Source organism: Juglans microcarpa x Juglans regia, chromosome 8D (genome assembly GCF_004785595.1).
Source record: "Juglans microcarpa x Juglans regia isolate MS1-56 chromosome 8D, Jm3101_v1.0, whole genome shotgun sequence".
Classification (NCBI taxonomy): domain Eukaryota; kingdom Viridiplantae; phylum Streptophyta; class Magnoliopsida; order Fagales; family Juglandaceae; genus Juglans; species Juglans microcarpa x Juglans regia.
The window spans coordinates 32,272,159-32,329,279 of NC_054608.1; the positions used below are offsets into that span (position 1 = coordinate 32,272,159).

The 57,121-nt window shown below is 34.1% G+C and overlaps 3 protein-coding genes and 1 pseudogene across 5 annotated transcripts; 1 reads left to right on the forward strand and 3 right to left on the reverse strand.

The window, feature by feature from the left end:
• The first annotated feature begins 14,117 nt into the window (after positions 1 to 14,117).
• On the forward strand, positions 14,118 to 16,795 carry LOC121243724 (protein PHLOEM PROTEIN 2-LIKE A5-like). The gene is made up of 4 exons (XM_041141860.1): positions 14,118 to 14,652; positions 15,067 to 15,166; positions 15,988 to 16,133; positions 16,221 to 16,795. Exons 1-4 carry the CDS (start codon positions 14,153 to 14,155, stop codon positions 16,672 to 16,674), a joined length of 1,200 nt encoding a protein of 399 aa, XP_040997794.1. The 5' UTR covers positions 14,118 to 14,152; the 3' UTR covers positions 16,675 to 16,795.
• Positions 16,796 to 18,006: 1,211 nt separating this feature from the next.
• On the reverse strand, positions 18,007 to 23,900 carry LOC121243721 (arginine decarboxylase-like). 2 transcript variants are annotated; one of them, XR_005936237.1, is made up of 5 exons: positions 23,512 to 23,900; positions 23,346 to 23,417; positions 20,394 to 20,951; positions 18,582 to 19,869; positions 18,007 to 18,416 (listed from the first exon to the last, which is right to left on the reverse strand). XR_005936237.1 is itself a non-coding variant. In XM_041141857.1 (4 exons), exons 1-4 carry the CDS (start codon positions 23,542 to 23,544, stop codon positions 18,847 to 18,849), a joined length of 1,686 nt encoding a protein of 561 aa, XP_040997791.1. In that variant the 5' UTR covers positions 23,545 to 23,900; the 3' UTR covers positions 18,410 to 18,846. The 2 variants fall into 2 exon arrangements, 1 of the variants encoding a protein (XP_040997791.1); XM_041141857.1 differs by having other exon boundaries at positions 18,410 to 19,869.
• A 3,156-nt stretch (positions 23,901 to 27,056) lies between these two features.
• LOC121242434 lies at positions 27,057 to 28,478 on the reverse strand (annotated as a pseudogene).
• Positions 28,479 to 34,491: 6,013 nt separating this feature from the next.
• LOC121243722 (arginine decarboxylase-like) lies at positions 34,492 to 40,624 on the reverse strand. 2 transcript variants are annotated; one of them, XM_041141858.1, is made up of 5 exons: positions 40,279 to 40,624; positions 40,107 to 40,178; positions 37,107 to 37,664; positions 35,397 to 36,724; positions 34,492 to 34,780 (listed from the first exon to the last, which is right to left on the reverse strand). In XM_041141858.1, exons 1-4 carry the CDS (start codon positions 40,309 to 40,311, stop codon positions 35,702 to 35,704), a joined length of 1,686 nt encoding a protein of 561 aa, XP_040997792.1. In that variant the 5' UTR covers positions 40,312 to 40,624; the 3' UTR covers positions 34,492 to 34,780; positions 35,397 to 35,701. The 2 variants fall into 2 exon arrangements, with proteins under 2 accessions (XP_040997792.1, XP_040997793.1); XM_041141859.1 differs by having other exon boundaries at positions 35,005 to 36,724.
• Positions 40,625 to 57,121: the final 16,497 nt, after the last annotated feature.

Here is a 57,121-nt window from a genome sequence, read left to right on the forward strand (position 1 = left end):
ATCCTTGATGGAGAATTTAGAACTGATCTGAGAAATCAACCACTGAATTCTGTTGGGTTTGTTACCTGTTACCACCATGTCATCTACATATAAAAGAAGTATTAGTATCCCATGATTAGAATGATATATGAACAAAATTGGATCAACTGAGCTTGAATAAAACCCAAGTTGAAGGAGAAAGTCACTAAGTCTGTCAAACTAGGCTCGAGGAGCCTGTTCGAGCCTGTTTGAGGCCATATAAGTCTTTATTGAGTTTGCACACATGCCAAGGATAATGCTCATCTGTATAGTCTGGTGGCTGACGCATGTAAATAGGAGTGTTGAGACAACCATGTAGAAAAGCATTCTTAACATCTAGTTGATGAAGTGCCCAGTTTTTCACAGTAGCAAGTGTGAGGACCATTTTGATAGTAGCAGGCTTCACAATTGGAGAGAGAGTTTCTGAGAAATCAACACCATCTACTTGACTGAAGCCTTTAGCAACCAGTCGTGTTTTGAGTCTTTCTAGTGTGCCATCTGCCTTTAGCTTTGCCTTGTAAACCCACTTGGATCCAATGACATTCATGTCAGCAGTTCTTGGAACCAATTTCCATGTTTGATTAACTGCAAGTGCAGCTAATTCGTCTTCCATTGTAGCAGACCATCCAGGGTGGTTTCTGGCAGATTTGATAAATTTTGGCTCAGCAGGGATAGAGACCAGATCATGAAAGTTTGCATATCGAGGATTAGGTTTGTGAATGCCACACCTAGACCTGGTTTGCATATGATGCTGTGATGGTGCCTATACTGCAGTTTCAACGGGAAAGAAAGAAACTGTATTTTGCAATGAATTTGTTTCTATAGGTAAGGTAGGAATGGATGAATCTTTATGTTGTAGGTAATGTGGTGAACCAATGGTTTCAGTTTGAATTGATTGGGGGGGGGGGGGGGGGGAGGATCAAATGTAGAGAGGGCAACACAGATTCTTATGAGAAACCATTGTGCCATGCAATGAAACTGGAAAAATCTCCTTCAACAGGAGGAGAATCATATAATAGAGTTGGCTTAGAATATGGAAGAACAAACTCATCAAACACAACATGCATTAAGGTATAAACTCAACCGGTGGGTGGATAAAGGCATTTATAGCCTTTGTGTTTGGTGCTGTAACCAATAAAGACACATGGCAAGGACTTTGGTTCAAGTTTATTGGACCTAAAGTCTCCAAGATAAGGAAAGCATCTAGACCCAAGAGTTCTAATAGTGCTATAATCAGGATGTTTGGCATAAAGTCTGAAGAAAGGGGAGTCCATATTAAAAAGAGGAGAAGGCAATCTGTTAAGTAAGAATACAGCAGCAGAAAAGCAATCTAACCAGAATCTAGGTGGAAGTTTGGCATGAAATATCATGGTTAAACCTAGGTTGGTTATACTTCTGTGCTTTCTTTTAGCTTTGTCATTTTGTTCTGGTGTTTTTGGGTAAGCTGATTGATAAAGAATGCCAAAATTTTGAAAGTATTCAATGAGGTTCTTGTTGTTAAACTCACCTCCTTCATCGGTTTGAAAAACTCGAATTTTGGCATTAAATTGGCACATGACAAACATATGAAACTGTATAAAGGCATATTTAAAATCAGACTTGTGTTTAAAGGGAATTAACCAACTGAAATTAGTAGCTTCGTCAACAAAGATAGCATAGAACCTAACTTTTCTCCAGGAGTGGGAGCAGATCTCCATAGATCACAATGAACTTTCTCAAAATGAACATTGACTATATTGTCTCTTGAAAGAAATGACAATTTACAAGCTTTTCCCATTTGATAGCTTGTACAAATTTCAGAAGAAAAGTGTTTTGAATCAAGAGTAATGAACTTCTTATTACAAAGATAGTCTAAGATTCTTGAATTTGGATGTCCAAGCCTGAGATGCCAGTTCTCTTTATTGGTGGATCGAAATCTAGAGGAGAAAAAATTCCTTTTATTCTGAGAGGTTGAAACTGCATCATAAAAAATGTATAGTCCCTTCTGCTTCCTTCATGTGGCCACTGTCCTCATTGTGTCATGTCCTTTATCACAAAACCATGGCCATCAAACTCAAATCTCAGTGGATAATCAGATGTAAGCTTACTAATAGATAATAAATCCTTCTTAATTTCAGGTACCACTAGCACATCATTCAACAATATTGGAGATTTGAGGTGAACCAACCATTACTTGACCAACATGAGTGATAGGTAAAACTTTACCATTACCAACCATAATACCATCATGACCATTATACGGAAGCAACGAGTGAAGAGTACCTTCATTAGCAGTCATGTGGTCAGTTGCACCTATGTCAGGATGCCATGAAGCTATGTCAGGAACCTCATCCATTTTAATGGCTGCAAAACTCTATGGAAGGTTGTCATTTGTGAAAGAATGATTAAACCTATTGAAACATTTAAGAGCAGTATGGTTTCTTTTGTGACATATCTGACACAACTTCTTCTTTGGCAGCATATTTGGAATTTGAAGGACCACGACATTAATTGTTGGATGAGCTTGATCTTGAGCCAGTGGATTGGCCTTGGGCAAAGCCACGACCTTTGGATGTAATGGAACCAGTGCTAGAATTTGGTTTCCTTTGTTTGTATGATTCTTGGCCATAGAAAACCATAGGGGAAGGAGTAACATCAACCTTGTATCTATCAACATAGCGGAGTAACATCAACCTTGTATCTATCAACATAGCTTTCCAATAAAGTTACTAATTTTAAGTAGGCTGGAATAGGTGGCTTAAGCATAGTAGCTGTAAAAACTTCAAAGTCCTTACCAAGGCCATTGAGAAGCCACCAAGACTTCTTGTGTTCAGAAACAGGCTTGCCAATGGTAGCAAGTTCATCACAAATTGTTTTAAATCTCCACAGATATTCACTCAAGGAATCAGATCCTTTAGTGATTGATGTGGGTCTTTGCTTAAGTGCAAGACTGCGATCAAAGGACACCCTCGCAAAAGCATGAACAAGGGCACTCCAGACTTCTGAGGCAGTGTTTAGACCAACCACAATGCCTAAAACTTCCTCACTTAAGGTGGATGTAAGCCATCCTTTAACAAGCCTATCAGACCTGTGCCACTTGTGATAAAGTGGATTAGGTTTAGAGGTTTTAGACTCATCAAGAATAAATTGTGATAGGGTGGGTATATCACATGTGATAAAACTTTGAAGAACATAGCTTTCAAGGATATTGTGCATCTGAGTTTTCCAGAGTAGAAAATTGGAGGAAGTGAGTTTTAGAGACACATAGTTTGATACATTCTATGAAACAGGATATGGATAGGGGTTTGAGGATGTGGTGGAAACATTTGAAGTAGAGGAATCCATTGAAAAAAAAGCACAACTCTTTAGCAACTCGTAGTGGCTCTGGATACCATAAAGAAGTTTGAGAAAAACAATCTCACGAGTTGAGTGAGAGAGTGTGCTTTCATTCATATATATATTGAATTATTTACAAATTGTATAGGACCATGTACGATCTGTTTCTATTCTAAGGAATCTGTACAATATAGAAAGAATGTTAGAATAAAGGAATTACATAATAACTATACACAGTTAGGCAGATTCTAACTTTCTAAATTTATACATCAGTCATCATGTTGTAGCTTTAGGTAAGTTGCTATAATCGTGGTGTGCTGCTTCTTTAATTGCTGGACTGCTTTGATTCTTAGCTTGATCTTTGGCAACTTGATCTTTGGCTTCATTCCTTATAGCATTTACGTGGTCTAATGTAGAGGAGGTTCAATGCTAGATAGATTCTTTGTCTCTTCTTCTTAGGAGACTCATTATCCGAAGTTATGTAAAAAAAGATTGCCAAGAGTATGTTCTGATCATTTTCCCATTTTACTTGATTGTGGGGGTATTCATGAGGGTAAACGTTATTTTAAGTTTGAAAATATGTGGCTTGAAGTTGAGGGTTTTGTAGACAAGGTGAGAAGCTGATGGTACTCTTATTATTTTTAGGGGACTCCTAGCTTTGTTTTGGCAAGTAAACTCAAAGCTTTGAAGGTTGATTTGAAGATGTGGAATAAGGAAGTTTTTGGGAATGTAGTGCAACAGAAAAAAATCTCTTTGGGAGGAGCTAGTGTCCTTGGAGGTTGAGGGGGAAAGTGAGAAGACTCTGTTAAGAAAGAAATAATTGATGTTAGAAATTGAGATGGTACTTTTGATGGAAGAAATATCATGGAGGCATAAATTGAGAGTTCTATGGCTTAAAGAGGGGGATAAATGCACTAGTTTCTTTCATAAAATGACTAACTCTCATAGGCATAACAATGCTATTGAAATGATCAAAGCTGATAATAATATGCTTTCTACACCTGATGAGATTCAAGATCATGTTGTGCAGTTTCATAGTACTCTCCTAAGTGAGATGGAGGATTGGAGACCTAAAATTGATGGCTTGAATTTTGAGGCTGTGGATTCTTTTACAGCAAGCTGGTTAGAGAGGCCGTTTGAAGAGCTTGAGGTGCATCAGGAGATATGTGGGATGAGAAGAGACAAAGCCCCTTGCCCGGATGGGTTCTCCATGGCTTTTTTTCAAGATTGTTGGGAGATTGTCCAAGAGGAGGTGATGCAGGTTCTACAATAATTATATGATTATCAAAAGTTTAAGAAGTTGTTGAATGCCACATTTATCTCTTTAATTCCTAAGAGAGTGGGCACATTGGAGTTGAAGCATTTCTGTCCTATTAGTTTGGTAAGTGGAATTTATAAGATAATTCCAAAGGTTTTGGCAAATCGAATGAGCAAGGTGATGGATAAGATTATTTCTAAACCTCAAAACACATTTGTTAGAGGCCAACAATCATTGATTCTGTGTTGATTATGAATGAGTGTTTGGATAGTTGAATACGGGAAGGTGTTCCGAGAGTTCTTTGTAAGCTGGACATGGAAAATGCGTACGATCATGTAAATTGGGATTTTTTCTTCTACATACTTAGAATATGTGGTTTTGGTGACAGGTGGTGTGGTTGGGTTAGACATTGTATCTTGACTGCTCAGTTTTCAATTTTAGTTAATGGGCAGCCTTGTGGTTGTTTTTAGAGTTCTAGATGATTGAGACAGGGGGATCCATTATCTCTATTTTTATTTGTTCTTGTTATGGATGCTTTGAGCCATAGGGTGGAAACCGTGGTAAGAGGAGATTTTATTTCAGGTTTCTCGGTGGGAACTAATAATAATGGCCATTTCCATATCACATTTGCTTTTTGCTGATGATACTCTTATTTTTTGTGATGCTGCTGGGGAACAGATTTAAGCTTTGAGGGCTGTCTTGTTATGTTTTCAAGTAGTATCTGGGCTAACGGTGAACTTGGGTAAATCGGAGCTGGTCCCGATGGGAGATGTGCATAATATTAACAATTTGGCAGAATTATTAGGGTGTAGAGTTGCTTATTTGCCTATGAAATATTTGGGTCTCCTGTTGGAGGCGTAGTTTAAGGCAAAGTATATTTGGGATTGGCTGGTTGAGAAGATTGAGAAGAGGTTGGCGGCATGGAAAAGATTGTATTTATCTAAAGAGGGTAGAATCACTTTTATAAAGAGTATTCTTTCTAATATCCTAACTTACTTCTTTTCATAATTTCCTTTACCAGTTGGAGTGACTAATTGTATTGAAAAGTTGTATAGAGCATTTTTGTGGGGTGGTTTGGGAGAGGAGAATAAGATTCCTTTAGTAAGCTGGAAAAAAGTTTGGTGTTCGATTGTTGATGGAGGATTGGGGGTTTGTAATTTGTGTAGTTTTAATAAGGCGTTGTTGGGAAAGTGGTTGTGGAGATATCATAGGAAAGATGATGCGTTATGGAGAGGGGTGATTGTTCAGACGTATGGTAGTGATTGGGGGGATGGTGCATTAAGGAGTGTAGGGGATCTTATGGTTGAGTTTATGTAAGTTTATTAGGAAAGGATGTGGAGATATCATAGGGAAGAGCAAGTGTTATGGAGAGGGGTGATCGTTCGAAAGTATGCGAGTGATTGGGGGATGGTGCACTAAGGCAAGTAGATGGTCTTATAGTGTGAGTTTATGGAAGTTTTTTAAGAAATGATGAGATTATTTTGTTAAACAAGTCAAATTTGTGTTAAGAGTTCGATTTTGGTTTGATGTATGGTGTAGTGAGAATGCACTGTTTAGAGCTTTTCTAGCTATTTTCAAATTGGCTGTTAATCAACATGCATCAATTTCAGAGTTGATGAGTTACTCTTGATGTGAAAATATTTCCAAGTGAACAAAATCGCAATAAGTAGTAAAGTTTTAAAGAAAGTGTCGAACCCACAATGATTAATTATACTATTGAGTATTGAAATTTATCAAATTATTTACTATTTGGAAATTAAACCGAAATTTTAAAGATTTTACCACTTAAATTAAAGTAAAGTGCTTGACAAAAATAAATTAAAAGAAAAGAGAATAAAACTTAAGGTTGTAGAGATAATAAAAATAAATCTAGAGTTTTTGATTTCACCTAGCTAATCACACAATTTATTATTCTTTATTATAAAATTCCAATTTTTCAAGTTGATGAAAAATAAATCCCTTAATTATTCAATGTTTTCTCTCGAATAACATCAGAAATATTTCTACCTAATAATTCATCACATCTCCATATAAATTAAATTATTTGAAGATTCATTAAGTTTTTTAGATTTTTTTTAATTTAAAATCACACTAGTTGCGGTAAAGTATTTCTATCTTTCGCTCAACTAAGGGTGTTTAATCCTAAAAGCTTCTAATCACAAATTATCTCTCGGTTTAATTATATGAATAAATTATATATATATTATATTCTAAAATAATTGTCTATATATGAATAAATTATATATAAATATATATATAAATTATAAATAGCCTAGTCTGAATTGGAGGTAAAAAAATAAATTTGTAGTTTGAAAAAATGAAGAAAAAAAAATTGAAGGCCGAAATATCAGCTAGTACCGGCCGAAATATAGGCATGTACAGGCTGAAATTGAGGCCGGTATTTGGGCCGATACGAAACGTATGGGGTACCTGTATCGGCCCAGTGACCAATACGGAAAATTTCGACCATACTAACCAATACGGTACGAAATTAAAAACAGCGATGTAAACACTTGAATTTCAAAACTGCGAGATGAGGTTTTGGATTTGAAAACTTGGGATGTGGATTAAACGGAAATACAGGGACCAGGAAACAATAATTTTTTTTTTTGAATTCGGAATTCTTCCCATAATGATGCAACACCGATACAAATTTCAAATTTAGAAAATGTGATGACTTCACTTTAGAATTTAACTAGATACAGTCATGGATTATACAAATACCGAATACTCCCTTAAAAAAAAAGAGTGGAATCAATTATTAAAAAATTAATGATTTTATGTGGATCTCATCTTTATTCATTTTTTTTTAAAAGAATGTGCGATGCTTGCACATTCCTTAACTGTAAATATTATTTTTCTTAAAAATACAATGACATCACCATTCACTAGCATTCCATCCAACATTGATACGCCAACTTCAAATATTCAAGGTGCAATCCTTTCCACAACAAATTCCCTCTCACATCCAACCTTCATCTTCCATCAATCGGAATTTATCCTTATCCCTTCCATCTTCGTCTATCAATTCCAATTTTAATTTAAACGCACATGAATCAAACTACCTACCGCATCTCTCGCTCATGGCCGCTTATATCCAGCTATCCTTGCAGATGAAAATCATCCCTTACTGTTCCCTCGATTGGTAGATCTCTTTTCCTCGACAACCAACAAATCTTCCATCTCATTCCTTCAGACACAAACAAATAAAGAAAAATAAATAAAAATCAAATCAAATCAAAAGAAATAAAGAAAAACTAACAATTTTAATAAGTAAAAGAGTACTAAAAATAATGTAAAAATTACACTTATCAACTCTAATGGAGAGGTGCATTGAGATGTTAGATTTTTCAGATTTGTCAAGGATTGAGAAATTGAGGAGGTTACTGAATTTTTTAGATTGTTGTATTTAATGGATATTAGAAGACATGACAGGGATCAAATATTATGGAGACATACTGCGTCTAAAAAGTTTTTTGTTAGATCATATTATAAGATGTTGTCCGATCAGCATTACGACTCTTTTCCTTGGAAGAGTATTTGGAATGCTCAAGTTCCATCAAAGGTTGCCTTTCTTGTATGGACAGCAGCTATTGGGAATATTCAGACTATTGACAACCTGAGAAAATGTGGAATGATTGTTATGGAATGGTGTTTCATGTGCAAGAAAGTTGCCGAATCGATGAATTATTTATTACTACATTGTGATGTGGTTAAAGTGTTATGAGATTGTGTTTAGAAGATCCGGACTGACATGGCCATTTTATGCCAAAATCAGTAGTAGATTTACTCGCATGTTGGACTAGACTTCATGCTTGTTCTCAAGTGGCAGCAGCGTAGAAAATGATCATTTTGTGCATTATGTGGTGTATATGATTAGAAAGGAATGAGATGTTTTAATAATTGGGAACGAAATGTAAAAGAACTTTGAAAATTTTTTATGTGTTCCTTGTTTAGTTGGTTTTCAGCTATTGTTCTTAATGGAGGAGATGTTTATGAGTTTTTGTCATCGTTTGTTTAGTATTCGAATGTATTTAGGTGTTTCGTTTGTATACACCATGTGTACATGGGTTTTGCATTTGATGAATACAATTTTTACCTTAAAAAAAAAAAAAGGGAGGCGCTTCAAACCGGACTCAGTGTAAATCCTATATTTATACCTTCCAATAAGTAACAGACATGTAAGCTATGTATCGTATTTAGCATAGAACCGATACCAGGAAATAACCTCCCATACTAAGCTTCTTTCCTCCCATCAGTCGCTCTGTCTCCTCGAGCCCCAAGTCCCAGGAGCCTCTCCCTTTCTCTCATCTCAAGCCCGTCCATAGAAATACAAAGAAAATTGGAAAAGGGTAGGGGGAGCTCATCAATGATGAAAGTGGCGTCTTTACGGCAAATACGGCGAGCAAGATAATATTTTTCATCCCCCAAACGGTAAAAGCCCCTATTTAGTGCAGTGTACGTAAGATAGAGATAGTGAGACAGCTAGCTAGCTAGCTGCTTGAGCTTTTGTGCTGAGATAACTGAAAAGAAGTCATCCCAACAACAGAGCGAGATCAGTTCTACAAAGCCAGCAGGCTCTCAAAGAAAACATACAGAAGCGTCACTAATTCCTTCGGATGGCTCTACAGCCACCGCTCCCAGCGGGAGCTAGCTGGGAGCCACCGCTAGTGTTAGGATTTTTTTTTTTTCTTCATATATGTATTTTTTAACATTTTTAAATATTTTTTTAAAAAATAAAAAAATCACAATATTATTGAAAAATTCATCCTTAATGATTAAGTAAAAATAAAAAATAAAAAATTGGAGTGGGAGCTATCAGTGGTAGCCCAGCGGGCATCTATCATTTTCCAATTCCTTTTTCTAACATGACAAAAAAAAAACAAAAGGAATCTCAAGCTGATAACTTCAACAACATACTTTACATTTTTTTTTGGCCCAAATTTAACACACAAACACACACCCACCCCACAACATATAGAGATCAAAATGATAGCAACTTCAGAAACTCTTGATGAACGCTTATAGGATATGAAGGCAAACGTACAGAAACTTGAAAACAAAACCAATTTTTGGTTCAATATCTTCCTTCATTTCCCATCCAGCACACAATGAAAAATGAAAATGAGAACCCATCTAGCTTTTATTCGAAACAACAACCATATTTATTTTTTCTGCTCATTTTTATATATTCTTTTTTTTTTCTCATTAACCAAACAATAAGGGCTGTTTGGAAAGTGAGATTATATGAGAATTTTATAAATAGTAATAAGATAATTTGTAAATAGTAGTGAGATTATTTGAGTTGAGTATTTTTTGAATTTTGAAAAATAAGAGAGAAAAAGTTGAATAAAAAAATTATAAAATTAAAATGTTGTTATAATATTATTTTATAATATTATTTTTGTTTGAAGATTTGAAAAAATTAAATTATTTTTTATTTTTTATTTTTAAGTTTGGAAAAATTGTAATGTTTAGTTTGAAAAAATTGTAATAATTAATTTGAAAATATTTGTATTTAAATTATGTTTGAAAAAAAGATAAGATGAGATGAAAATTAAAATATTATAAAATTATGTTTCTATTTTCCAACAAGTCCTAAAAGAGAGAGTCGAGGAACCACCTTCAATGAGACAATGAGAGAGGATCAATAAATGATGCTGGGATCCACTTCCTACCATAGTAACAGGTTCCATGGCTTCTCCTTTTCGCTCTCTACAGTCTACAGTTTACACCATCATTCATCAAATAAAACAGATTAATCTCCAGCAAAATGCAATAAGAAAAATAAAAAAAAAAAGAACCTAAAATCCACCCATTAACTGGTAAATTTCTGAACTCCTTCCGGGAGTTGGAAACTGGCTCTCTAACATCAACCCATTAAAAACAACCCATACTCTCGAAAATCTATTCAGCTCCAACTAAGCACAAACCTAAAATCTCGCTGCCCAACCGAGAGGACGAGAGCGGTGTGAGTGGCAGCGGTAAGAAAGAAACATAGAGAAGCTAGAGAAAGAGAGTGAGCGAGAGAAACTTATTGCCACCGACGCCATACAGAGAGGAGTAACATGGTAAGGCGGCGACGGGTCAAGCTGAGAGACGTGGGGGCTGCTGGTTTGTTTGCAGAGAGAATGAAAAAAGAAATGGCGAGGAAGGGGCGGCGCCGTAGGGGATAAAGGGAAAAACTTTTGTTGCTTGGTTACGAATAAAAATATTATAAAATTAAAAATTTTTAGTATATAATTTTTATTTTAAATTTAAAAAAATTTAATTACTTTTTATATTTTATTTAAAACTTTAAAAAGATTATATTAATTATATGATAGTGTTTTAAAAGGAGGGATATTTTTGTAAAATATCTTATAAAACTAACATTATTTTACAAAAATACCTTTACTTTATAACATGTATTATGAAAAATGTTGTATAAAATGTTGTGTATTTATCAATATCAGAACATTTTTTTTTAACTATTACATTTAGCCCCGTTTGGTTAGTAGTTTTCCTATCCAATCACATTATAGTAAACAGTGCATAAACAGTACAAATCCTATATGAAGAGTAAATAAGCTGTACAGCAAACACAGAATAAACCGTATAAAGCATCATGAATAGTAAATAAACTGTACAGTAAACAGTAAAAATTAGGAGTGTGCAAAATTTCAAAAATTTCGACTCCGTCCGACTTCCGCTCCGACTCTGACTCCGACTTCGTCGGAGTCTTCGGAATTTGGAGTCGGAATTCGGAGTAGCTCCGAATATCTATTCGGAGTCGGAGTCGGAGTCGGAGCTCCAAAAAGCTCATATTCCGACTCCGAAATTTTTTTTACTGTACATTTGCGCTCGAGCGAGGTGTCGAGCGCAAGTCGAGCACACGTTGTATTGAATATTGGCTCGATCGACATATTGAGCGGAAGTTGAGCGAACCTCTTCCAGAGAGGTTCGCTCGAGCGAACCTCTTTGAAAGAGTTCCGCTCCAGCTCCGATCTTATGTCGGAGCTCCGACCTCCGATCGGAGTTCCGACCTCCGATCGGAGTCGGAGTCGAAGCTCCAATTTGGCTCCGACTCTTATCGGAGTCGGAGGTCAGAAACGAGCACTCCGACTCCGTTGGAGTCGGAGCCCAGCCCTAGTAAAAATTAATAATAAACAGTAAATGAACAGTATATAAACTGTACTTTCGGCTCTCTAATCAACATTAGGACCCACACCTTTTTCAAATATAAAAAATTAAAAATTATCTAATCTCATCTCATTATCCAAACACATTTTTTTATAAATTATTTCATCTCAACTTAATTTAAAAATTGTATTATTATTTAAAATATCTTATCTCATCTAAACTGTATAATCAATACATTTATATTTTTATTATTGAGATTATAATTTTAGCCATATGTTCACATTTGTTATTATAGGGTTTGTTTGAAAAATACTGATATTTTTTTGTTAATAGGTAGTTATTTTTTAAAAAATATTGTGGATAGTAATAGATATATATTTTAATTTTTATGTAAAATTATATTAATGAAGTCAAATGGATTATATATGTTAGTTCAACCAATTTACATAAAACGAATATAAATGAGTCGTGTCATGTTGATCTATTTCTAATTAATTATTAAATGGGGTCAAAACATGTGACACAATATGACCTTTTTGACACATTTAGCTTAACGAGTTGGGTTTGAGTTGACTTATATAGTCAAATGCTCCTGACTTGATACGACACAAATACGATCCAAAAACACAATTTGTCACCCCCTGCACGAAAGTAGCCAACAAAGTAAACTCAATTTGATCAAAGTACTTGTACACAATGCTTTAGGGTATGTTTGGGCTTGCGTTAGGAGTTTTAAAAAATGCTTAAATAGTCTTTAAAGGTTGCATTTAATAGAAAAATTTGACTATTTTAGTGTTACATATTAAAGTACCTTTTAATCTCAAATAAGTTAAAAATTACGTTTGAGGAAAAACATTGTGCTTTTCTGGATAATTCAGAATGCATTTTAAATTTTTAAAAGAATGTTAATAGACGAAAATACCTATACAACTTTGTGATAATTACAATTTTAAAACTTTTAAAGATATGATCATAATCTTTTAAAAATTAAATGATTGTCATTTTTACAGCAGAAATCATTTTTTTAATTTGTTTCCAAATAAATGTAACATGTTTAAACATATGATTATCAAATAGTAAATAACTTTTTAATAATTGAACTTATTATTTAACCTATAGGTTATAAGCTTTGAAGTTATAAGTAATTTTTCTATCGTAATCTCAAACATACACTTAAGTGTTATCTGAAGTTAATTTTGTATCAATTGATGGCACAAGATTGAGGAATGCTTGGATAATAAGATGAAATCATAAGAAATTGTGAGAATTCTGTTAATAGTAGTGAAATTATTTGAGTTATAGATATTTTATTAGGTTTTGAGAAGTGAAAGAGAAAAAATTAAATAAAAAAATTATAAAATTATTTGAATATAATTATTTAATATTATTTTTATTTTAAAATTTGAAAAAGTTGTAATTTTTTATATTTTGTTTGAAATTTTGAGAGAGTTGTACAGTATTGTATATTTGAAAAATTATTAGATAAAAAAATTAAAGATTTAAAATTAATTTTTTTTTAAAAAATTTGGATGATGTTGAAAAAGAAAATTGTGGAAGTTGCAAGACCAGATATATTGCCAAACAAGTTCTAAGACGGAGAAAATTCGACTTTTAATATGAAAAAGTCTAATATATTGCCAGCGTCAGTTTATTCTTTTCACCGGATCTCATTTCTGGTCCCGTTCCTTTCCCGCTTCCTCGCTCCCCCAAACCCAGCCCGTCGTTAGTGTTTTCCCGTTCCTTTCCACTTCGTCATCCCCTTCCTTCCGCCGGCTGGTAAGTTACTCTCTTTTTTTGTTTTTCCGTCGTTGTCCCCTTGTAATTTATTTTTGTACAGCCCTGAGAGTTTCCACTTCGTCCTGTAGTTACTTTTCGCAAATGAGATGATATTAATTTAGATAAAAATAAAAACTAAATAAAATATATATTTTTAATATTATTTTTATTTTAAAATTTGAAAAAGTTAAATTATCTATTTTATTTTATATAAAAATTTAAAAAAATTATAATAATTTAATAAAATAAGGTAAAAATTTTTATGAAAATGAACCATACCTAAATCACTCATAAACAAAAATTTTATTTATAATTACTTTTACGTATTTCTTAAAATTTTTATAATGTAATTATCTGCATATTCTTTTTAATATAAAATAATTAGTTGGAACAATTACATCAGCGGAAGTACGATACGGTAGAATTTAATTCTAAAACGAATCCAGCCATGAGAGATGACACATACCCATCTCCCTGCCCGCCATGCTCTGTGATATCCAAATTCCACAGCAATGAGAGATGACACATACCTACATTCTTTGACCGACTCTCTATCATTAATGTACACGGTAGGAATGACTTTTGGTCTTCTTTCTTTTTCCAACTTCTCAATAAATGGACATCTCTGGTAAATGGTGATTACGCTTGAGGATTACTTCTTCCATGGCCATTCATGGAGCTTCTTCCTCTTTCTTAGACTCTTCTTGTTCCATCCGTCTATGGAATCATGATGTATTCTTGAACTTTAGAGGTGAAGATGTTCGCCGAAAGTTTCTTTCTCATCTGTACCATGGTTTGGATAAAAGGAAAATCAACACCTACATAGACAAAAATCTTGAAAGAGGAGAGGAAATCTCAGCAGCACTTTTCAAAGCTATTGAAGAATCAAGGATTTCTATCGTTGTACTCTCTAAAAATTATGCAGAATCAAGATGGTGTTTGAACGAGCTATTGAAAATCCTCGATTGCAAACAAACGATGAAACAAATTGTTCTACCAATTTTTTACGGCGTAGATCCATCGGAAGTACGACATCAAAAAGGGGATTTTGGAAAATCATTTGATAAACTTGGAGATCAGCTCAAGGATAACGTAAAGATGTTGAAGTGGAAGGCAGCTTTAGAAGAAGTAGCCAACTTGTCCGGGTTCGAATTAGGGAACAGGTACTTGCTATGAGCTGTGCCTATATATATATATGTGTGTGTGTGTGTGTGTGTGTGTGTATATATGATGTTAAAAGAGAACTTTATGGGTAAAATCTAGACAAATCCAGGATCTGCGAGGGTGCTGATTGGTGAAGATATGGTGCCACACAAAACAATTTGATATTTTATCGTTCTTTTCGACACTCGAGTTTTATGCAAGCCATAAATAAATTTGAAATCTATTTTGGATTTGTTATCGATTAATTACCTCATTAATTTCACACAAAGTATATTGGAGAAACAGAAGAACATGGAAAAAAAAATACAAACCTAAATCTTCTCTCTGTTTTCTTTTATTAACTACATCATATAATTCATGCATGCTTATACTTTGAGAAATCTTTTAGACTTTTCTTCTCTTTGTATTGATAGGGACGAGTCAGAGTTTATCCAAGAAATCATTCAATGGGTGGACTCAACAATAGCATACCATACACCTCTAAGTGTTGCCAAGTATCCAATGGGAAAAGAGGTTCGCATACAAGACATTTATCGGCATTCAAATATTAGAAAGAATGATGATATACGCACAGTTATATTTACCCTGTCATGTTTACCTAGTTATGTTTACTTGCTATAAGCTAGGAATTAGGGGCTGTTTTTCTATATTGTTTTTGCTCCAAGATATGCCCTTTTCATAGGAGGTCCTAAAGATGGATCAGTACATGTTGTGAGACTGAAATGGTTAGTTTGAAAAACTTGTTCCAAGTTCAGATAGATTAATTTCCTAGTGCTTTTTAAAGTGGCTATACTTTCTGGTTTGAAGTTTTTGTTTATTAGATTTGAACGTCAGAGGTGCTTTAAGCCTGTTACTACAGTCCCAATAATTTTAAAGGTAATTTTTAATGCTATCTTTGTTCTTGAAGTTCAAAACATATTTTTCACTTGGTAATTTGTCATATATTCTGTTAATAGCAAGCACCTTTGACCTTTGTTCTTTGGTTGTGATTTACTCCTGTGAAATCATCGCTTGTGTCCAAAAGTTAAACTGAGGGGAATATATAAATTTAATCATTTATACTTGTCTTAACACTCTTCCGCATATGTGAGCCAGATCTCCCTCTGTAAGTGGGCCAACTACATGGAATATTTAATTAATTGAACAAGTGTATAGCCGGGATTCGATTTCAGAAAATCTGCTCTAATACTATATGAAATTATCACTTATTCCAAAAGTTTATACTGATGGAAAGAGATAGGTCTAATACTATGTGAAATCAGTACCGCTTGTCTTAACATCTCTAGACTTTTCTTTTTGTTTTGTAATCTCTGTCTGTGTCTATGATTGAACAGGTCAGTGTCCAAATAGATGAATTGAGTGGAAAGAAATCTTTCATGCTGGCAGCGAGGGAGTTAACTATTATATGGGGATCTGGAGAAACTCCACAATACTGGGAATGGATTCCCTCAACTGAGTCACCGGTTCTACCCAAGTCTAGGTCTCTCTTCATCTCTCTGTTTGCTTGAGTACTGCATGCTTGTTTACCCTAGTTATTATTTATAGCAATGGTGTCTAAAATGTGCAGATTCTCGGAAGTAGCTCTTCTTAGAAAGGTTTCTTGGCTTGACATAAAAGGCAGAATTGAGACAAAAATCCTTTCCCCAAAAACAAAGTATGGGGCATACTTTATCTACTCCATGGTGGATGGTTTCTATGGGTTTCACAACCCTGTGAAAGTATCCATTAGACTGGGAAACGAGGTGGAAGGAGGTGATGCTATCAATGCTTATTTGAATCCAAGAATGTGGTCGGGTACACAGGAACAACGATCGAATGAGGAATTATTACTAATTAAACGACAGGATGGTCGACTTCCAATCAAGAGAGAGGATATGTGGATGGAGATTGAGATTGGAGAATTCTTCACTGGCAGCCACGTTGATAATCGTGGCGAGGTCGAGATGTGTTTGAAGGAGGTTCAAGTCCTTCACGAGAAGTCTGGCCTTGTTGTCCATGGCATTGAGCTTCGGCCAAAATAAGAAATTAGTTAATTAGTAAAGAGATTGGTGCCTAGCTATTTTCCTTCTGAGCAAACGACATTTGCTGTGAGACCTGGAGTTGTATACATTATATTATGAGCAACGTTTTGATGAGACTTTGGATTATATATATATATATATGTTTGGATTTTATGAATAAAAACGACTATATTCTATTAAGGGTGGAATTAGTACTTCATCTACTGTACGTAGGAGCTGCAAGCAAAGGATGCACAACAGTTATTGAAATTTCGTTTGTTTGGAGTGAACATAGCTTGGCAAGGGGTGGAATCCATGGTACCTACCATGTCAGCTGGCTTGGATCAAGTCTAAGAAGTTTTGCAAATCCAACTTCCAATATTAAGAGCTGAATTATAAAAAATAGAGAAATATTTTAGCTACAAAGAGATTACACAAATGTAAACTCGGGCCATAAAGTGATGCATCTTGATGTAGTCTAGTAGATTGTAAAGTTAATTTTGTCATAAAGTAAATCTAATGAATCGCATGAAGCTTTATGAATTTACTTTTATGCAATTTTTTGAGTCTAACATTTTAAAAATGATGTCCATAAAATATAGCGGATTGGTGCATTCAATGTATATATGCATGCAGATGTCGAACTTTGTTATAATTTCCAAGAAGGAAAAGGAGAGGAGAGACTGAAAATGGGGTGGAAGGAAGTGATGCTACCAATGCTTAGTTGTAGACAAGAATGTCGTCGGATTCACATTATGATCAACGACTAGACGACGAATTATTACCGCTTTAACACAGAGGATGGGCAATCTGCATGCTTTTTGGCCAATCAAATTAATGGGTTGAAATTTTAGTGGAAGAATTGTGTATAGAGAATAACTCGATGAGTCAAGTTCACATTGCCTAACTCTGAAGGTCTTGTACTCTCCACTTTCAAAGATATGTCCAAGTTCAATGGATCACTCGTGAAACATGTGATCAAGACTCTCTCTCTCTCTCTCTCTCTCTCTCTCTCTCTCATGCTAGCTAGCATATTAAAAATGGTTGACTTAGTCTTGTGAAAGGTTGGAAACTCGACTCCAAAGTATAAATTACATAACAGGTATATCTGTTCTCCTTAAGTTACATAAGAAGGGAGGGATTAAGTCATTTCCTGTAAGAGCAAGGCCAGTAGTTTCTTCACAGAAACTACTGGCCTTGCTCTTACAGGAAATGAAGTAATCCCTCCCTTCTTGTTACAAGAAACTACTGGCCTTGCTCTTACAGGAAATGAAGTAATCCCTCCCTTCTTATGTAACTTAAGGAGAACAAATGTACCGGTTAATTGTTATAGTAAAGCAAAATGCTATTCTGTCGCACAATTCATCCTAAATTTTTACATCCCTAATCACAGCTGCTAATGTAAAACAACCACTTAAAATGTTTATTTAAGTGATAGACATGCAAATAAAAATGTCACATCAAAACATATGATTGATAATAACAAAATCTAAAGTAAATAATAACATTACTCCACGGAAAATGAAGTAATTCTTCCCTCCTTATGTACCTTGAGGGTAACAAATGTACTGGGATCACTATTTTTTTTTTTTTTATGTCAGAAAACCTCGCAAAGGCAGGACCCTTCAGACCCACCCCTGCAGCGTAAACCCCGGTCCCGTGCACCGCATCTGGGATCACTATGTTATCCTCCCTTAAGGACCATTCCCCTCTTAAATACCTTGATCATGTGAAAAGAAAAGAAAGAGAAGTTCTTAAAAGTGCTGTGAATAATCGAATATGAAAACAATATTCATTTTACTTCAAGGGTATGAAAAAAGAAAAACATAAGATTTCATCGCTGCAAACATGCCTCGATAAATTGGCCCCGACAAAGTGAAGCCTTGCCATAAAGTAGCTGAAATATGAAGCGCATGAGTGGCAAGTACCTCTCATGTAACACAGTTTCTGGCAGACTTCATTTACCTAATTTCTGGTTAAGTACCTTGGATGATGCTGTAAAAATCATGGCCAATATTCAAAGGGGAAAGGAAAGTCATTCTCCAGCTCTCTCCCAAAGATTTAATGGAAAAAGGTATAGTGGTGGTGATTGCTAGTATCAGTGGCGGGCATGCGCATACATGCTACAGAGAGTACTCCCACCTTCATGTGCCCTGCCACTACCTTAAGCATGCACTTCAACACAGTAATGAACTACACATTGCAAACTAATATAGAAGATAGGGAAGTATCAGAGGCTCCAGTTATAACAGCACCTTTGCTTCCAACATCCAGTAGATACTCCAAAGCTTTCTCTGTAATAACCTCACCAGGAATCATAACTGGTATCCCTGGCGGATATGGACATATAAGCTCCCCACAAACTTTCCCAAGGCTCTCCCCTATACCGACTTTCTTTTTACTTGCAAAAAAGGCATCCCTGGGAATCAGGCTCATTTTGATATCTCCAAAGGGTGTATAACCATTAAACTCCCCATACCCTTTTTCTCCATCAATCGGTGCAGTAATTTCTACTAGATGCTCTATTGCTAATATAAGCCTCTGAATATCATCTCTACTAGTTCCAAGGTTCATTGCGAAAGTAATAGATCGGTCCCCAACAAGTTCACAAACGATCCCATGATCTCTGCACAAGAATTCATCAGCTTCATAACCAGACAAACCAAGCTGCCAAAAACCAATAGTAAGTCGCAAAGGATCAATGGCTGGAAAGTTAGAAAATCTTGCAAGGTCAAGCACTGAAATGCCTGGTATTTCCTTTATCAAGTATTTAGCTTCAAAGGCTAATTCCATTGCTCTGTTGAAAATAGTATCTGGATTTTCACTTAATTGAGATCTAGCAGCATCTAATGATGCCAAAAGCAAATAACTAGGGCTAGTGCTTTGAAGAGTTTGGAGACATCTACATATTCTTTCACTATCTACCATATTCCCCGACATGTGTAGCATTGAGGACTGTGTGAGAGAGCATAAAACTTTGTGAGTGGACTGTACTGCAAGATCAGCTCCTTGCTGAAGGGCTGAATTGGGAAGCTGGGGATGAAATCCAAGATGTGCCCCATGAGCCTCATCAACAATCAAAGGAATTCCATGCGAATGACACAGCTGGGAAATTTCGGTCAAGTTGCTACATATACCATGATATGTGGGGGAAGTGATAAATACTGCAGCTGCCCTTTGACCTTCCATCTCTAGTTCCTTGACTGCTTGCTCCACCTGCAAAAACAGCCACCTTGATCCGTAAATAAGTATAGTTTTAGTAACAAAATGGCTGCTTACTTTTACTAAAACAAAAGACAAAAAAGAAAATGCCAGTATAAAAATTTTGTTTTGGTCCCTTAAAAAAACTTCATTGTTAATATTACACCATCACCATAGTTCTAACTCTATTTCGGGACTACATTGGAATACCAATTTATTATCAGCAAGAAATGGCCTATAAAGGTGAAAAGATTCGTTGTTTGATTGGCGTAGGGCATCTGAAAACAAAGTCCCGACTAATCCCGGGGTCCACAGGCCCTCGGCAAGGAGTTTCCTGCACGTGCGGCTTGGAGAATTCAAGGGAAAAAATCACCAGTCCGATGGCCCCTAGAAATTGTTTGCACCAAATCATAGACCTGGAGGGAGCAAACCACCAAGACCAAGGTCCTTACCACTTGAGCCAACACCTAGGGGTTAAAGTTGAAAAGATTACAATGCTAACAATGCTGTAAGCATGTACATGAATTTTCTAAACTCACATGTGATGAAGTCACGCCGCCAGCAATGTCCCATTCAAAATCATACTGAGGAATGATGTACTTGGGTCGTGCACCAGATAATACCATGGCAGATATAGCAGATATATGGGAATTCCGAGGAAGAATTAGAAATTCTCCAGGAGAACAAGTTGCCATTATTGCTGCTTGTATTCCACAAGTCGTACCCCCAACAAGAAACCATGTCTCTGATGACCCAAAGAGTTTGGCTGCTTGTCTTTGTGCTTCTAAAATAGGCCCCTCCGGAGAAAATAGGTTGTCAAGCTCTGGAAGCTCAGGCAAATCGTGGGAAAATGGTTTTAAACCAATTATTTGAGTTAATGATGGTGGGGCAGCACGACCTCTGTTATGCCCAGGGAAGTGAAAGCTGGCAACATTTTGTTCAGCTGAAGCTTTCAATGCACTAACTAAAGGAGGTAGGCTATCTTGCTGGGCTACAGGAGAATGGGAAATTAGAAGATCATCCTTGGTGCCTAACTTGTTGTATTCTGTAAAAGTGCCCTTGTCATGCCTATTTTCTGGTTTTATGACGCCTCTTTCCTGCAAGGAATTTTCAAGAGAGAGATTTAGAGAATGATTTTGTATAAGTAACTCGATTTCTTGAAAGTCCAAAGGGGCATGGGAAACATACAAATGGATACACCCTACTTGCAAGGAAAAATGAAAAGAGCTAGTCTTTGAAATCTAAAAAGCTAGAGAGTTGGGAGCTGTTGTGAGCAGCCATCCAAACATAAAGGTAATCGAGGCTTTTAACTCTGTCACCCTTCTCTTGCGGTCTTCCAAAGTCGGAGCATTGTGTTCTTGTCAAATACACCATAACAAGCACGAACGAATTATCAAGACAGAGATTTAATGAGTTTGTACAAGTAACTCAATTTCTTGAAAGTCCAAAGGGGCACGCACGACAGACATACAAATGGATACACTCAATTAGCAAGGAAAAAAGAAAAGAGCAAGCCCTTGAAATCTAAAAGACTAGACAGTTGGGAGCTGTTGTGAGCAGCCAACCAAACATAAAGGTAATTAAATATTATGGCTTTTAACTCTGTCACCATCTCTTGCAGCCTTCCAAAGCTCAAGCATTGTGTTCTTGCCAAATTCACCATATCAAGCACGAACAGACCGTCCTCCAAACTTCTGAATTTCTACGACTTCCTAAAGGATTCCATTAGCATGCCAATAACCCCACTCAATCCAAAAAAGTGTTGAATATCGCTGCCCATAAGTTTCAAGCCAAACCACAGTGTAGCAGAAGATGATCAATGTTTATTCCATTTTGTTTACACTTACAACACCAAGTCTTTACTACAACATGTCTGTTTGTCAAGTAATGCATCATTTAGATGTTACCCATGTGGGCCATTCGAGCAAAAAAGTTAACCTCAAAGGCTGTTTCTTCAAATACACTACCAAGGAAATAAAAACCCAACTTAAGGGATAAGTGCATTGAAGAAGTTTTTTTTTTTTTTTTTTTTTTGGATCAGTATAAAAAAAAAAAAAAAAAAACCCTCGAAGATCTGTCTTTTATACAGAATCAAACATACATGATCATTACCACCTCTTCTCCACCTACAGGAATACAACTTGTTGAAGAACAACGAAAAGAACTCCAACTCCCTATCATGGGCCAATCTAATAAATGCGACATCCCATTGGGGCATATTATCATAGATCTGCAAATGTTCAGCAATCAAAGTCTCCGTATAAAGGGATCACCAAAAGAACTCGGGGAATATTGTCTTTAAGGGTTGGTGCAGCACACATTGTACCAAAATGCCTCAAGTAAGAGATTTAGACAACAGCAAGCGGTGAAGAAACTTCTAAAACCAACAATTTGATTGCAATCTATTCTTTATCGGTTCACCTTTAACAGAATGCCTCAACTTTCTGATTGTTTTTCTAAGTTCAAAGAGACCAGAACCGTCACCCCCCGGCGGTAAAATTAATATAAAACATAGGACGTAATCAAATTTTTGACCCATTTGGCACTAGAAGATAAAAGCTTCATCACCTGTACAATTTCAGTTAGAAGTAAAATATTATCCAAATGTGCCTGATTTAAAATGATTCCCTTTAATGATCCCACAATTCTTGTGCCTTAGAACATACCCCTATATGATGATTTCAACAGTACCTCATTAGAACTGCAGGATAGATATTACATGTTAGTTTAAACCTTCAAGTTGAAATACATGCATTTTGAAAATGACAACTCTCAATAGATAAATGAGCTGTAAAATGTGAGAAATAGCGTTGTTCATCTTTAATTTTATCATCCCTAGACACACTGGCTTGATAAAATTCAGGATCAAGACTAGAAATATTTATTGCCAAATCATTAGGAAGACGACCAAACTTATGAACTAAATAGGGCCCCTTTGATTGTACCATGCAAATTGAACGTCTGTTTTCATTTTACATGTTCTGAAGGTACTAATCCATCATCTCGAATGTACGCAGCGAAAATGTTGAAACCATCGTCATAAATTGTGCTAAAGAACCAATATATGTTTTCCATCCTCTTGAAAGTTCCCGCTCACTGTATATAATTTTTCACTATGCATAGCAGAGGGCAATGAAAACATCCAATTTTCATGGGACACCTACATACTCCCAAATCATTCATATTTTAGACCTTATATATTAATAACAGTCCCCGAACTGTTATGGCCTTCCAAAACAACAAATATTAAAATTTGATGGCCTTTTTTTTAATTGGCACCGGGTGTCCAGGAACAACATCCCAACTAATCCCTGGGTGCACAGAATCTCGGTAAGGAGTTTCCACAAGTGCACCTCGGATAATTCAAACGAAAATATATATTATGTTAAGCATCTTTTTTCCAATAATTTTCTGAGTAAACAAACAAATAAAATATTACAATGAATTGAATGCAGTGCCTTGAAATTTGAAAGGAAAAGTAACCAACCCACCTGAGAAAGACAAAGTCTTGATCTTCTAAAAGGCCTCAAACTCCAATTATTAGCAAAACCCAAGTGAAAACTCTGTACCAAACACAGAAAAGACAGATATAAATTGCGAGTAAACATCTTAATGCATATACTACACACACACACACACACACAGAGAGAGAGTTACAAGGTCCAAAGACACTGAAGTGCAAGAATGCATTATATAATAAGGTAAGTATCACAGTAGTGAAAGGGAACTCCGAGCACTCCCAGTATACAACCCCAGCCGGCGTTTTTTTTTACTTTTTTCTTCTACTTTTCCCTCTGAATTTCAAAAAACATGTCTGCTCAGAAACTTCTCTCTCTCCTCTTCCCCTCTCCCCTTCGCGCCCAGACCGACGAGCCCCCTCTCGCTTTCGCGTCGCGCCTTCCGTGGTGTGGCCACCGTTCAATGGCGCCTCCCTCACCCACCGCCGGATTAACTCAAACCTACCGCCGAAGTCAGCAAAAGAAGCCCACTTATCATCTCATGTACAAGCTTGGCTCAGAGCACTCTCCGGCTTGGCTAAAATCAAACTTTAATTAAATTTAGCTAACAAGACATTTAAAATATTTTATATTGAATTAGGCATGTCAATAAAAATTTAGATATTAACTATAATAACTCATCAAATATGTGAGTGTACTTTCCATTTCTACAACATTACCTTATGTATCCTAGGTCTCCAATCGGTACAAACACTCATGTATTGATGTAATATGCTTAGTATATAAATAAAATAGACTCTCAAAGGCTCAATATAATAGTCACACATAAAGAAATTACAAATCTAAAAGAAAAGTCTCGAGATGTTAAGATAAATATAAATTATTGAATTTATATTTTTTTCGTCGGTTTAAGTTTTGGGAACAAATGGTTATTTCACTTAATTGTATAGTAGAGACTTTGAGTTCGAATCTGACTGTGTATTGGCTTAAAACTTTTGAGCACAAGTTGTGATTTAGAGGAGTAAATCACAATCCAAGAACAAAGGTTAAATGCGCTTGCTATTATCATAACATATGACAAATTACCATGTGAAAAATACGTTTTGAATTTCAAGAACAGAGATATCATTAAAAATCACCTTTAAAAATTATTGGTATTGCAGTTACAGGCTTAAAGCACCTCTCACATTCAAATCTAATAAATACAAATTGAAGCCAGAAAGTATTGCCACTTTTAAAAAACACTTGGAAATTAATCTATCTAAACTTGGAATAAGTTTTCCAAAATAATCATTTCAGTCTCAAAACATGTGCTAATCCATCTTTAGAACCTCCTATGACTGGGTAAAGATAACTAGATTAGGTGTTGTTTAAATATTGAGTTGAGATGAGACAATTAAAAATTAAAAATTAAATCAAATATTATTATAATATTATTTTTTAATATTATTATTATTTTAAAATTTGAAAAAGTTGAATTGTTTATTATATTTTATGTGAAAATTTTAAAAAATTATAATGATGAGATTTTCCTATCCAAAAGGGAAATGTCTTTTTGCTAATTATCATGTTGTTACTGTTTCCGATAAGAATCAGATTGTCGCAAAGATGGAAATAAAGATTCTTCTTAGTCAACATGTTCAAGGACGAGGATGATGACGACGAAGAAATGATCTCTTGATAATCAGGCGGAACCATGGAAGAAACCTCTCCCACACGAGATTCGAAATTGCAGCGGATTCAAAGGCATGGGAGACCAACGACAACCTACATGCTTCTCGAGGGGATGTGCTCCAATTATGTTTGGCGATGCATTCTTCCGGCAGGGTCTTGGTAATATCCATTTTCTTCTCTCCTCTCCTCTCATTTTCCTTCCTTGGAAGTTATTACAAACTTCAGCACGTGCATGTAATTGTACGTTGGAACTTGGATCATGGATGTACCAATCGGCTATATTTTATGTATATTTTTTATAAAACTGTTTGTGCTGTATATGTGATACAAATAGTATTGTGTAAATAATTCAAACATTAAAAAAAAATTATGCAAAAAGCTATATATATATATATATGGATAGTGATTTCCTAAATTTTCCGACAAACAAAAAATATAGACAAATAAAATGTGTTCTACTCTAAACTTCGGAAAAAATTTAAAAGAATTCATATCGCGAAAAAATTGTCCATGTATTTATCAATTTAGAGATACATAGAGTTTATTTACTATAATAATAAAAACTACAAATTATAGATAGGCTCCCTCTTTAACAAAGAACTTAATACGATTAGTGTTAATTAGTCTTGTTTTTTTTAGAGATGAGATGAGTTGAGATTAAAGTTAAAAAGTTGAATAAAATATTATTAGTATATATTTTTTAATATTATTTTTATTTTGAGATTTGAAAAAATTGAAATATTTATTTTACTTTATGTGAGAATTTAAAAAAGTTGTAACGATGAGATTAAAGGTTTTTAAAGTTCTCAAAATTTTTATTCTTGAAAGCAAATGAGGCTGAAAAATATTCAAGAGAACTCGAGGGAATAAAGAAATCAAGCCTAGAAAAGAAAGATTAAACGAGGATAAAAATTTGTAGGGCCAGACATTAAGTTCGTAATAAAGAAAAATTCAATTGTTTAATCATTTTTGGGATTATGTTCTAAATTTTCCCAGAACTTGAAACATATATTTTATAAATATTTTTTAAGAAGCATACAGTTATTTTAAATTATTTTTTAGTGGTTAAGGGGTTGTTTTATTTTTTTTTTGAGCGGATCCGTCCCTACATGGATATTATATTCCCCCCTAAAAAGGAAGAGAAGGCTTGAAAAATCAGTACAGGTTTTGTTTTTTGTTCTGTTTGTTGCCTTCATTTTGTTATATATTTGTTTCTGTCTGTTTCGGATCACCTAGGTAACTTCTATGCAAGTTTTGATATCGACAGGGTTTTAAAAAGGAAAATGTTAGTGGAATCCTCAAACTTACTGCTTAATCTTACCGTTCAAGCATTTTAATTTTTTTTTAATTATTTTTTACTTAATGGTTAAAGAAGTAATTATTAGTGAAATTATATATTTTTTTTATATTTTTCTTAATGAATAAGAATGTTAAAAAAATACTTAAAAGAAAATTAAAAAAAAAAAGAATAACAAATTTATAACTAGCAGTACGCCCAGCGGTGAACATTGGGCGGCCCGATAGCACCATCCTTTTAAAAATATGACCCTCATAGAAATGTTTGGTATGCATAAAAATCTTATAAAAGAAAACTTAGGAATTAACATGTCTTGAACTAATACATCATAATGTAAATCACTTTTATTACAAGTAGATCTAACACTTCTTTATCAAGTTCTAACCCGATAATTTGACTGAGGCTTTCCTAATATTTCTTCGAATTTCTACATGGGTTTTACTGATGGAGGAGGAGGCTCCTGTTGCTCTTGATATTGGATGTTGGATTTGCAAAACTTCTTAAATTTGATCCAAGCCAGGTGACATGGTAAACTTGCAGCAGGGTACCATGGATTCCACCCCTTACCTAGCTATGTTCAAGCAAAACAAACGGATATTTCAGAGATTGCTGCGGATGCCTTGCTTGTTCCTACAGTAGATGAAGTTTTTCCTCCTTTGTAGAATATAAACGTTCATATAACCATAGTTTCCATCAGTAACAATCCCAATACATAACACAAACAATGCATGCGACATATTCACAATACATGTATATATATATATACACATAGTCCAAGACCAACCCTCAAAACGTTGCTCATAATATAATGCAGAAAAAGCAGGTCTCACAGCAAATGTACTTTGCTCAGAAAGAAAATAGGTACCAATCTCTTACTAATTAACTTTCTTCTTTTGGCCGAAGCTCAATGCCATGGACCACAAGGCCAGACTTCCAGTCAAGGACTTGAACCTCCTTCAAGCACATCTCAACCGCGCCACGATCATCAACTTGGCTGCCATTGAAGAATTCTCCAATCTCAATCTCCATCCACATATCCTCACTCTTGATTGGAAGTCGACCATCCTGTCGGTTAATTTGTAATAATTCCTCATTTGATCGTTGAAGATCATGTGTAACCGACCACGTTCTTGAATTCAAATAAGCAGCGGATTCTCCAATATCAATCTCCATCCACATATCCTCTCCCTGGATTGGAAGTTGACCATCCTGTCGGTTAATTTGTAATAATTCCTCATTTGATTGTTGTCGATCATGTGTACCCGACCACATTCTTGGAATCAAATAAGCATTGGTAGCATCACCTCCTTGCACCTCGTTTTCCAATCTAATGGATACTTTCACAGGGTGGTGAAACCCATAGAAACCATCCACCATGGAGTAGATAAAGTATGCCCCGTATTTTGTTTTTGGGGAAAGGATTTTTGTCTTAATTCTGCCTTTTATGTCAAGCCAACAAACATTTCTAAGATGAGCTACTTCCAAGAATCTGCACATTATACACACCATTGCTAAAAATAACAAAAAGGGTAAACAAGCATGCAGTACTCAAGAAAACAGAGAGATGAAGACAGACCTAGACTTGGGTAGAACCGGTCACTGAGTTGAGGAAATCCATTCCCAGTAATGTGGAGTGTCTCCAGATCCCCATATTATACTTAACTCCCTCGCAGCCAGCATCAAACATTTCTTCCCACTCAGTTTATCTATTTGGAAACTCTGTTCAATCATTGACACAGACAGAGATTACAAAACAAGAAGAAAAGTCTAGAGTTGTCAAATCAAGGGGTGATTTCACACAGTATTAGAGCAGAGGTTCTAAGATTAAGTGAGGGAGAGTGTGAAGACAAGTATAAATATAGGTTAAATCTACATATTCCCATCAGCTTAAGCTTTTAGACACAGGTGGTGATTTCACAGGAATAAATCAGAACCAAAGAACAAGGGTCAAAGGTGGTTGCTATTATCAGAACATATGACAAATTACCATGTGAAAAATGAGTTTTGAACTTAAAGAACAAAGATAGCATCAAAAATTACCATTAAAAATTAATGGGACTGCAGTTACAGACTTAAGGCAGCTCTCACGTTCAAATCTAACAAACAAGAATTCAAGCCAGAAAGTATTGCCACTTTAAAAAGTACTAGGAAATCAATCTATCTGAATTTGGAACAAGTTTTCCAAAATAATCATTTCAGTATCACAACATGTACTAACCCATCTTTAGGAACTCCAATGACAAGGGTATATCTTGAAGCAAAAACAATATAGAAGAATAGCCCTGAAAAAGCTTGAAAATGGACTCAAAAGGAGAATAAACAATAATTATTTCAGGCCATAAGTTTTAGAATTTGTTGGGCCAAACTTTAATTTTCATGAAGAGTCAATTATTTTAAGAAGTTTTGATATTATGTTTTGAATTTTCATAGCAATTTAAGTATTATTAAAGAATTTTCTAAACAATGTATGATACTGTTGGTAGTGATTCGTTAATGGCTTTTCCTTCTTGAGGGGATTAGCGTATCATTGAAACATTAGGGTTGTATTGTTTGTGGGTTGGTTTAGATGGGGTTATGTAATGAGGCGTTCATTGACCAGAAGCTTTTTGAATTCAGAAAAGAGGACGCAAGGTGGTGGAGGATTATAGAAAGTAGTCGTCGTGTAGTGAAATATATTTCAGTGGATTTTGAAACTCTGGGTTGGCTGGGTTCTATGGTGAAGGAATGTGCAGTAACACTGGGTTCTCATGAGTTTTTGCAAAATCGTAGAAAAGGAGACACTATGTTAATAGTGAGGAAGGGACGTAATCTCAATGGCAGTTTCATCTCCCTCTCAGAATTTGGTCGCGATAAGAGGAGAGGTTTGCTTGTGATTCCTGAAGGGAGGAAGGGGGAGGGGTGGAGAAACTTTGGAGATACTTTAATGGAGATTTGTTCATTCTCTGTTTCAAACACATCCCAGGCAGTTTTTGCAAAGAAGAACAGAGGAGAGGGAGGTGCCCCATCGTCGTGGGCAGGAGGAGCAAGGTCGTACAGTGAGGTGCTGAAGAAGGTACCACCTTGTGCTGTGAGAGATGTGGTGCCAAGCGCAACCAGTTCTGAGGATGTGCAGAGGTATTGTGGAGAAGACGGCAGACTGTTGGGGTTAAATGAGGAAAGTGTCTTGAGGATGTTAGTTGGCTTGGAGGAGAAAATGGGCATCGTGTTAGACGAAATCAGTTACTTAAAATGCTGCATTAAGGGCAAGGCTGAGCTGAAGGATATTGTGTGACGTAAGAGTGGGCCTTGTTCTACGGGTCATGCGTTGGGCCATGGTACGGGTCAGGCCTCAGGCCCTAAGAAGGCTAGGAGGGCGGTGGCAACAAATGTTTCGGGGAAGCCTTTCAGGTCCGAGATATCGGACCAAGAACTGCGGCAAGCTCCTGTGGCGCCGATAATTACCGGCACAAAAATTGCCGACGACCTCCGTCGACCACCCTGGTGAGCTAGTAAAGGTGCTCCGACGGGACGATTTAGAGGGGGGGAGATTTTGGTGGAGCCGATAGTGCATGAGAGTTTGAGAACTGCTTTCGCGTCCTCGTCACTAGGGATGTTGGTGGAGAATGGGCATTCTGAGCCGTGCATGGTGGTCGAAGGCTCTGAGGCTGTGCAGGTGCAGTCTGTTGCGCTGGAAAGTGGGATTTCATTTCGGGGTGAGGCTGTGCAAGTGCTGTCTGAATATCCGTGTGGTTCCTCACAAATGGAGTTGAGTATTCTTGGTGGGATATTTTCTGGGGATGGCATTCCTCTTAATAATATGGTTTCAAGTGGTGAAACAAATAATTTGGGTGGTTCGGAACTAATTTTGATTCCCAATAACAGTATTGGTGAGGAGGGGGCTCTTACTCCTCTATGTACACTCCCTCCCAATTCTGATTATGGGAGTTGTTCGTCAAATTGGATTTTTAAAAAGGTAGAGGAGTTACAAAATATCTTTGGGGTCTCTTTTGGAGGTTATGAGGAACAATTTATGGCCTTTCTTGTGGCTATTGAAGCTAGTCGTTCGAAATCAACTACAAAACAAGACAGGGAACTTAAACGTTTAACATGCTCTATCAATTATGATGTTAAGGATGGGAGTAGCGGAAGGGTTAGACCGAAAGGGAGGGGAAAGTTAAGTTTTAATGAAGCCTAAGATTGTATCATGGAATGTACAGGGTCTCAATGATAGCAATAAATGTCTTCGTATCAAAGCTTTATTGAGGTTGTGGAAGGGTGATGTGATATGTTTGCAAGAAACAAAGTTGGGTTTTATTGATAGAAGATTTGTGCGTAGTATTTGGGGATGTTCGTATGTAGGTTGGTCCTATTTGGCCTCTCAGGGAGCATCAGGTGGAGTGTTATTAATGTGGGATAAAAGAGTTGTTGAGGCGATTAAGGAGTGTGTTGGTGAGTTTTCGGTTTCAGTGTTATTCAAAAATGTGAGCGATGGGTGGGATTAGGCTTTTGCAGGGTCCTATGGTCCCAACATGGATAGAGATAGGCGACGGTTGTGGGAGGAGTTGGCGGGAATATACTCTTTATGGGATGTGCCGTGGTGTATGGGGGGTGATTTTAACATTACTCGTTTTTCTAGTGAACGAACGGGGGCATCATCGGCACACTCTGGCCATGGCGGAATTCTCTGAGTTCATCTTTGATATGGACCTTATGGACCTTCCCTTGGTGGGTGGTGAGTACACATGGTCTAACAACCGTGCTTGGTCGAAATTGGATAGATTTCTTGTCTCGCCGTTATGGAAGCCCACTATCCAGAAGTAAGTCAGAAAATGTTAGTTCGAGTCAGTTCAGACCATTTTCCCATTCTCTTAGATTGTGGGGGCATTCACAGGGGTCGCCGGTATTTCAAGTTTGAGAATATGTGGCTTAAAGTGAACGGGTTTGTAGAGTTGGTGAGTACTTAGTGGGCATTGTACCAGTTTAGTGGCACTCCGAGTTTCATTCTTGCAGGTAAGCTGAATGCTCTAAAACAAGATCTGAAGAAGTGGAATTTGGAAGTTTTTGATCACACTGACAATCAAAAGTCCACTTTGTTGGAGGAATTGTAAGAGTTAGAGGGTAAGAAATTATTGGGAGGGGCCTCTGAGGAGGAGTTATTAAGGAAAGCCATGGTTGTGGTAGAGTTGGAAAGGGTTTTGTTGTCAGAGGAGACATCATGGCGCCAAAAATCCAGAGCCCTTTGGTTGAAAGAGGGTGATAGGTGTACGAATTTCTTTCACAAAATGGCTAATTCTCATCGACTTAATAATACGATCGAGTCACTACATTCAGGTGCTCAGGTGCTATCATCTCTCGCTGAACTAGAAAGTCATATTGCACATTATTATGAGACTCTTCTTACCGAATCGGTAACTTGGAGGTCGAAGCTTGATGACTTACCGTTTGAGGCAATTGATCCGCAACTTGTGAGTGTCTTGGAGAGACCTTTTGTTGAAGATGAGATTTTCAAGGTCATCTCTGGTATGGCTAAGGACAAAGAGCCGGGTCCGGATGGTTTCTCAATGGATTTCTTCCAAACTTGTTGGGATGTGGTGAACGGTGATGTCTTGCGGGTGTTCAATGAATTTCATGCTTTTTAAAAGTTTGAAAAATCACTTAACGCGACTTTTATTGCGCTCATTCCCAAGAAACATGGGGCTTCGAGTATTGAGGATTTTCGTCCAATAAGTTTGGTTAGCAGTGTCTATAAGATTATTTCAAAGGTTCTTATTAACCGGCTTAGTCCAGTGTTGGAAAATATTATTTCCAAGCCTCAGAATGCTTTTATTCGAGGGAGACATATACTTGATTTGGTGCTCATTGCAAATGAGAGCCTAGATGTTAGATTGCGGGAGGGAAGTCCAGGTATTCTTTGCAAGCTAGACATGGAAAAGGCTTATGATCATGTGAACTGGGAATTCCTTTTGTATTTGCTTAAGAGGTGTGGTTTTGGAGATAGGTGGATTTCTTGGATGTGTCATTGTATTTCAACGGCCCATTTTTCAGTGCTAGTTAATGGCACTCCTGCTGGTTTTTTTTATAGCTCAAGGGGTTTGCGACAAGGTGATCCGTTATCTCCTCTTCTTTTTGTCATAGTTATGGAGGCGTTGAGTAGGATGGTGCAGGCTACTGTTGGTGGGGGTTTTTTATCTGGTTTTCAGGTGGGAAATGGCTCTGGTTGCCCTTGTATCATTTCACATCTCCTTTTCGTAGATGACACTTTATTTTTTTGTGAAGCGGATAGGAGTCAGGTCCAAACTTTATGTGCATTATTACTTTGTTTTGAAGCAGTGTCAAGGCTTAAGATGAACCTTGGCAAGTCTAAGATGGTTCCGGTGGGTGTGGTTCCTAATATACGCAGTCTAGCAAGTCTTCTGGATTGCAGTGTGTCCTCTTTCCCAATGAAATATTTGGGCCTTCCGTTAGGTGCAACTTTCAAGAGTAGAGCAATATGGGATGGGGTGGTAGAGAAGATAGAGAAAAGGTTGGCTGGATGGAAAATGGTGTATTTATCGAAAGGGGGTCGTCTCACTCTTATCAAGAGCACCCTCACTAACCTTCCGACTTATTTTTTATCTCTCTTTCTTATGCCTGTAGGGGTGGTGAATAGGATTTAGAAACTTTTTAAGGCTTTTTTATGGGGAGGCATAAGGGAGGAGAAGAAATTTCATTTGGTTAATTGGAAGACAGAAATTTCATTTGGTTAATTGGAAGACAGTATGTGCCACAGTTGTGAATGGGGGGTTGGGTGTTTGTAATTTGAGAACTTTTAATAAAGCGTTACTGGGGAAATGACTTTGGAGATATCATTTGGAAGGGGGATCTTTGTGGAAGGAACCTATAGATGCTAGATATGGTGTTGTTTGGGGTGGTTGGTGTTCCAAATAAGTGAGAGGGGGCATGGAGTGGGGCTATGGAAGTTTATAAGGAAGGGGTGAACAAGTTTTGTAAATCATATTCGCTTTGTCGCAGGTGAGGGCAATCGAATCAGTTTTTTGCGGGACGTGTGGTGTGGAGATCATGCATTGGAAATGGTGTTTTTGGCTTTATATCGTATTGCAGTTAATAAGAAGGCTTCAGTGGTGGATGTGCGGTTATCTGCTCATGGTTCACATTAGTGGAATGTTCTGTTTAATAGGGATATTCATGATTGGGAATTATCTATGGTTTCAGACTTTTTCAGCTTGCAGCACTCCTTAGGGACTACTATGGCACAGCATGATAGCTTGAAATGAAGGTTTCAGGATCACAATAAATGCACAGTAAATGCGTATTATAAAATCTTGATTACACGGGATCACACCTCATTTCCTTGGAGGAACATTTGGAGGTCTCGAGTGCCCTCTAGAGTTGCTTTCTTTGTTTGGAATGCCACCTTTGGGAAGATCTTGACCACGAACAACTTGAGGAAGAGAGGATGTGTTGTGTTGGATTGGTGTTACATGTATAAAAAGAATGGAGAATCGGTAGATTATCTTTTACTACATTGTGACGCAGCGAGGGGGTTGTGGGATGAGATTTTTCGAAGGGTTGGGGTGGCTTGGGTAATGCCTATGAGAGTGGTGGATTTGATGGGTTGTTGGTAAAAATTGTAAGGCAGTCATCAAGTGGCAGCAGTTTGGAGAATGATTCCGTTGTGTATCATGTGGTGTATTTGGACGGAAAAGAATGCACGTTATTTTGAAGACAAGGAACGAACATTGGTGGAGCTGAAGAATTTTTTTCTACATACTTTATTGCTTCGATTTTCAGGTATTGTATTAAATGGGGATGATATCCATGAATTCTTATCCTTAGTTCATCGCTCTTAGAATGTATTTATGTGTTCTATTGTATACTTCCTGTGTACTTGGTACATTCCTATTTCATTCACATCAATAAAGTTTATCTCTTACTTCTAAAAAAAAAACAATGTATGATTATTATAAATTTCTGAGTAATTAAGGAGTTGTTTTTTAGAACAGCTTTTGTTTTCATTTTGTTATTTATGTATGTGTTTGTTTTCTGAGCATATAGACAATTTTTATGCAATTTTAAGTTTGGAACGAAAATATTTCAATACTGGTGCGTACCATTCCAGGATTAGTTATATATAAATATATACTTAAAAATATAAACTGATAATTAACGAAATAAATACGTGTACGTAACTATGTATCATGTATGTATGTATACATATATATATATATATAGAAAAAATTACAAATCTGCCATTAAAACAGTCCAAACCGGAATATAGTCCAAGACGCAAAATTGCAGTCAACATGATCGAAATTGACCAGAACGGGCCGAAATGGGCTGGAATTTAGAACAAAACAGAATGGAAATATAGTGAATTGGATACTACACAGAAACGCAGTATTCCGATCGTGGCTGAAACAGAACGGAATTCAAAACTATGCCAGAAACTACTGCTTTGCTCTCACAGGAAATGAAGTAATCCCTCCCTTCTTACGTAACTTAAGGAGAACAGATGTACCTGTTATAGGAAAGCAAAATGCTATTATGTCGCCCAATTCATCCAAAATTTTTACATCCCTAATCACAGCTGCTAATGTAAAACGACCACTAAAAATGTTTATTTAAGTGATAGACATGCAAATAAAAATAAGTCACATCAAAACATATGATTGATAATAACAAAATCTAAAGTAAATAATATCACTCCACGGGAAATAAAGTAATTCCTCCCTTCTTATGTACCTTGAGGGTAACAAATGTACTGGGATCACTATGTTTTTTTTTTTTTTTTTTTTTTTTTTATGCCGGAGAATCTCTCCAAGGCAAGAACCCTTCAAACCAGCCCCTGCAGAGTAAACACCAGCCTCGTGCACCAAATCTGGGATCATTATGTTATCCTCCCTTAAGGACCATTCCCCTCTTAAATACTTTGATCATGTGAAAAGAAAAGAAAGAGAAGTTCTTAAAAGTGCTGTGAATAAACGAACATGAAAACAATATTCACTTTGCTTCAAGGGTATGAAAAAAGAAAAACACAAGATTTCATTGCTGCAAACATGCCTCGATAAATTGGTCCCAACAAAGTGAAGCCTTGTCATAAAGTACCTGAAATATGAAGCACGAGTGACACGTACCTCTCATGTAACAAAGTTTCTGGGCCTCTGGCAGACTTCATTTACCTAATTTCTGGTTAAGTACCTTGGATGACGCTGTAAAAATCATGGCCAATATTCAAAGGGGAAAGGAAAGTCATTCTCCAACGCTCTTCAAAAGATTTAATGGAAAAAGGTATAGATTTATAGTGGTGGTGATTGCTAGTATCAATGGCAGGCATGCGCATACAAACTACACGAGAGTACTCCCGGCTTCATGTGCCCTGCCACTACCTTAAGCTGAAGCAAGGATTTGGCAGCTAGATGCACTTCTACTCAGTAATGAACTACACATTGCAAACTACTATAGAAGATAGGGAAGTATCAGAGGCTCCAGTTATAACAGCACCTTTGCTTCTAACATCCAGTAGATACTCCAAAGCTTTCTCTGTAATAACCTCACCAGGGATCATAACTGGTATCCCTGGCAGATATGGACATATAAGCTCCCCACAAACTTTCCCAAGGCTCTCTCCTATACCGACTTTCTTTTTACTTGCAAAAAAGGCATCCCTGGGAATCAGGCTCATTTTGATATCTGCGAAGGGTGTATAACCATCAAACTCCCCATACCCTTCTTCTCCATCAATCGGTGCAGTAATTCCTACTAGATGCTCTATTCCTAATATAAGCCTCTGAATATCATCTCTACTAGTTCCAAGGTTGATTGCAAAAGCAATAGATCGTTTCCCAACAAGTTCACCAATGATCCCATGATCTCCGCACAAGAATTCATCAGCTTCATAACCAGACAAACCAAGCTGCCAAAAACCAATAGTAAGTCGCAAAGGATCAATGGCTGGAAAGTTAGAAAATCTTGCAAGGTCAAGCACTGAAATGCCTGGTATTTCCTTTATCAAGTATTTAGCTTCAAAGGCTAATTCCATTGCTCTGTTGAAAATAGTATCTGGATTTTCACTTAATTGAGATCTAGCAGCATCTAATGATGCCAAAAGCAAATAACTAGGGCTAGTGCTTTGAAGAGTTTGGAGACATCTACATATTCTTTCACTATCTACCATATTCCCCGACATGTGTAGCATTGAGGACTGTGTGAGAGAGCATAAAACTTTGTGAGTGGACTGTACCACAAGATCAGCTCCTTGCTGAAGGGCTGAACTGGGAAGCTGGGGATGAAATCCAAGATGTGCCCCATGAGCCTCATCAACAATCAAAGGAATACCATGGGAATAACACAGCTGGGAAATTTCGGTCAGGTTGCTACATATACCATGATATGTGGGGGAAGTGATAAATACTGCAGCTGCCCTTTGACCTTCCATCTCTAGTCCCTTGACTGCTTGCTCTACCTGCAAAAACAGCCACCTTGATCCGTAAATAAGTATAGTTTTAGTAACAAAATGGCTGCTTACTGTTACTAAAACAAAAGACAAAAAGGAAAATGCCAGTATAAAAATTTTGTTTTGGTCCCTTGAAAAAACTTCATTGTTAATATTACACCATCACCATAGTTCTAACTCAAACAAAATGGCTTCTCCAAGTGTGGCTTGGAGAATTCAAGGGAAAAAATCACCAGTCCGATCGTCCCTAGAAATTGTTTGCACCAAATCACAGACCTGGAGGGAGCAAACCACCAAGACCAAGGTCCTTACCACTTGAGCCAACACCTAGGGGTTAAAGTTGAAAAGATTACAATGCTAACAATGCTGTAAGCATGTACATCAAACTCACCTGTGATGAAGTCACCCCTCCGGCAATGTCCCATTCAAAATCATACTGAGGAATGATGTACTTGGGTCGTGCACCAGATAATACCATGGCAGATATAGCAGATAAATGGGTATTCCGAGGAAGAATTAGAAATTCTCCAGGAGAACAAGTTGCCATTATTGCTGCTTGTATTCCACAAGTCGTACCCCCAACAAGAAACCATGTCTCTGATGACCCAAAGAGTTTGGCTGCTTGTCTTTGTGCTTCTAAAATAGGCCCCACCGGAGAAAACAGGTTGTCAAGCTCTGGAAGCCCAGGCAAATCGTGGGAAAATGGTTTTAAACCAATTATTTGAGTTAATGATGGTGGGGCAGCACGTCCTCTGTTATGCCCAGGGAAGTGAAAGCTGGCAACATTTTGTTCAGCTGAAGCTTTCAATGCACTGACTAAAGGAGGTAGGCTATCTTGATGGGCTACAGGAGAATGGGAAATTAGAAGATCATCCTTGGTGCCTAACTTGTTGTATTCAGTAAAAGTGCCCTTGTCGTGCCTATTTTCTGGTTTTATGATGCCTCTTTCCTGCAAGGAATTATCAAGAGAGAGATTTAGAGAATGATTTTGTATAAGTAACTCGATTTCTTGAAAGTCCAAAGGGGCATGGGAAACATACAAATGGATACACCCTCCTTGCAAGGAAAAATGAAAAGAGCAAGTCTTTGAAATCTAAAAAGCTAGAAAGTTGGGAGCTGTTGTGAGCAGCCATCCAAACATAAAGGTAATCGTGGCTTTTAACTCTGTCACCCTTCTCTTGCAGTCTTCCAAAGTTGGAGCATTGTGTTCTTGTCAAATACACCATAACAAGTACGAACAAATTACCAAGATAGAGATTTAATGAGTTTGTACAAGTAACTCAATTTCTTGAAAGTCCAAAGGGGCACGCACGACAGACATTCAAATGGATACACTCAACTAGCAAGGAAAAATGAAAAGAGCAAGCCTTTGAAATCTAAAAGACTAGACAGTTGGGAGCTGTTGTGAGCAGCCATCCAAACATAAAGGTAATTAAATATTATGGCTTTTAACTCTGTCACCATCTCTTGCAGCCTTCCAAAGTTCAAGCATTGTGTTCTTGCCAAATTCACCGTATCAAGCACGAACAGACCGTCCTCCAAACTTCTGAATTTCTACGACTTCCTAAAGGATTCCATTAACATGCCAACAACCCCACTCAATCCAAAAAAGTGTTGAATATCGTTGCCCATAAGTTTCAAGCCAAACCACAGTGTATCAGAAGATGATCAATGTTTATTCCATTTTGTTTACACATACAACACCAAGTCTTTACTACATGTCTGTTTGTCAAGTTATGCATCATTAAGATCTTACCCATGTGGGCCATTCGAGCAAAAAAGCTAACCTCAAAGGCTGTTTCTTGAAATACACTACCAAGGAAATAAAAACCCAACTTACGGGATAAGTGAATTGAAGAATTTTTTTTTTTTTAGGATCAGTAAAAGAAAAAGAAAAACCTCGAAGATCTGTCTTTTATACAGAATCAAACATACATGATCGTTACCACCTCTTCTCCACCTAAAGGAATACAACTTGTTGAAGAACAACGAAAAGAACTCCAACTCCCTATCAGGCCAATCTAATAAATGCGACATCCCATTAGGGCATATTATCATAGATCTGCAAATGTTCTGCAATCAAAGTCTCCTTATAAAGGGATCAACCAAAAGAACTCAGGGAATATTGTCTTTAAGGGCTGGTGCAGCACACATTGTACTAAAATACCTCGAGTAAGAGATTTGGACAATGGGATACCTAAACAGCAAGCGGTGAAGAAACTTCTAAAACCAACAATTAGATTGCAATCTATTATTTATCGGTTTACCTTTAGCAGAATGCCTCAACTTTCTGATAGTTTTTCTAAGTTTAAAGGGACCAGAACCACCACCACCACCACCACCACCACCCCCCCCCCCCCCGGCGGCAGTAAAATTAATATAATACATAGGACGTTATCAAATTTTTGACTCATTTGCCACTAGAAGATAAAAGCTTCATCACCTATACAATTTCAGTTAAAAGTAAAATATTATCCAAACGTGCCTGATTTAAATGATCCCACAATTCTTGTGCCTTAGAACTTACCCCTATATGATGATTTCAACAGTACCTCATTAGAATTGCAGGATAGATATTACATGTTAGTTTAAACCTTCAAGTTGAAATACATGCATTTTGAAAATGACAACTCTCAATAGATAAATTAGCTGTAAAATGTGAGAAATAGTGTTGTTCATCATGAATTTTATCATCCCTAGACACACTGGCTTGATAAAATTCAGGATCAAGACTAGAAATATTTACTGCCAAATCATTAGGAAGACGACCAAACTTATGAACTAAATAAGGCCCCTTTGATTGTACCATGCAAATTGAACGTCTGTTTTCATTTTACAAGTTCTGAAGGTACAAATCCATCATCTCAAATGTACGCTGCAAAAATGTTGAAACCATCGTCATAATTGTGCTAAAGATCCAATATATGTTTTCCATCCTTTTGAAAGTTCCCGCTCACAGTATACTGTGTACAATTTTTCGCTATGCATAGCAGAGGGCAATGAAAACATCCAATTTTCATGGGACACCTACATACTCCCAAATGATTCATATTTTAGCCCTTATATATTAATAACAGTCCCCGAACTGTTACGGCCTTCCAAAACAACAAACATTAAAATTGGATGGCCTTTTTTTTTATTGGCACCGGGTGTCCAGGAACAACATCCCGACTAATCCCAGACTAATCCCGGGATGCACGGCACTCAGTCCCGGGATACACAGGCACTCGGTAAGGAGTTTCTACAAGTGGACTTCGGGTAATTCGAAGCAAAATATATATTATGTTAAGCATCTTTTTTCCAATACTTTTCTGAGCAAACAAACAAATAAAGTGTTACAATGAATTGAATGCAGTGCCTTGAAATTTGGAAGGAAAATTAACCAACCCACCTGAGAAAGACAAAGTCTTGATCTTCTAAAAGGCCTCAAACTAGAATTATTAGCAAAACCCAAGTGAAAACTCTGCACCAAACACAGAAAAGACAGATATAAATTGAGAGTAAACATCTTAATGCATATAATACAGAGAGACAGAGAGAGAGAGAGAGAGAGAGAGAGTTACAAGGTCCAAAGACACTGAAGTGCAAGAATGCATTATATAATAAGGTAAGTATCACAGTATTGAAAGGGAGCTCCGAGCACTCCCAGTAGACAACCCCAGCAGGCTTTTTTTTTTTTTTAACTTTTTTCTTCTACTTTTCCCTCTGGATTTCAAAAAACATGACAGTGTGCTCAGAAGCTTCTCTCTCTCCTCTTCCCCTGTAACAACGCCTGCCAACTGAGAAGATCACAAGGTGGAGAAAGGCACGGCGGCGTGAAGCTGGAAGTGAACTAAGCTATGGAAGAAGTGACCGACAGAAGCAGTGAAGCGTGTGTGTGTGTTCTGTGTTTGAGTCAGAGAGGGAAGTGCACGAACTTGACTAGTTGTCTTATTAGACGATGGGCTGGGTTGCGTTATTGCAAAGGCCGTGTGTTGGTGTTATAGTTGAGTCGATGGGCTTCAATTAGCCAGCCTGGGCTGGGTGCTAATGGGCCTCCTATCTTATTGTGTTTTAGCTGTTTGAGTCAGTGTAAAAGGCCATGCGCCTCGGTCAGTTTATTTCGATTTGAGTCCGTATATAAGGCCATTGTGGCCCAGTAGAGAGTCATTTATGTTTGGAACCTATAACCTGTTAGAGCATCAGAAATCTTTAATCAAAAAATCCTATTTTCTCATCTCTACGTCTAGAGGCGCTTTCCCTCAAAGAAAGCATTACAAAATTTCCCATCTATTCTACTATTCCATTACATCCATTCTCAGCAGTGTTACATCCCCTCTCCCCTACGTGCCTAGGCCGACGAGCTCCCTCTCCCTTTTGCGTCGCGCCTCCTGCAGTGTGGCCATCGTTCAACGGCGCCTCCCACACTAACTCTCTCTCTCTTCCAAGCCCACCGCCAGATTAACTCAAACCTACCGCCAAATTCAGCAAAAGAAGCCCACTTATCATCTCATGTCCAAGCTTGGTTCAGACCTGCTTATCATTTTTTATTTTTTATTTTTATTAAAGAAAATAATAGCAAAAACAAAGATTAAAAAGTAAAATAACAAAATCTTATACACTTCGCTTATTACAATATCTCAAATATAAAAATACAAATAAAACTTTTGCCCTCCTAATCACAATCATTAACTACTCCAAATAACATATTCATATCGATCCACACGTTTTTGTTCATGAATTCACTGTTCTCAAATTGTAAATGAAGTTCTCACTTCTCACTGTGTTTTTTGGATCTTCTTTTCAAAGTACATGACTTATGCATGTGAACTATTATGATTTGGGGTCGATAATTGGAAATTAAAAAAAAAAAAAAAAAAAAAACTGCTACATTCACAAAATAATTACACAAAAATAATCTCACAAACTAACGTGACTTCATTTGATCTGTTAGATCTACTTTATAATAAAAGTAATTCTATAATCTGACAAGCCACGTCAGTTTGTGAGATTATTTTTATGTAATCACTTTATTACTAGAATATTTCCTAATAAGAAAACGTAAACTTTGTGGGTAAAAAGTGCAAACTTTTTAAGCCTCGATTGAACTCAACCAAACCATAAAAGGGATGGACTGTAATGCTATGGAATTTTGCCTACTATTAGATACATGACTCTTCCAATCTGCTGTGCTTTTTTGCTCAAGTCATTTAAAGGGAACATCGTACTCAAAAGGAATCCCATTGCTGTTCCCACCTTACTACTCTTAATGGCAGCTCATCCTGTTTTAGTAAAATTCCAATGCCATGCATATGTTGATTGCATACACATTCAAGTCGGGATGTGTTTTTGAAATGCAAGCTTATGTTTAGTTGATTAGTTCAATGATTTTGCCGTTCAAATAGGAGATTGTTGTATTATTTGTTATTTTTTTTATTTGTGTGGACTTGCATGGTCATGATGTGGGCCTTTAATGGGCCGGGCAACTTTGTTAGAACTTAAGGAAGCTACTAGCCCTTACTCTATATGAATGGAGTTAGCCCATTAGACTACGTAGAGCAATTAGTGAAATTGTGAAGGGCAGAGAGTGGCAAACTTCACAACACACAAACAACAGTCAATCAGGGACAAAGTATGATGGCTATAGCTCATCTTCCAACACCAGAGGTATGTGCTTTTCTCTCATATTTGTTGTACACGTGCTATGAAAATAGAGCAGATGTGATTGTTATCTTTCATTTTTAGCTCAGATGGGGATTCCAATGAACTATTTAGTTCTCATTGCTGAGTAAATCCTGCAAACATGTCTATTGATTTCTTCCTTTAGCATACTGAGCAAGGAGATTTCAGGACGCAATAGAAATTGGGTACCATAAGAAAATGTTACATATCAATTACTATTCACTATCATACCTCATACTTATAATTTTTTTATAAGGTGTGAGGTATTTTTCATAAGATATGAGGTGTGAGATGATGAATAGTAATTGATGAGAAAAATTACTCGTATCATAATTATCAAACACATAAGGTTCCTAGAAGAAGCATTAATCCTGGCAAAGAGAAATGTTTGGGATCCCGAAAATGGATCCCGAAGATTTCTCCTAAAATTTTTTTATTTTTTTTATTTTTTTAGTTTTTAGTTAATGATTAAAGAAATATTTTTTAATGATATTGTGAATTTTTTAATTTTTTTAAAAATATTTATGATGATTAAAAAAATATAAAAAAAATAAAATGTATCATTCGAGACATCTTTCGAGATAAATTTTCGATGGCCGTAGCACCACTCCCTGGCAAATGGGTATTGCATATAAACCATATAGAATATCAAAAGGCACACCTTGATGTGGGTGCAAAGAACCAGGAGGAAAGTACAGTAAGGTATGAAAACGAAGAGGGGGAAAGGAGGGACTGCATTGGTCAAAGATAAATAGAAATGAATCAAATGATGAAAAAGAACCCTTTTGTAATAATACTCTTGGAATCATGTTTAGGTTAGGCGTGATCCAGCAATTAATTATTCATGTGGAATGAAAAGACTATATGCCCTCAAGGTAAAATAATCCTAGCTGTTGAAACAAAATAAGGGAAAATCTTATTTTGTAGCCACAAAATAAATAAATAAGTTAATAATGAAAATGAAAAAGTGGGATGATGGAACTAAATTTCCACACAAATAAATCACATTTAAGAAAAAATAAATAAATAAACTTTTTTATCTAGCAAGAGTTCTTTGTCTTGTTAGGCAATGTTGAAGAATAAGCATTATTTAGTTACGCAGTTCAAATGAGATGAGATGAGATGTTTTGTTGAAAATTAAATAAAATATTGTTATAATATAATTTATAATATTATTTTTGTTTTAAAATTTAAAAAAATTAAATTATTTATTATATTTTATTCAAGAAAATTTGATAAAATTATAATGATTATATAAGATGAGATGAGATAGTTTAACAGCCCATGTTCAAGTGTCAGCAATGCCTCCTGTTAACTTGGATGCACACTGCAATACACAATTATTTTCAGAGATATATATAGCTGAAGGAGAAATTGATGTTTGTTGCCATGTCTCATTCAAGACTCAATGTCAAAAGAAAAAAATGACATGGGTGTCCTCCTTACGAGGAAAAATACCTTCAATAATATAAAATAAGTTCGATAATATCTATTATTGTCATTATAGATATTTGAAATGATATTATTGAACTTATTTTATATGTCTGTCTCTCAATCGAAGTCTCGAATTCAGACACCTTGTTCCTTCTAATTAGAGGTTGTCTTTAATTCTATGGTGCATAGATGAGTCTAATGAGCTGGCTTCGGACAACCACTCTAATCAAGAAAAAAAAAAACATCTTGGGTTGGCAAAATGTAATGCATTTAATGCCCATTTTGGCTTTTGCCAATCCAAACACATTCCATTATATAATGCTGCCGTGTTCTTGGTCGGCCTTATCGTTAAAGTTTGTGGCGCATCATTTTCTCTTGGTGATATTTCAGTTACAGAGAAGTTATTATAGTAGTATATATTTTATATTTACTGTATGGTTATTTCTAGTTAATTGTTTCCAACACTCACTTGGAGAGATGTATGGTATAGATGATGTCATATCATGTGTGTAAAATAGATGCTCTTAATAATAGCTTCTATCTATATTTATTTTTCCGGACCAATTGCTCTTCCTTATCCTCACTACTCATTAATTTTTTTTAAGGATCCTACTCTCAATTTTAGCTGCAAACAATCTTACAAGTCGACGTGGTTTGATATGGTTCATCATATTGTAATGTTACTTTTAATAAAAAATAGATATAACGGATTACATAAAGACACGTCAATTTGTATGATTATTTTTATATAATCTTTTTGTGACTGTATTTCTCTTAACATTATACCATCGATTTGTGGCTGAAGTCTAAATTAAAGGTTGTTTCCTTCTTTGATGTGAGTTAAAACCATCACCTTTATCCACTTTTTCCTCAAAGTTTTAAGATAGGGCCAAATTTCTCACACTTGAATGTACATTATGACGGAAATTAGCCTAAAATAGAAAATAAAATAGGAAAAAAATGGAGGAGAATTAGGGAAAGAGAACAAGGTGGGAATTGGGATATATCTTTATAATTATCGATGAATTGAATAATACAATGTATATAAGTTTGTATTTAGAGACAAATTACATGAAAATGAACTAAAATAAATTATCTCTTGATAAATATAAAACTCAAATATGTTTCTAAAATAAACCCCTAAATCAATTAAATCAGACTTTGATTTTATCACAACAAAAATATTATTTTTCAAAAATAGGACAGAGTAAGGTATTATAATTTCTCATTTAAATCCAAAAATTATTTTGTTTTTATATCAAAATTCAGTGACTAATTTCTAAACTTTCTTTATCTTAATAATAATAATAATAATAATAATTTTATAACTGAAAAAAAATAATGCTAATGGAACCAACATTTCTAATTGAAAAAGCTAATCGACAAGTGTAAATATACTTTTTATTTCAACTATTTTTTATATATTTTAAAAATTAAAAAAATATCAATTTACTAATAATTACTTCTTTAACTATTAAGTTAAAAAAATAAAAATAAAAATCACAATCAATCAATTTTATTGATCAAAGTAGTATTTTCAAAAATAGAAAAGAAAAAGAAAAAGAATTTATGGAAAGTGGTTCACCAAGAAAAGGAATGTGCTTTTACATAAAAGTCAGGAGGATGTGGTCCATTTTCCACTTTGATTTGAAAGAATCAACTATACATTGAACAAAGCTTAGAGACTTTATTTAATTTGGTATGATTCTTGGCCTTTTTATCGACACGTCTCTCATCCTCAGATAATAGACTTGCCTTTTCCTTGATTGCTTACTTGACCCGCTTTTGTCACGTGTCATTTCGTATTGTTTCTTTCTTTAGTTTTTTTTTTTTTTTAGATATAAATATATATTTATAATTTTGAGATAGAAGAATAATTTAAATAAAAAACAATTATATTTGTAAGCATGTGTGTAAAGCACACGTTCCATGTTGTTGATGTAGCAAAAGTTAATTTATAAGATAATTTTAAATTTTAAATTTTGTACAAATCAAGTATTGTCGTATCAAAGACATAAAGAGTACTATGTTTTATACATCAATTTATAAGTAGAATAACTCTTTAAATAATACAAAATATTGATATATTAATTTTCATTTTTGTTCTAAATTCTTCAATATCTTAAGGGTTAGTTTGGTTACACAAAATCAAACTATCTTATCTCATCTCATATAATTATTATAAATTTTTCAAATTCACACACAAGATATAATAAACAATTCAACATTTTCAAATACCAAAACAAAAATAATATTATAATAATATTTTATTCAACTTTCAACAAAACATCTCATCTCATCTCATCTGAACTGCGTAATCAATCGAGATTAAATATGGTCAAAATATCTTTTATATAATATTTTATAATCGCCAATATTTACACAAATTATGACCCAAACTTCAACCCCACCAAGAATATAATGTAGATAGAAAATTTGATTAATTTAAATGATGCTCACGAAATCTCATATTCTTAACATGGAATCCATAAAATAGACATATGAATCACATCATCATATGCATATTTTTATTATTATTAAAAGACCATCCGAATCGATGCATGACATAAAATGCCATGAGCATATATCATGCTTGATCCTACTTCACAACAAAAATAAGGCCATTAAAAAAAACCAAAGCAAAGCAAGAGGCTTTCTTTCTACTTTCACTAACTATTTATTTATTTTTTATTTTTTAGGGTTAAAGTGGTGTTCCATCCTAATTATCAAGAACACGTGGCATCCTCTTATAGGAGACACCCGACGAATCAGGGTTTGAATCCAACCTCAAGGGGGGACATGGCATAGACATGTCAAGAAAAATGGGTCCTACGGATTAGGGCAAACAAAGACAACATGATTCCTTGTTCTCTACCCCCCATGCACGTATGTCAAAACCATTGATTAGTATTTATTTTCTCCAATAAAATCTCAAACCCTAGCTCTTATAAATATTTCTTCTTGAATGTGAGTTTAAACCCTAGATAGCCTTGTTTAAGGAAACATTTAGGAACATTTTTGTCTTCCTTGTCACCTTTTTCATACCAATATATAGCACGCATGCAGCTCCTAGTTGCTAAAATTAAATAGGTTAGATTGTACGTACGTGCTTGATTCCTACAAAATGATCTCAATTTCATTTCTAATCTTGTCACATTTTTGTATCAATTTGATTCTTATAATATATTTTTCAAAAGAAATAACCTTTCATTTTCGATATCGTGACATTAATTGAAAAGATAATTAATTAAATTTCTAGGGTATTAATATACATACTAATTATATATATATAAACACTAGATATATATCGAAGTCTTCAACGTGGTCGTTTGGCTATATATATACCTCAAGGTTGCTTGTTCTACATATATGTTGTTCTATTGTATGCGGGGAAAAGATTAGAAATTCAAGAATAATAAAGAGAAATTTATATTCATAACACGCTTATAAATGTAACTTTTTATCTTTTTAGTTAAGATATATAGGGTGCTAGTTTTTAGCAATTTAAGGTTGCAATGTACTAATTTTGAGGTTTTTAAAGTTAAATAATAATAATAATAGAGTACTGTTGTTTGATGGTCTATATGATCACATATTGCTTATGTGGCATACTTTGATTTGGAAAAAAAATTAAAAATTATATCTTACAAATTATATCTTATTATTTAAATTATGTAGATAATGTGATCTATATACTAATTTGAGAATAGAATAACTTAATAAATAATAAGCAAAAAAAATCCTGAAATCGACAAGTTTTGTTCAAATGGAACAAAACTATGGCTCGTTTGGATAATAAAATGAGCTGAGATGGTTTTAAATGAATTGAATAAAATATTATTATAATATTATTATTATTTTAAAATTTGAAAAAATTAAATTATTTATTATATTTTATATAAAAATTTTAAAAAAATTATAATAATAAGATGACATCATTTCTCTGTCAAAACAAACCCTAACAAAGCTGCATGCTTTGGTAGTCTTTAGTTTTAAGCCGTAAGGGCTTACAACTGAGACCTAGGCAGCAGAGAGTGGCCCAAAGCAAAATACGATTGGGACATTCTCAATCTTTCAAAGCCACTCGTAACCATAAAGTGCCGTCGTTTCCATGTTGGGCAGCATTTAATTTTTAATCATGGGCATGATTTTATTTTTTATTTTTTCCATTGGAATGGGCTGAATATAGTGGATAGTAACATAATATTATAACATGTGATTTTATTTTCTCCTACCAAAGTAATTGCTACATATAGTGTATGTGTCCTTCATATCCTAATATACGGGATCTCGAACGGGAAGTTGTGGATTTATCCATTTTTTTTTTCAAAATGAGTATACAGAGTATATGATGTTGTGTTAAACTAAGGTTGTGTTTGGATTTTGAAGTGAATTGAGTTAAGTTGAGATAATAAAATATTGTTAGAATATTATTTTTTAATATTATTATTATTTTGAGATTTGAAAAGTTGAATTATTTATTATATTTTGTATTGAAATTTGAAAAAGTTGTAATGATGAGTTGAGATGAGTTGAGATAGGTTGATGATCCAAACGAATCAAGATGTACCTTTTTTAATAAAGGTATATATGTACATCACTTGCTGAGAAAAATAAAAAATAATTAAAAAAACCCCAAGTGGCTAAGATATGGGAATATTAAAATTAATGGTTTTTGGCCTTAAATGCACATGGGAAGAACCATTAAAAAACAAAGAAAAAAAAAGATATAAAATAAATGTACCTTTATTTTATGGGCAATTGGGGGGTTGTGTGATGTTGACATTGAGCGGATGATCCAATGAGCATTTGGTGTTTATGAAGATATATATACACACACATGCAAGGGGTTATTATTTATTTATTTATTTATTAGTGCCACCTAAAACCATGTTCTTAGCCAGAAAGTGTCCCAATATTTCAATCAATGGCAACCCTTTAAAATAAGGTACATATTGATGAGAAGTATACATTTGCATGTGCTGTTGCGTGCGTACTAACCAGCGTGGGCCATCTCATTTCCTGCAAAAGCTGGATATGAAAATGAGGTTCTTTGACGAGAGTCTTCCTCACCTCATCAATTAGTAATTGTGAAAGATGAAAAGAAATTTTTATTTTGAATTATTGTTTTTTATACAGAATATGTTATAAAACTAAACTTACATAAGTTGATAAGATACGTCATATTTTATTTGGATGCTCTAACTTTGGAGTTTTTCTAAATCCGAAAGCATTTGTTCATAAACGAAAAACAATCTTTTTAGACTTGTCTTACAATTGAAACTAGACCGAAAAAAAAAGAAAGAACAAGAAGAAGAAGACTAATAACATCAATGATAGATCTCAATAAAACAAACATTATGTAAGGAGATTTTTCTCACTTCACAAGTCTATTAAGTTTCAACCCGATACACGGTCCCAAGGCTCGAACTTACTCGTGAAGCAAGGCGCCTATAAGAAAAAGCAAACAATGATAGCTAATGGAACGGACAAGCCTAATGTCACTCAGCCACACACCAATTATGGGGATTTGTACAGGACAGAATGGAAAAAACAGAGAACTCTTTATCCTCTAACATGGAACATCGACAGATCACCAAAGATAAAATAAATCAGAGAATTACGTCACATTAATGGTACTACTACTCAAGTTACATGCTACATTAAGGACGTCGTCACAAGGGCACACTGAAAAATAGTGCAAAAGATCTTGTTGGTAAACCTTTTTTTTCCAGATGGGGGGGGAGGAGCTTGATTACTCCTCAACCGCAATGTAGTAGCCCCTTTCTTGATTGTTTCTTTCTACTAATTTGGAAATATCAATCCCTAGGATTAACACAAACAGATTGTTGGCATTAATCCAATGCTATCTACATTCTAGCGTGTGTTAATTAAGACCATTGAACCACCTCGTTGTGATGAATGCAATGAATTTGTGTTAAAAGCTTAGGATGATAATTGGGATTCATCATGACTTTTTTAAATTTTGTATTTATTTCTCCTGTTGGTTTCCAGATCCAAGATCAAAAGAATTAAAAAGGCATTAAATCACAACACATTTATTTAGAATCACAACAAGTAAGTAAAATTATTGGTTTATTAATTTTGGTGGCAAAATAATATCCAAAATAAAGGATTCTCAATAATGTAGTCCTTTCTACTTCAATGATTAAATTGAGCATTAAGTTGGATATGGGCTGTGAACTGAAAGCACCAGCTAAGCAAATCAACTTCATATCTTAGTACAAATCAAATACACTTCCCTCCTTTTATTCAAGATCCCTTCTATATCCCAACTCAAGGTTATATGCTAATGTGCGGTTTGGATAATGAGATGAAATAAGATAGTTTTAAATAAAAGTTGAATAAAATATTATTAAAATATTATTTTTTAATATTATTATGTTTTGAGATTTGAAAAGGTTGAACTATTTATTATATTTTGTGTGAAAATTTAAGAAATTTGTAATGATAATTTAAGATGAGATGAGATGAAACACTTTCACCATCCAAACAAAATAGAAGTTTTGCACAAGTTTTTTTTTTTTTTTTTTTGTGAAAAGGTGGGTCTCACTAAAAAAAAAAAATACATTTTTTTAAGGCATGATCTACTTTTTTTTTTTTTACAAAGGCTTATATAAAACTTATCTATTTAAAGTTTGTACAAATAATTTCTCAAACATTAATAGCATTGTTTTTATTTTATTTTATTTTTTACAAATGTTCTATCTACTTGTTTTATTTTTTCCATTTAGTGCTAGTTTCACTTTTTTTTTTTTTTTTGGTAGGGAAAAAATACAATTAAATTAACTAAATATATCTATATTTTCAATGCATCATGCTAATTCGATGTATTAACTCCCAGTGGGATCCCTAACTTTTTCCTTTCAATTTTAAATTTTTAACTTTTTTCACCTAATCATTATCTGATCATTATAATTTTTCTAAACTTCTAAATAAAATAAAATAAAATACAATTTTTTCAAATTTCAAACAAAAATTAAATTCAAATAATATTTCAACTTTATAATATTTTTATTTAATTTTTTTCTCATTTTCTAAAATCTAATAAAACATCTTAACGCAAACCATTTGATTGTTATTTACAAATTTCTCATTTCTTCTTATTTATCAAACACGTCCTAAATTTAATTTAGTTTAAGATGAAGGTTGGCTCCTTTAGACTTAACATGACTTATATATTGGACACCACAATCAAAATTGTCTTAAGAGGTAAAATTTAAAAGTGTTCTATGGACAATTATTTTTACGTATTTTTTATGTATTTTATTATTGTGATTGATTAAAATAATTATTTTGTAGTAAAAAAATAATATAACTAATCACATTAATAAAATATATAAATAATATGTAAAAGTAATTGTAAATAAAAAATAAATAAATTTTTAAAATATATTACAATTTTTAGGGACAATATATATATATATATATATATATATATATATATTATATGTTTTGGTTTTCCAAGAAGTAGAGAATATTTTGAGAGTGCAAATGGGCGCATGAAAAAGGCAAAAGGAAAGAAGGCGTGGATTTGGAAAAGTAGCCCACAATTCTTGAATTTCTCAGATATCAATACTTAAAAAAACAAAAAATAATAATAAAAAAATACAAAAGAAAAGAGTTGGTATGGCGTGGTGGGGAAAGTCAAATCTTTCATCCAAAAAGGAGCAGATCCAACAGGTGACCCTTTTAAATCCACGTGGCAGTTTTTCTATGGCTGTGGTCCTCGCGTGGCGTGTGTCGGGAACTACGACTCCGTTAATCGAGCCGAACACCCGGCTGCCTCTCACCATGCACGCTAACTCCGCCGCCCCTCTCCAAATACTCTTTTTTGTTTTTTATTTTTATATAGAAAAATAATTTAATCATAAAAAATTTAAATAAAAATAAATTTACAGATTGAATATGATATAATAATATATCATTAATGAAGATATCAATGAAATAATGTTTTTTTTCTCCGCTTCTCAAATTAATAAATAATCACCGACTTGTTTTGTTTGTGCTAAATACTTTTAAATTTAATAATTTAAAAACCAAAACATCCTTCTCCCTTTGAATTATCCCAATAAATATATATATTTATTTATTGTTAGATTTTACACAAATAAATCTCATAAATTGATGTGATGTATTAGATTAGAGATTTTTTTTATTAGATTTGAGAGATTTATTTTTATAAAATATCTTTATAAATCTAACACTTCTAAAAAAATTGTCTGTGTATTCACATAATATGATTATTTTTCTTTATATTCTTATTTATAAATAGAAAATTAAATTGGAGATGTTCATTCTATTTTTGAGTCTTTTTATTGTATTCAATCTCCAACAACGGAGTTAGATATATCCACAAAATTTTGCCTAAATTAAAAGGGATATGAAAACTTTAGAAATAGATGTGATAAAAATGTTACCAAAAATTTCTTAATTTATGCGTGTTGTATTGGCGAGAAATGCTACATAAAGAGATTTTATAAAAATAAACTTACAATTAACAACTCATATGATATTGTTAGCCACTGGTGGTAGTGGAGTAACAACTTTTATTATGGTACGACCATGGTGCTAAAATTATGATTATAGTGCTAATATTTATTGGTTTGTTTTTTTTGAAGTAATGATGTTCGTAAGAGGGTGATAATGGTGTTAATGGTGAAGATGAGTGTTGGTGAAAATGGTAGCACAGTGAAAGTACTGGTGCTTGTGGGTTTTGGTACTCATAATTACCCAGCAGCCTTAATAATCAATTCTATCATTAACACACCACTTTGTGTCATTTTATTTATATTTATGAAGAAAAATAGGAGTGATTACTAAGTTCTTGTGATATGAGATAACATGGTTTTGAATGAAAAATTTTAAATAAAAATAAAAATTTAAATAAAATATTATTATAATAATAATATTTTGTATTATTATTATTATTTTAGGATTTAAAAAGATTAAATTATTTATTATATTTTGTATAGAAATTTTAAAAAAATTGTAATGATGATATGAGATGAACTTGTTTCTGTATCTAAACGGGACTTAAATGTTGTAGATATTTTTTTTTTACTAAATATAATTGGAGGAACTATACACCGAAAGTGTTGGTGTTCTTATTTACAACATGAAAAAATTATGAAAAATGATATTTATAGTTTTAGAATTTGTAAATTCTGTGTATTTTTTTTTAAATGAATAAATCTGAAATTTACATAAAAAATTATTATTTTAATGGTAGACCTTATTTTTTTTAAAAATAAATAAGTGAGATTTATATATTTTAAGATTGTATCTAATATTATATTATTATTATTATTATTATTATTTATATAATTTAAATAAGAATTTGAACAATAATGGAGGAAAAAAAAGTGATGCCAACTTTTAAGAATATTGGGATCAAATAAAAATAATGGGAAAAAATTAAGTTGGAAAACAACTCAAAGTTCAAATAGAACTCTAATCCCTATACGACGCATTCACTTTTGATTGCTTTGATTGAAAACGACAAACACTACGTTCTTTTCAAACGCTACCAAATTCTCCATGCAATAAAACGGGACCCACCAACTTCCTCATCAACCCAATACTACTATTTCAAGATCCTTATTTTCCCAATTATAATTACTTATTAATCCAAACCCAATACATAGCTATAACGCTATTATCATCATTAAACATTTATTGCTATAATAAATAATTGAGTTTAATTTAGATTTCCTTTTCAATTTCAAATGGATTGGTTCATTAATTATGTCTTACATCTTCAATTATGTAATACTTAACACTAATTCCATGGATCAAGCTTCGATTGAATTTAAGTTAGTTCCAATAATTTCATAGACATGACATGTCTACATTCTTAAGTTGACATATTATAAAAAGTAAATTTATCAATACTTAAAATTATTGGGATGTGTAATATTACAAGATAAACATGTGAAATGGGATGAGTGGACCCGTAAAATATTTAATTAAATGAGATAGAGTGTAAAGTTAGAGTTCGAATGCAACATATCTACTCTGATTCAAAATAAAATAATTATTTTTCATAAAAATTTAAACCGATAAAAAATATAGATTTAATTATTTATATTAATATTCTTAATGGGGCATCTCCTTAAATCATCACCACTATAAAGAAATACTACTTACCATCTCCACATGGTATATAAATATATGATTTATTATTCTTACCATTTTATTTTATTTATATAGAGAAATGAGAGTTTTGAATCTAGATTTTTCATTTAAAGAATCGGGTTATATCATGTTCTTGACTCTTATTATTCTATTTAAATACATATATTTACATATTAATATGTATATATTTAAATAGAAATAAAAAATTAATAAATTATATATCAGTATATGATATAGGTGATGATAAATATAGTTTTTTTTTTTAAGTATGTTTTGTTTTCTTTTATCTTGTCGAAAAGTATTATCGTAATCTAAAGTCAAAAACAAATCCAATCTCTTTCAATTCCCCAATCTGCTTCAATAACTAGACGGCCATTGGTGGATCCCATTGAGCACAAAGTTGATGAAGGTCAAAGCATTGGCCCCACCACGCACCAATCCATGAAAGACGGTTCATGGGACCCACACCTCTCTTGCATTGTTAGAGAGAGGATAATTATTTTTTAAGAATAATTGTATTGAATCTATAATACGAAAAGACTTTTTTTTTTTTTTTTTTTTTTAATTTTGACGAGTACGGCTATTCTAAAGTCTTTTATTGATATAATCTAATTTAAAAAATAATTTTTAAATTTTATTATTTAAATAATATAAATGAAATATTTTACATACCAAGTCGAGGATATAATATCTCTTTAACATTCGTGCCCTCCGATTTTCTATAATTCAATTTAGATACTAAAATTATTCCTACTCATCTCATTTTATTATTATAATTTTTATAAATTTTTATATAAAATATAATAAATAATTTAATTTTTTTAAATTTAAAAATAATAATAATATTAAAAAAATATTCTACATCTCATTATCTAAACCTCATCTAAGAGAATGTGCTCGCCATAGACTTTAGACAATGTTTTAGCATTGTATTGCCTATTAAACAAGGATATATATATATATTTTCCTTTATTATTTTCTATTTAACTTTCATGATATAAACTTTCTAAATATATGGTCATCCAATTTTTTTATGTTAAGATGAGACCCACATTTACTTGGATTAGATAGCACGATGAATATCAGATACTCAACGTTTTATCTTGATTTTGAATATCAATTTAAGTCAAGAATATGTGTGAGGCGGTTTTAATCCATACATCTCAACTAAAATGTTTTACCATTAGCCACCTTTATATTATCAATTCATTTTGGTTTTATTTTTTTTTAAAAAATTGTTTAGAGATATTTTATAGATAATTTCAAAGTAAACTTCTTAAATTCTAAGTGTTGTGGCAAGTCCTTGTTTTTTATTGTTGAATTTTGTTACTTATTATCTATACATATCGCATATTATATTTTTATTTATTTATTTTATTCATAATAAACTAACTCAGTTCTTATACTCATCATCCTTACACTACATATATTTGCTGAGAAAAAACAATAAAAATAAAAAAAATATTGTAATGTGTGATGTTGAGATATTAAGTATAATTTTTTCTTATTGTTTTAGGAATCTTTCATCTCTTTTCTTGTAGGCACCAAGAGTTACTACTCTCTACTCGAGCATGATCTTTAGAGGAATATAGATGATGGGAGTAATAGATGCTCATTGATGATAAGTTTAAGTTACAACCTAATCTTAATTATATCGAGAATAAAATGATACTCATTTAAGATATATAAATAATCAGAATGAATCTGATTCTCTTAACTTCACGTTTATGAAAATTTAGATTAATGATTTTTATCCATCAAATCATATAGAATTAATCCTCTTATCAATAAACTAATATACTTCATGACATAGTCGTCAAAGATTTGAAAAACTTAAATTATGTTTTAATAGATGAATGAATAAGAGCCAAACAAATAAGTTTTGTAAATGCTAAGTAAGCATTGATCGTTCTGTATTTGTTAGCCCATTAATTAGTTCCGAATTTGCAATCTCAATCGAGAAGTTCTACAGTTACAAATAATTATCATTAAAACAAATTTATAAATTAATATGATTTGATGTGATACATTATATTTATTTTATGATAAAAATAATTTTACAATTTAATATAGTACATCAATCTACATCAATTTATATCTTTATTTTTATAAAAAAATTTGTGATTAAAGTATTTCTCATTCCAATATAAATTACTATCATAAACCAGATAAAAAAATAAAAAATAAACAGCTATAAATAACAGTGAAAGTTACTTGTTGGAGTGAATAGAATCATCAAACTGGGAAGAAACAGAAAAGGGCATAAATGAATATCACTTTTTAAAAGGAGAAAGTTATTAGAAAACTGACAAAACACAAGTGCATATCCCACATTTGACAATTTTTATTGGGGGGACACTTTGCAAAAACATCACAAAAACTTAAAAAAGAAATACAAAAATTACAAACAGTGCTGTCAAAATCAGCATTATGCACGTGGATCCAAGCCCCCCGACATGGCCTGCCACGTCATGAAGCATTTACTGTCCCCATTAATTATTATTATTGATCATAATAAAGTGTATTTATGAATTAAAGTTGCTTAATTTAATCATTATTGATAGTTTTTTTTTTAAATTTAATTCCGTACAATTTGCATGTGAGGCCACTTGGACTCTCATAATTCTGCATGATTACTTTTTTTTTGAAAAATATTTACAAACAATATTTTTACACAATATTTTTCATAATATTTTATATAATTATATTTTAAATAAGAGATATTTTTATAAAATATTTTATAAAAATAACATTATTTTATAAAAATACTCTCATTTTATTATATTATTATGAAATGTGTTGTGAAAATATATTGTGAGTATATTATTATTCTTTTTTTTCAAGATTTAGGTGTGTTTGGATAGTGAGTTGAGATGAGATTAATTGAGATTAAATTTAAAAGTTAAATAAAATATTATTAGAATATTATTTTTTCACATTATTATTTTAAGATTTAAAAAAATTGAGTTATTTATTATATTTTATGTAAAAATTTAAAAAAATTATACCAATAAAATGAAATGAAATGAGATTAAACATTTTTACTATTCAAACGGGACTTAGAGTGTTTATTTTTTAACATAATAATTTCCTCATTTTCCCTCCTTTACTAGCAACGCGGTGAAGAATTATTTAAAATTTAATACAAAATAT

What these genes read in the sequence shown, in the direction of transcription:
- LOC121243724 (XM_041141860.1), top strand. Translation starts at nt 14,153, where the DNA reads ATGGCCATTCATGGAGCTTCTTCCTCTTTCTTAGACTCTTCTTGTTCC. An exon ending in AGTATCCAATGGGAAAAGAG is followed by an intron (nt 15,167 to 15,987) that starts GTTCGCATACAA and finishes ATGATTGAACAG; the next exon opens with GTCAGTGTCCAAATAGATGA. An exon ending in CCGGTTCTACCCAAGTCTAG is followed by an intron (nt 16,134 to 16,220) that starts GTCTCTCTTCAT and finishes TAAAATGTGCAG; the next exon opens with ATTCTCGGAAGTAGCTCTTC.
- LOC121243722 (XM_041141858.1), bottom strand. Translation starts at nt 40,311, where the DNA reads ATGCATTCTTGCACTTCAGTGTCTTTGGACCTT. An exon ending in CAAGACTTTGTCTTTCTCAG is followed by an intron (nt 37,665 to 40,106) that starts GTGGGTTGGTTA and finishes AATTCCTTGCAG; the next exon opens with GAAAGAGGCATCATAAAACC. An exon ending in GAGGGGTGACTTCATCACAG is followed by an intron (nt 36,725 to 37,106) that starts GTGAGTTTGATG and finishes CTGTTTTTGCAG; the next exon opens with GTAGAGCAAGCAGTCAAGGG.
- LOC121243721 (XM_041141857.1), bottom strand. Translation starts at nt 23,544, where the DNA reads ATGCATTCTTGCACTTCAGTGTCTTTGGACCTT. An exon ending in CTTCAGTGTCTTTGGACCTT is followed by an intron (nt 23,418 to 23,511) that starts GTAACTCTCTCT and finishes TGTTTGGTACAG; the next exon opens with AGTTTTCACTTGGGTTTTGC. An exon ending in CAAGACTTTGTCTTTCTCAG is followed by an intron (nt 20,952 to 23,345) that starts GTGGGTTGGTTA and finishes AATTCCTTGCAG; the next exon opens with GAAAGAGGCGTCATAAAACC.